The sequence below is a fragment of the Cololabis saira genome, chromosome 9, assembly GCF_033807715.1.
Source record: "Cololabis saira isolate AMF1-May2022 chromosome 9, fColSai1.1, whole genome shotgun sequence".
Classification (NCBI taxonomy): Eukaryota; Metazoa; Chordata; class Actinopteri; order Beloniformes; family Belonidae; genus Cololabis; species Cololabis saira.
The window spans coordinates 12,489,766-12,561,854 of record NC_084595.1 but is presented as its reverse complement, the minus strand read 5'-3'; the positions used below and the strand labels follow the sequence as shown (position 1 = coordinate 12,561,854).

General features: G+C 40.1%; 1 protein-coding gene across 1 annotated transcript; it reads left to right on the top strand.

Moving 5' to 3' along the window:
* Positions 1 to 34,808: 34,808 nt before the first annotated feature.
* sfrp1a (secreted frizzled-related protein 1a) lies at positions 34,809 to 48,575 on the top strand. The gene is made up of 3 exons (XM_061730507.1): positions 34,809 to 35,581; positions 40,484 to 40,561; positions 47,125 to 48,575. Exons 1-3 carry the CDS (start codon positions 35,053 to 35,055, stop codon positions 47,448 to 47,450), a joined length of 933 nt encoding a protein of 310 aa, XP_061586491.1. The 5' UTR covers positions 34,809 to 35,052; the 3' UTR covers positions 47,451 to 48,575.
* The last annotated feature ends 23,514 nt before the right edge of the window (positions 48,576 to 72,089 follow it).

The following is a 72,089-nucleotide window of genomic DNA, read 5'->3' as shown; positions in this document are numbered from 1 at the left end:
ATTGTCGCCACGGTAACGCTTTTGACTGAGAAAAGTAATGCGCGTCGTCGCAGGATCGAGACGCACATTTTGATGTATAACACACCTGGGCACACAACGGTTCGGGCCGCATTAACTGCTGAAGGAATGGCATAAATTTCGCCAAAATTACATGATTAATTCAAAATGGCCGACTTCCTGTTCGGTTTCGGCCATGGCGCCAAGCGACTTTTCTTTAAATTGCAACATGATACAGGTGTGTACCGATTTTCATGCATGTACGTCAAACCGTATTGTGGGGCTTGAGGCACAAAGTTTTCTAGGCGGCGCTGTTGAGCCATTAGGCCACGCCCATTAATGCAAACTATTAAATATCAAATTTATCACCAGGCCTGGCTTGCGTGCAAAAATTTGGTGACTTTTGGGGAACTATCAAATATGGACCAATCAGATGAAGGGGGGCGCGCTTTTTGGCGTCTAGTGTCGCCAAGGTAACGGTTTTGACTGAGAAATGTAATGCGCGTCGTCGCAGGATGGAGTCGCACATTTTGATGTATAACACACCTGGGTGCACGTTACGGTTCGGGCCGTATTAACTGCCGAAGGAATGGCATAAATTGCGCCAAAATTACACGATTAATTCAAAATGTTCAAAATGGCCGACTTCCTGTTCGTTTTCGGCCATGGCGTCAAGAGACTTTTCTTTAAGTTGCGACATGATACAGGTGTGTACCGATTTTTGTGCATGTACGTCAAACCGTATTGTGGGGCTTGAGGCACAAAGTTTTTTCTGTATGGACCAATCAGATGAAGGGGGGGGCGTGCTTTTTGGCGTGTAGCGTCGCCACGGTAACGCTTTTGACTGAGAAAAGTAATGCGCGTCGTCGCAGGATGGAGACACATTTTGATGTATAACTTAGAGCCGGTGTTTATCTCCGGTTTCTGTAGCGCAAACGAACAGATGGTAACCACCCCCAGGATAGGACGCTAGTTTATCGCTGGATACTTCCCCTACCAAAGCTAGGTACTCATTCATACACCTGGGTGAAGTGAGGAAAGCCGAGAGTAAAGCATCTTTCCCAAGGATCCACAAAGTGACACCAGTGCCAGGGTTCGAACCTTTGGATCCTGAGTCCGAAGCCCTAACCACTAGGCCACTCCGCTCTAACGTGTTGTAGCTTAGCTAAAGTGAACATGTTGGATGATTGAATCGCCCATTTTTAGATTAGCAGGAGATGGGCAGAGTCAGGTCCTATGAAGATGACATCCTGTCAAGAAAAAACAGACTTCAGATCCACTCTTCAGAAACCAATGGTTGATGTCACCGAGGGTTTAGCCAGCTCTTCCAAAACAGCCGATGGAAAAAGGGGTGCAGTTGAACTGATGGGTGTCTCCACCAACTAAAACCAATTGCTGTGAAGAGAGGTGTAAAGACATGGCTGAAAAGATAACTTTTATATTGTATCCATGTGATATTCTAACCGAAAACAAGTCAAAGATATTTTATTAGTACCTCAGAATACCATGCCAGTTTGTAAAATAAATAAATTCACCTTGAGAAACAATGTGAAGAGTACAGTCGGACCAGGGATTTGAGCTTTGAATAGAGGAGGAGTCAGTTTTGTATAATCTTCTTTTGAAGCTTTCTACAATCTATCTGTGGAGGCTGTTTGTGGAATTTCAAATGTCTTCAACAGATTGACTAAACTTTGTGCAGCATTTACCATTAAACTCTAAAATGTGATATTTTGGATAATGCCTGAACAGAAGCAGGTATTCTCATTCTGAGAATTCAAGTCCATTAGCTGCCTCGGGCTCATGGGTTCTTTGAATTGACATGAGAAGGAACGAAAGAAAGAAAGAAAGAAAGAAAGAAAGAAAGAAAGAAAGAAAGAAAGAAAGAAAGAAAGAAAGAAAGAAAGAAAGAAAGAAAGAAAGAAAGAAAGAAAGAAAGAAAGAAAGAAAGAAAGAAAAAGAAAGAAAGAAGGAAAGAAAAATGATAGAAAGGGGATTTTACTGATATATATACACTACAAGAAAAAGAAAATAATATGGATGAATAGAAAATAAGTGAGAAAGAAATTGACAGGAAGACCAAAAAGGTATATCTATTGTCAAGAATTTAGACTTTCCATGTTGGCTACATTATAAAGTACAGATGAACAAATTAAGTATGTTTTATAAATTGAAACAAAGATGTGAGCACTCGTAGTACTACTACTAGTAGTAGTGCTAGTGGCTCTCTTTAATACAAGCCATTATTTTACCTGTATCAGGAAGTGAATAAATGTAATTTAAAACTGTATGCTAGCCAATTTGACTGGTTTTAAGATGATTGTACTGTATCTGTCTTTGTTGTGATATGTCATGCATGCTGTACATTTACTTTCTGCAAAGAAATGTTGATCAATGTACACTGTCCCTTTTTAAAAATAAAGAATTATATAATAAAATGAGTATACTGATAACAGTTACAACTTCTTAATGCTTTATATCAAACTGTATTAAAACCAGAGACAGTTGTTTAGGCAGTCGATTTGTTGTCAGGGAGACAGTTCATCTGTCATTTCTCAACATACCATACAAAGTAGGTCCAGTGATACCAGAGTGACCTGCAGGACATGACCAATGGAATGAACACAAGTTAAAGCTTAAACATGACAAAACAGGGTGAATTACTTAGAGTCAAGATGATCTTTGTTAAAATGTTACCCTCCTGAAAAGATATGGACATTTTGACTATGAAAAGAATAACATAAAGTAACTAAAAACACACTGGGAGCACTTCTTTATGGCACTGCAACATTAGTTAGTCAGATCACAATCAACATTAAATACATTTATAATTCCAAATGTCTTACCTGAGGTGGTGCTTTGTAAAGTTGCAGGTAACACTGAGGACCAAGGTGGGCATTACAGCTCACAGGAGCTACACGTTAAAAAGCACCTCAGTGGTCCACATAAGGAGAAACGTCTCATTGACTGGTCAATGGTCATGGAAATGTTGTGTACAATGACCCTGAGATCAGTTACCCTCCAGCCCCTCAACAAATCCATGGGCCTGAGCTGGATAGAAAGCAAGGGAAGCAGAGAAAAAGGTGGAGGGATTGAGGGTTGGGGGTGGTGGGTTGTGTTGAGGGGGTGGTTTATATCCATGTGAAACCAGCCCAAACAAAGACTCCCTGTTTCTAGGGCCAGACAACCCCCACCTCTCCTCGCAAGATAAATAAATAAATACAAATGGATAAAGAAACCATATACGCCTTCTGAAAAGGCCCGTAAGAGAGTGACTGACGGACAATTGAAAAGACAAATTGTTACATTGTCTTTGGATGGGGGTGGCCAGGGGGTTGATGCGCAAAGGTAATTACGAGGAGATGTGAACCAGGGGGTCACGGGTCACAGTATGTGTCTGACCCTAAGTTTTAGGTGAAGAAAGAAGGTCTGAATTGCGAATGCGTCTCGCTAACTCTTAGACTGGTCACCCAGTGACACAACATGTCTTAGCTCTCTTTTGGAGGTTTTTGTTTTCCGCTTTCAATACTCTTTCAATGAATACCCCTTCTCAAGATGGAAAAAAACAGCTTTTCTTTGGCTGAGCTGAGAAACATTGACGGGGCATTTGTCTTGCAGCTACTCACCCATGTTTGATTTAATTGCTTTTCCACCCTTCTGTGCAACAGCTCTCAGCTGTCCGGCTCTAATGGACAGTGCTGGAAGCCGAAGGGGAAGGTACTGTTATTATGACAGTCAGGCGAGGAGACAAGTTTGACCTGACCCATGCTCACTAGGTTGGCTTTCCCATGGTGTTGAAGGAGCTGGGAACTGATCTGCTGGGAACTGCTCCAGCCGTCTTCTCATCTCTACCTCCGTGCTTCGGGTGTCTTATTTAAGCTGGTTTCTTAGGATAAAGACAAGCTTGAGCTGGTGGCATATCAGCAAAGAAAAAGTCTTCTATCGCATTTTTCATTGCAGAAATTGATCTTTATAATACACTGAATACCTGAAAAAAAGTGAAGAAGGGAAAAAAAAGGGTACATACTTCACACTTTAAGATGTCATGATTGATCACATTGCTGGTTCATCAGCAGACATGAAAATAAAAATGATAATTTATGAGCCAGCTTGGCTAGCGGCATATAATTGAATGTATTTTGTACATATTATCACTTTAAAATCTAAACAAAACAACAGGGAGCTTATTATTGTCATAATCAACATTAGTATACAGAGATACAATTAGCAATTAAGAGTAATGTGTTTGCATTTGTTCTTCTCCTTTTATCCTAGAGGGATAAGCTTGTATTTGTTTCTCAGCTGTAGTTTCTGCTCTGCTTTTGTTTTGTGCCTGTTATTTCAGAGGAAAGAAACTGGTGAACAAATTACTAAATGCTAACTAGCTAACCGCTTGCTAACCGCTCTAACCGCTTGCTATACACTATTTTCCCAAATGGTGTTTATGCTTTATTATTTATTTTTCTATTCTGATTAAATAATTTGATTTTAAGTCCACTTTCAAGACCGATATCTTCCACGTAGCTTTTGCCCAAATGTGAAATGCTAATTTGAATGTTGTTGTTGTCACTCGTCTTTAAAGTACCCTTTACATTTATCTTTGTTGGATTATTCCTCTGTTCACTTTGTTCGGTGGTTGCTGTTTTTAAAGTGCTTTATAAATGGGGATGGCTTGGCTTGGCAGGTAACAAATTTGTGGCTTCATTACATGTTTCTTGGCACACCTTTGATACGGCCTTTCCTGTATAAATCTACTTCAGAATAACCAGTTAAACATTTATCTGTTATCTATTAAATGTCTTCAGCCCAGATCCTCAGGGCCCACCGTCCTGCATGTTTTAAAGGTTTCCCTTGTTCAACACACCCTGATACAAATAACTGTGTCATTAACAGACTCGTGCAGACCTGGATGACGCTGGTGTTGATCATTAATTAGAATCAGGTGTGTTGATGCAAGGAAACACCTAAAACATGCAGGACAGTGGGCCCTGAGGACAGGACTGAGGACCACTGCTTGAAACATCTAATTGCTCGGTGCGTTTGTCTGTCTGCTGTTTTTGTGCTGAGCATCTGTCCTGTTTGTTTTACCAGAGATTCATCACTGAAAACAGATGTCGGAAACAGCAGCTCACCGCAGTATGAGGGGTGATGAGAGCGAATCAAAACATTAAAGCCCAAACAATAAGCTGAAAAATGCTTCAGCAGTCCAAATATAGTACTAAATCAGAACAAAATCAATCTGGCGAACTGAGAGGTATTTTTCACATTCCAGATAATGCAAATAAACGTTATTGATTAAAGCACAAGCACTGCTCAGGGATGACTGATCGTTCTTGCTTCTTATGTTTCCAGTGTTAAGCCGTTTACTGCATGTTAGCTTCTGCATCCCAGGAAGAGACAGATTTATAAAGCATATCAACAAAATAGAAGGTATTTGGGATATGTATATATATATATATATATATATATATATATATATATATATATATATATATATATATATATATATATATATATATATATATATATACGAAGAGAAAAAGCAAAGATGTGACAATGAGAATTTTGTAAAAAGAAAGCATTAAAGTGATAGAGAAAGCCTGCAGAGGTGCAGGATGGCTGAACTCAGAGCAACATGCTTTCTTGATTAACTGCAGCGAGTTCTTGTCTAACCCAGTCTGGCAAAACAACTAGAGAGATTCCTATTTGGTTGTACCAAGAATTGATGCGTTCAGCCATCAGCTCTGGACAAACATTTATAATAACCTGCTTGAATATTTTTCACCACATGCACATTGACTATTATTATATTAACAATGTTTTTGGTATTTTTTGGCATTATCCATTTTGTAAGTGGGAAAGAATCCATAAAGGCCCCCAGATAGTCTTAATTTGGGTGGGAAGCATTGTGCTAGTAGCTGAATATTATATGGGAGAGAGGGAGGGAGAAGGAAGGTGGGTGCAGCTGGGTTTGTTTACCATGGGACCTAACATTTACAGCCTTACCCTCAAGGTGAAGAAGGGGACGTAATCGATTCCGTGATGAATGGCTCTACATTGATTATTTTGAGGGCATTTAGCCTGTCCCGTCACACAGGCCTCATTAATTGTAATGTTTATGGATGCTAATGTTAACCAGAACACTATGTGGGTCCTGCTTTACGTCAAATGAGCAGCGTGTATCACGGGAGAGCCGAGACAGCTGGCGTGCGTGTTTGTATGGACTGATCTGACTGCGGTTTCTGTATTCATATTTCAGCTTGCCCAGAGCCTTCAACAGGTCCTCGTGTTCACCTACCTACCTTGAAGGAGAGTTGCACAAGATGAAAAGTTGCTGAAAAGACTCTGAGCCGAAAATATTTTTCTTCTGTCGCAATGTTTAGATGTGAAGACAGAGTGGACCACATTGTTGCACCATAAAATGGAAAACTGAGTGTGAAGGCTTTGTTCAAGAAATAAAAATAAACCATTTCAATTGGCTCAACCAGGAGTTATGTCACCACATAGAGACTACAACAACATTCAGTTTCTTTATCCTGCCTTTGTTTTTCATAAACTTCGTCCCACCTTCCAGAGGTCTACATGACCTGCCTGGACATGCTTGTCCTGACATGCTTTGGCCAGTAGACATACACCTCCTGTCCAAAAAAAAGTCACCACCTGGATTTAGATTAGCAAATATGTTACATAACAACAAGTTATTTGACCCTAACTGATGCAGCAAGTAGCTTCTCATTTCATAAACAACCATGTGGGATGACACACCGTGTGGTTGTGAAAAAAGATGCTACTCTCTTTCAAAAGGGTCAAATTATTGGCATGCATCAAACAAAGAAGCATCGAAGGAGGTTTTAGATCTAAGCTAAGCCACTGAAACTGATGCTATGAAAATTAGGTTAATAGGTGACCGAAGCCATGTCAGCATCTGTTTTAAGTCCCAATTCAAGTTGAAGCTGCCTCCATGACTCAAACGCGTATCCAATGTTTACTCGTGCGCCGCCGAGAACGCGCATGCAGCGTCATTTGACGTCACATCCGCAGGACAGGGCGGGAAATTCCGGTCCGGAATTGCAGCACATTTTGCAGCACACAGCCTGTTCAAGGCAAAGGAGAGATACGCTAGAGGGCTCATTCTTTTTGGTTTGGAACGCTTCATCTGACATTATTACTGGAAAACTTAAAACGTATACGCATTTTTTTCATAAATCCTGCCTCAAGCTCCTTTAAACATTTGGTAAAATCAAACTCCCCCCCAAGAAACAACTGTACAAATCACAGTTATATCTAATAGTGGAAGCAAGATTATTTCCACATGCACTCAAGGGATTGGGACTAAACATCTGTGAGGCCTTAAAAAACAATTCATCATAGATCAGTGAGGCTAATCGGAAAGGCTTTTGTTTTTTCTAAGAAACATATGGCACTTTTCCACTAGTACCTACTCAGCCCGACTCGCCTCGCCTCCACTCGGTTTGGCGCCTTTCCACTAGGAGTCGAGGCGTGCCGAGTAGATATTTTTTCTGTACCTATACTGCTGAGGTTCTAAACAGCTGAGTTGGGATTAATCTGACGTCATCACACTACAAGCCACCGATTGGTCGGGGGGTTGGGAATCAGACGTCTGAGTCAGGAGGCGGAAATCAGCGACTCTGACGGCGGCTTCTTGTTCATTTTATTCGACAGGCAACGGCAGCGCAAAAGTATGTTTGGTGATCCAACTCTGAGGTGCAGATGTTCATAAACCTGGTGGCTGAGGAGAGAATTCAAAAGGGATCTAGACGGGCGATAAGGAACGACCAGATCCACCAGGAGCTCTGTCACTTCATAGCTGCTTGCGGTTACCAACGGACTTTTCAGCAGCACCGAGACAAACTAAGAAAATTAAAACGCGTCACCACTTGAAGCTTCTCTCACTTTTTAACTTGATATCGAACACAAGTCACAGACCCAGCAGCACATGTATCATCTCCTCCCTCTTTTATATCTTTAATCTTGTTGTCTTTTTCATTTAGATCACACAATCAAATATGTCACAGCAGCTTCGCTCCAACCCTCCCACTTCTGCTCCAGCTGAATTGTTATGGAAAAGAAACCAGGCCGAGCTGAGATGAGTAGAGCTGAGTAGGTATTAGTGAAAAAGTGCCAATAAAGAATCTGACCTTGAAGCAGTGGAAGATGGTCATGTTTTAACTTGCACCATGACTCAAATCCACTGTTTGCCTGTTCTGTTCTATTAATGGGGTCTGATGAGTCCAGATTTACCCAGAGTTCCAGAGTGACGGGCAGATCAGGGTAAGAAGAGAGGCGGATGAAATGATGCACCCATCATCCCCAGTGACTACCATTCAAGTCTGTAGGCGCAGTGCTTTGATCTGGGGTCACTGTGGTTGGTCAAGTCCAGGTTTACCAACGTTATGTGCCAAAAGATGAGCTCAGCTGAACATAATGACCAGGTTGTTCAACCAGTGGATGTTTTCTTCCGTGACGGCAGAGGCATATCCTAGATGGCTCAAATTGTGAAATAGTGGTTCAGGGAGCATGAGACCTCGTTTTCAAACATAGACTACGTTTACATGCAGTCAAAATTCGAGTTATTGCTTATATTCCGGTTACTGAAACATTCGGAATATTCCGTTTACATGGTAATTAATCATTTGGGATATCTGGATCAAACCAGCGACGCACGGAGAACATTATGACGCAATTCCTGTCATTTCCGCTTCTTCTTCCTGTATCCAAATTCAAAACAAATGCTGCTTTGGGCAACTTTTCGCTCACCTTCTTGTAAATCTCGCTATCCCGGTACTTTCTACCGTCTACAAATGCCAAAATGTTCATATCCTTCATTACATTTATGAAGTGATTATTCTCCTCCTCACTCCAAAACTGTGGCGTGGTCTAGCGTTTCTCCGTGTTTATAAGAACTTCCTGGACTCAAAAGACCAGGATTCCTTGTGAACAGAGCATGCGCAGAAAACAAATTCATGTTCCGTTTGATGGGGATATTCCGTTTGAAGTTTACACGACCGAATATTCGGGTTTTAAAAGGAGTAACCCAGGGGTCATATTCGGGTTTTTTAAAAACCCGAATATGAGCAAATTCGCGTTATTCAAAGGGGTTATTGGTGTTTACATGGCTGTGCAAAACCGGGTTATTGCTAATATTCGGGTTATAAAAGGGTTATTGACTGCATGTAAACACAGTCACTGATTGGCCACCGCCAGACCTTAACCCCATTGAGAATCTTTGGGAGAGAAGACTGCACAGTGTTCGGACTCTCCCATCATCAATACAAGATCCTGGCAAAAAATGTATGCATTTCTGGATGGAAATAAATGTGACATTGCAGACGCATATCGGAATGATGCAGCAGCGAATGTGTGCCGTAATCAAAGCTAAAGGTAATCTAACTGAATTTTAGTTTGTGACTTTTTGGCCAAGCAGGTTCTGTGGACAGTAGCAGGTTTTGGGGGTGGGGGGGTCAGCCTCTCAGCTCCACCACCCTCCTTTGTATGGTCTCCTTCTCTTATGCCGCGTTCCATTTGTCCTCGGAAGTGGGGATTTCCCAGTTCCCAGTAGGATTTTTCAACTGGAACGCCCCTCGAAGTGGGATTTCCCACTGGGAAAGTGGGAGAGTCTTCACCACCCCGAGTTCATATTCCAAGATGGCTGCCCCGGTTGTAAACAGTAGAAGAGAGCTCTCCTCTGTAGCACTTCTTTCTAGTTTTGGTCACACTAAATCAGTCATATACAAGTATTGTTCAGCATATATATGCTGCTATAGTGTACTTCACATTTTTCATGTGGTATATGCGAACTACAAACTTGTTTTCCGACTTTGTAACTGGAACGCTGATAACTCGGCTGTGACGTCATTCCCAGGTCCGAGTTCCGACTTCCGAGGTAAATGGAACGCAGCATTAAGATTGATGTAACAGCTTTCTGCCAACCTCTTCAGTTAGGCATGAGATGCAGAATACTGCGAAGGCCGGTAAAAAATACAGATTTAAATCCAAAATAGTTTGGCTCCTTCTGCCCATCCGCTGATGTGGGTTCACGTAGGTTAGATGTTGTGCGTTGGAAGGAATGGATTCAAATGTTCAGGCCAGTAAGATTGCTGTTACAACTTTTTACAAAAGATCATTAGGGTGCTCATTTAGACATCACACAAATATACTTCATCAGGATAATTAAAAACAGCACACATCTGGAACAGCTTTAGTAGATCAACTTTGGGGCAGGTCTGATTTCAAGATAAAGAGGCCAGCATATGAAAAAGCAACTCCTCTAAACCAATCAGTTCTATTGTAAAATTAAAAATAATAAAGACATCATTTTCAGAGCATCTCTTTTCTCTTCCAGTTTGCACAGATTAAAACTGCTCCATCTGACTCAATGAGAAACATCTGTGTGATATATCTCCACCGAAGGGACTGCTTATGTAGCATCAAATCATTTCTGCACATAGACACTGATGTCTATGTCCATCTTAATTGTTGTGAAATCTCAGTGAAATCCCTGGAAAACATTGTAGTTCCTGGAACACAGGACCTTTTGTTTTTTATCTGATTCAAAAAGCATTTAAAAGAACCACTGTTGCATCCAACAGCTTTATTGCTGAGGCAGTGACATGGATTACACAGTCAGGAGTTTTTCTTCTTTTAGCTCTCCTTCCTGCTTTTACTTAACAATGAGATTGTAGTTGTTTCTTTATGCTGGAGTCTCTGGATCCATGATTGGCTTGACTGTAAACGATCGTTTGAAGCCAATACCACCCTGTTCTAAAATCTCTGATGCATTTAATCTGTGGCCATATCATACTTGTTTTTAGCCAATTTCGATTTCTGGCATCTTTAATGTAACCAGTATTGTTATGGTAATTAATTCTGAACAACAAAGACAGAGAACGACGAGGAGAATGTTCTCCTGAATATAGCAGATCTGCCCTAAGTGGTTTCTATCTCTTTAAATGCATGGGTGTTTGCCGGTGGCTCAAGGATGGACAAAAAGCAATTTGCAATGGCTAAACACCTCATTAACACTTTATTTTAAACATCTCCTGTGGCGTGCTGGATCGTTTACTTGGTAGAGTAGCACTCCATATACAGAGGCTTGCAATCCAGGTCTGAAATAAAGAAAGAAACAAAATAAAACATATCTGGGCCAATTGGCCAAAGTCAGATCAGTATCTGATACTGGAAAAACGGTATACCTTCTTATCCCGGGTCATGTGGACCTGCTGGAGCCCACCCCAGTTCATTTTGAGCAACAGGCAGGAACAGCTCATCCGTCCATCACATTTAAACAAATGTACAAACAGCCACACATATTCACAGGTCAAGAGGCAACACTTCAACGCAGGGGCGCAGCTTGTGAACAGGAAAAGGCAGGCAACTGCTTTGGGCCCCGAGTTGTTGGGGGGCCCATGAGGCCCCAAAAAAAAAAAAAAAAAAAAAGAAAAATATTTTTTTTAAATTATTACTATAAACAAAGGTGTTTCCTGTCAGGGGTATTGAGGACTAAAAAAGTATTTTGAAGGCTGTTTTTACTCCACAGATCTCAAAATGTGGTAACCGCAATGACCACATCCTCCTCCTTAAACAAACATAGGGCAATTATCAATGACATCTCAGTAGCCAGTAAGAAACCTCCCTCGGCTTTTCAAGATGGCGGCAAGCTAGTCGGACGCATTTCTCTCGCCTCCGCTGGTGTGTTAGAATTATCTAAATAAATGAAACAGAATATTATGGAAAAGTGAGCTATTTTATCCCCATAACCAAAATCCTTGATGGGAGACAGAAAATCGAACAGACTCCGAGGCAAACATCAAGCTAAGTTGGAGTTCAGTTCTATTGGAGGCCGAGGTAGTGGAAAGGCTAGCGTTGGTAGCATTAGCATGGACCCGGAGGAAAAGTCCGGCATGGAAGACGGAGGGGAAGGCGCTGGAAATGCGCTGATTCTAGAAGCTATCAGGGATCTGAAATCTGACTTTTCTAAGAGACTGGACTCAGTCATGCTGGCAATAGAAGGAGTGAAGAAGGACGTTGGGGAATGTAAAGAACGTGTCAAAAGTGCGGAGACCCGAATCTCCAGCGCGGAGGATACTTTGGCTGGGCTACAAGCCAAGGTGCAAAGATTGGAGAAACAGCACGCGGAGATGGCCCAGAAAGTTATTTCCATGGAAACGAGGTCCAGAAGACTGAATTTAAGACTAGTTTCTCTGCCTGAACATGCTGAGGGGAGCAACGCTTGTGCTTTCCTGGAGAGGTGGCTCCCCGAAACGCTCAGAATAACGTCTGGGATAACCGTGGAAGCGGCTCATAGGATCGGTCAGCGGAGGGACGGCAATGCTCCACCAAGAACCATGATCATGAAGTTCCTGGATCGCCGGGACCTGGAGAAGGTGACGCAAGCCATTAAAGCTATAACCACAGCCAAGGATCAAACCCGGGGTTCCCCTGGGAATATATTGTTCGAGGGAAAGCCCGTCAGGTTCTTCCCAGACCTGCCGGCTGAAGTGATCAACAGGCGGAAGGAATTCAACTCGGTGCGGGACCAGCTGCGCGGGATCCCTGGGATCCGACAGGGCATGCTGTTTCCAGCTAAACTGTTGGTGACCTATAAGAACGCGACTCGAGGCTTTGAGAAACCTGGGGACGTCAAAGACTTTATTCGCCAAATCCAGGAGAAGGAGAAGTCTACACCCGCAATGGATGCGCACTGAAAATGGGAGCCGGGCTGAGTTGCCGGCCGGGGGAAACTAACGTGGGCTGGTCCGTGGTTTTGATACACCTGGGTGAGACTGAAACTGTCGGCGCATTGCGCTCACCTACATGTGCGGTGTCTGTTACCCGTGACTGAGTGGGTGTTCTTTTTTTCTTTGTGTTGTTGTAGCGTGTCTTAAACACGGAAATGTGTTTCCCACAATGCAACGTTTGCCGGTTTGTTTTTTTTCCGGGTGAATACCTGAGGTCAAGGGGTTGTTTTGAAAAGTTTTACACCAAGCTGGCGCCGATGCTGGCGCACTACGGTATTACACCCTTAATTATAAAATCATCAGGTTGATGTGTTCCCCCACTGAGTAGTTTTTACACGGGGTTTTCTTGGTTGAAGGAATAAAGTATTTCTGTTAGTGTATATATAAGAGTAGATTTATTTTCGAATTCGATTTATACATTAATAACTATATTAAGAATTATAAAAAAAGTCGTTTTATTTTATTATTATTTTATATTTTTATTTAATTTATTTTTAATTTTTATTTATCTTTAATTTTTAATTTATTTATTTTTATTTATTTTTTTATTTATTTTTCTAATTTTTTATTTATTTTTTATTTTATTTTATTTTTTTTTTAATTTTTTTTTATTTTTTTTATTTTTTATTTTTTTTTTTTTTTAATCTAGGTTATGATCAAACGAATGGGGGAAAAGTTACTGCAGGTGTATGTATGTGTATATGCGTGTGCATGCGAAGATGCGTGTATATGTAATTTGTTAGGGTTCACTTTACAGTTAAGTTTGTATACCTTGTTTAATGTTCTGTTTTCATTATTATAATACAAGGAGGGAGAGTTTAGTATAGGTCGGTTGGTATTGTGTGATCATTCCTCACTGGGTGTGGAGTGATCCCCTGCCTTTTGGAAGCGAGAAGTGGGGAGGGGGGAAGGAGTCCTTTACGTGGGCTTACAGGGTTTCTTCGTGGGGTTCGAGACTGTTTGATACAGTCCTCTTTTCAATGTTTCGTGTGTCTTCTGTGTTTATGGGTTCTTTGTTTGTAGGCGCTGCTCTTAACTCGGGTTCGGGTCATTTATTTGAAATATGGGAGAATGACTAGGGAACTAGAGGTGAAATTCACGTCATGGAATTGTAGGGGTCTACAGAAGCTTAAAAAAGTTAAACAGGTGATGAAGAGATTGAAAGATATACAATCTAAAATTGTGTTTTTACAGGAAACTCATTTGGCACCAAATGAGGACATTAAGATTAGGAAGAGATGGAGTGGGGAGGTATTTTCGTCTCCCTTCACGTCCCAGGCGAGGGGGGTACTAACACTCATTCATAAATCTATTCCATTTAATGTTTCTAAAGTGGTAACAGACAAAATGGGGCGATACCTGGTGATCCAAGGCAACCTTCTAACTGAACGTCTTATACTAGTAAATATATATGCACCAAATAAGGACGATCCTAAATTTTTTACAGATTTATTTTTGTTATTGTCTCCTCTTAGAGGTCATTTATTGATAGCGGGGGATTGGAATGTAACTCTCAATCCCCTTAAAGATCGATCTACCCAAATAGATAAGACGCACTCTAAGAGCAGGGGGGTTATTCAACAATTTGCTGAGGAGCTAAATCTTAGGGACATATGGAGGGACAGGAATCCTGAAGTATCCATGTACTCATGCTACTCTAGTACTTATAAAACATATAGTCGAATAGATTTATTTCTGGTTTCTGCTAGCATAGTATGTAAAGTCAAAGACTGTGTCTATGATAGCATCCTAATTTCAGACCATGCACCTAACAGCTTGGTTTATGTAGACCCAGGTCGGGCGCGGGACCCTCCTAAGTGGAAATTTGAGCAAAGCTGGCTTCAGAACCCTGAATTGATAAAATTTATGGGGGAACAAATAGATATATATTTCGCCACAAATACTGATGAAACGTCTGCAAGTATACGATGGGAAGCTTTTAAGGCCTTCTTGAGGGGTCAGATTATAAACTTTACAAGTTCCAAAACAAAACAAAATAAACAAAAGATTTTACTATTGGAAACCAAAATTAAAACACTGGAAGCTTCTTATTTTAAGAAGCCATGTCCGACTTTACATCAGCGAATAATATTGCTACGAGCTCAGTATAACAAAATCTCTGCTGAGAAGGCAGCTGCAAATTTGTTAAAACTCAAACAAACTATTTTTGATCAGGGGGAAAAATGTGGGAGGGTCTTAGCCTGGCGAATCAAACAGCTCCAAACTGAAAGAGCAATTACTAAATTAAAAAATGATATTGGGGATCCAATTATAGACCCGGTGGAAATAAATGAGGCATTTAAAGATTATTATAGCAAATTATACAGGTCTGAGGTGGAACAAAATAACCTGGATCAAAGCTCTTTTTTGGACAGCATTAATATCCCTAAAATTCAAGAAGAAGATAATGCAAGGCTGGGTGCAGATATCGGTACGGGTGAAATTTTGGAGGCAATATCTAGTATGAATGCAGGTAGATCGGCGGGCCCTGATGGTCTGCCAATAGATATTTACAAAAAGTTTGCAGATAAACTGACAAAACCCTTATTGAACATGTACAACGAATCCTTTGAGGAAGGGGTGTTGCCCTTCACTTTGAGAGGCGCCCTCATAACGCTGTTGCCCAAACCTGGCAAATCAAACGATAGATGTGAGAACATGAGACCAATTAGTCTTCTAAATTCTGATTTAAAAATACTATGCAAAATTTTAGCAAAGAGATTGGAACCCCTGCTGCCTACCGTTATTTTGGATGATCAAAATGGGTTTATCGTAGGCCGGCAGGGCTTCCATAATGTAAGAAGGGTCTTGAACATATTACATTTCCAGAAGGGGGCGCCAGACACAGCTTTTTTGTCTCTTGATGGCGAAAAAGCGTTTGATAGGGTGGAGTGGGTGTTTTTATTTGAGCTCCTTGGTAGATATGGGTTGGGGGAAAAATTCTGCAAATGGGTGAAACTCCTGTACAGGGATCCATACGCAGAAATAATCACAAACAATATGATATCTAAACCGATAGAGATCAGCAGGGGCTGTAGACAGGGATGCCCGCTGTCCCCTCTCCTATTTGTCTTAGCATTTGAGCCCTTTGCCATCGCTGTGAGAGAACACAGGTTAATAACAGGTATAACAATAGGAACTTTCGAACAACGTATAGCACTATACGCCGATGACGTAATCCTTTTTCTTAAAAATTTGGACACAACCATTCCGGCCCTGATGGATCTGATTCAAAAATTCGGCTACATATCTGGATATAAAGTGAACTATTCTAAATCGTCAATTATGCTGTTGAATTCAGAGGAAAGGTCTGAGCCTCCTGAACATGTGTGCTATTTTAAATCTGTAGACTCCTTTAAATATTTGGGAATACAAATTGTTCCGAACGTGGAGGATGTGGTGAAATCCAATTATGACCCAATAATATCAACAATTGTGAATTCAATTGATAGATGGTCAGGTCTCTCAATCTCCCTGATGGGCAGGATTAATATAATCAAAATGAACATTCTTCCAAAATTATTATATTTATTCCAGAACATACCCCTATTTCCTCCTTTGGACTTGTTTTCTAGGATCAAGAAATTATTCACTAATTTTATTTGGAATAACAGACGCTCTAGACTCCGTTTGTCTCTGCTATACCTTCCTTATGATAGGGGCGGGTTACAGTGCCCGAACTTGTTGTGGTATTTCTGGGCGGTTCAATTGAGAACCTTGATGTTCTATTTTACAAACTGGTCAATGGGGGGGGCGCCGGCATGGATTGATCTTGAATCCAGCTCTCTGAAGCTTCCATTCCCTACCTATTTGTATTCAGATAACCCTAAGAATCTTAAAAAAGTTACGCATAACCCTATAGTTAAAACCATGGTTAGAGTGTGGCAGGAGGTGAATAAATATATGGGGGCGCCTTTGCACCTTTCGGGTTTCAGCCCAATCTGGGGCAATAACCAATTTGCACCGGGTAGGAATGATGGGGGCTTTAAATCTTGGTTTAACAAGGGGGTGAGATGCTTAGGAGATTTATTTGATTGTGTCAGTGGAAATATGCTCTCGTTTGAAGAGCTGGTTAATACGTATGATATCCCTCGCACTCATTTTTTCAAATTTCTGCAATTGAGGAACTTTATTAGGGTTAATCGGGATCGGTCTGAGCTGGCCCCTCCTCTGTCCACATTAGAGAAGGCCCTGGTCAAGAACCCATCTGGTAAGGGGCTTATTTCTTTTTTTTACGATTTAATAATGTCCTTTTCACCAGAGTCTTCTGAATATAAAATGAATGCCTGGAAACTAGACTTGGGAGATGACCTGACAGAGGAACTTTGGACTAAAGCGTGCTTGAAAGCCCAGTCACAAACTGGGAATACCCGTTTCAAATTACTCCAGTATAACTGGCTTATGAGAACATATATTACTCCAGAAAAAATTAATAAGTTTAACGGAGCAATACCTGATTTGTGCTATAGATGTTCTATAGAGAAGGGCACTTTGTTCCACTGTCTCTGGTCATGCCCCAGATTAATGGAATTTTGGAGGGAGGTGGGACAGGAAATTCAGAAAATACTGAATATCTCCATTGTACCAGAACCCAAACTCTTCCTGCTGGGACTCTATCCAGATGGTCACGCGTACAGGCGAAGTAAGCGGAGGTTTATTGACATTAGTTTACTACTAGCCAAGAGGGTTATTGCTATGTCTTGGAAGAGTCCACACAAACCAAGCATCAAGAAGTGGTTCCAGGAGATGTCACTGTGCTTACCGGTAGAAAGGATAACATATATCATCAAGGACAAACAGGAAATCTTCGAGGAAGTCTGGGGTTGTTTTGTTGACTATATGAAAAATGAGAACCTAGATCATCTAATGGAAGAGCCTGGAGGAGAGTAGTGCCTTTGTCTGTGTTTTGTTGGTGTTTTTATTTTTTATTTTTTTCCTTATCTTAATGTCACTGGTCTCATGTAGCGTTGCTTTTCTGTTTGTTGTGTTATGTTTGAAAAAGAAAAACAATAAAAGATATTGTTTAAAAAAAAAGAAACCTCCCTCAAGGGCCCCCATGTCGTCATTCCCATGATCACGGATCATCCACCTGTACACAGTGTCAAAAAAAAAAAAAAACTACACACAGTGTCGTGTGCACAGAATTTAACGTTCATTCTGGAAGTTTTAAATGGAGCCGATTCGGCTCAGCCGAAGGTAAAGAAAAACATTTGGAATAAAAAACAAAATTTCATAAAGTTTTCGTTGGTGTCAGTTTATTATAACATAACGGTGATGAATGCTGGTTTGAGGGGCCCCCTAGAAATTTTTGCCTAGGGCCCCAACAGACCCTAGAATCGCCTCTGCTTCAACGTCCGGGTTGAAGGCAATGTGGATCTGGGAATAGTTGCAGTTTAATGACTGACCACTAGGGGATGGCTCCAAAAATCAACCTTCTTCCATCTTCTTTAGCACCCATGTTAAAACGTCCATCTTTTCTGATTTGGTCTCCATAGCTATGGTTCATATCCAAGACCATTAAACCAGGTTTAGTGGGTTTTTCTTCTCCTCCCATACCAGGTAAAAAGATATCTTATGAAATTATACAACTGACTGTAGCTGAAACATGGCGGACATGTGTCAGGGCTGCTCCCTCCACCATTTCGCCCCAAACGGAATAATTTAAAAGAGGCTTCAAATGGACTGTCACTATCAGAAACCTATGCATGGCATCACATGGAGTTTGTGTAGTTCTGCGTATTGAGCCTATATGGCTCATGCACAGACCAATGGAATATCCAGAACAATCACTTCACCCAAAATACATGCTTTTGAAGCATGGAAGGAAATAAGAATACTCAGAAAAAATCTATGCAAGCACAAGGATAGCATTTAAACTTAAAGAAATGCCTCATTTGTGATTCAAACAAGGGACATTCCAGCAGTAAGGCAACAGTGCTAACCATCAGGCCTCTGCAATGCCCCTTTCATTACTCATACTTTATATCTGAGCTTTTGTCTGCAAAAGAAGGTTCTATTGGCTTTTTTTTTCTTTTTTCTAGTGGCTACCAGAAAATATTATCTTGCTGGGACTATATTTCTTTTTTATAGGTATTATGCCATATGCCCTTCCTGACCCAAACCTTCCTGTTTTTCTTGGCACGTGGACCCTTGGTGGGCAAAGCATCGATCAGCAGGCCGACAGAACTTCTGACGGGAAGAAAAATCCTGACTCACTATAAACCACTTTTTATTACTGTCTTGGTATGATAGTCAGTGAAATTGTTGATCTTTTTTATTTATTTATTTTCTATTTTGCATGAAATGTGTTGCAATAAATTGTTAAAAAATACAAGACTCTTTAACTAGGCTCTTTTTGCCCATGAAGTTTGCACCATGGGTGCCCTCACATTAACCACGTTGTACTTTACAGTCCCCGGCACAACCGGCGTTCCCTCCCGATCCCCGTGCTGACCTCACCCACGTTATTTCAGCCTCAGTCAGGCTTGAGCCTGCCATTCTGTTATTACATTTGTTTAATTCAAGCGTGCACACTCTCAGAAAACAACACAGAAGTAAGAATGGAATGCTGCAGCTTTTCTGATCAACGACAGCTCACACATTTTAGAATTTCTGCACCACTCTACTCTACTGCTATGTTGTTAAATGATCGTCACAAAAGACTTTTTGCAGCTACGCATCTTACATTTATTTGAAACATGTCTTCTTTCACATTTTACTGTATGTGTAACCACGCAATGCTCAAGCTTCTCCCTTTCAAGCCTGCCAGAGACCAGGAATCGTGCCACGCTGGAGCACAGAACGTATCAATTACACTAGCCAAAGAAACCTGACCTTAGGGGTCAGCTGCGCTCGGGCATGCTACAGATTACCTAGTCTAATTTCACTGGTGTACTGGGACTTGTTTATAGAACAGTCCTCTGTTAAGTGTCACGAAAAAAGAAAAAAAAGAAAAGCCCATCACTGTCCCAGAAGAACAAATTACTGAGCCATGGTCAGCCAGGTTTTCCTCACAGCCAAAAACACATTTACGTGGAGAAGTGTTCTTCCTTATCCACCACACGTCTTCATGCACAGACACAAACTTCTGCTTCTTAAATAACCAGAGGTGTCAAGTAACGAAGTACAAATACTTTGTTACCTTACTTAAGTAGAAATTCTGGTTATCTATACTTCACTGGAGTAATTATTTTTCAGACGACTTTTTACTTTTACTCCTTACATTTTCACGCAATTATCTGTACTTTTTACTCCTTACATTTTAAAAACAGCCTCGTTACTCTATTTCATTTCGGCCTTTAAAAAAAAACTATCCAGTTATATTGCTCCATCCGGATAGAGTGAATTTGGTTGTGGTTGTTTCAGATGTTCTTGTCCAGTTTTGTTCTTACATCCTTTGCCCTCAGATTCCTGCAACTAAACTTGGATGTACATTCCAATAAAGGTTAGGATAAATGATAACATGCCTCTGAAGTTTGACTTTTTGCAGCATTACAATACTTATAGGCAACTAGTCATCATATCTTCTGCTCTCTGAAACACATGTTAATGCTCAACAGTACACATATATGCTTCTTTAATATATTTGCATTATACTAAGATGCATTCATTTTCAATGGCTTTTGTCCTTAATGGCTTTTTTCTCCCTTACATTACTTTTACTTTTATACTTTAAGTAGTTTTGAAACCAGTACTTTTATACTTTTACTTGAGTAAAAAACTTGAGTTGATATTTCAACTTCTACAGGAGTATTTTTAAACTCTAGTATCTATACTTCTACCTGAGTAATGAATGTGAATACTTTTGACACCTCTAGAAATAACGCTGAAGCCTTTGCTCTTGTGGATATGCAGCACTTGGAGAACATGATCATGTGATGTTGTCATAGAGAGCCAATATTTGAAAATAACAACAAAAAGCTCTCAAAAAGCTATTTCGAGCCAATGGTAACACCTTTGATGATAACTTATTATAAGAGCACTTTAGATAACTCCCAAAAAAGTTGAAACAGTCCAAGCGGGCCAATGAAATACTGTGTAATTCACAAGCTCTGCATGCATGGTGCAGGCCCCTCAGTGGAAGACGTGTGCTGTTGCCAAAGATTGTTAAGTCCAGATAACTAAGACTGTAATATGACCCCTGAACCCATTACAGATCATCATCAAAATAAGTATTTCTCCTCTACTGGTTCACCTTGTGCAGCAAAATGCTAAAGTCGCCCCATACAACCCAGCACTTTTGAACAGTCCCACTGATAAAGTCCTTTGTTGAGTGAATTGAGGGTAATTACCTAACTGTATTAAGGTGAACAGTGTTGCTGGGGCTGAAATCAAGTTCATGTAATGAAACACAGATGGATGATGTTTAGCCGAAGTACGCTTCTCATAAACACGTGCACCCAGCAGCAAGACCTCCTTGAAATTCCTTTTTTCAGGTTTGAGTATTCATCGGCTCTGGAGCTGATTGTTCATTGTCGGTTTTTCCTGGGCTTGTGGCCTGGAGGTTTGAAAAACACAAATTTAATCATGATGAAATGACTCAATCAATGCAACTACATAACTATCTGATGACCGCCGTGGCCTGGAAAACGGGCTTGGCATAAAAACCATGAAAAAAGGGTACGTTTTAAACATGGACTTACTCATCTTTGAGGGCACTGTGGTTTTGTGCCAGGGTTTATAGAGTTGCAAATGAAAAATACAACTGGCCTCTCTGTTGTAAATGATGATTAAAAATATAATTGCTGGCTTGTGAACTGACAAAATCTTTGTGAATAAGTAATAATACCTATAGAACAACACTCTGGCTATTTTTTTCTTTGCTTTATCAAGTTGCAATGATTCAGGGGGCAGGTGGGTGGGGGGGGGGGGGGGGGGGGGATTCAATTTTTGCTACATTTGACGTTAGCCAGACGTGTCAAAAGTATTCACATTCTTCAGAGCTTCATTCATTGTAAACTTCATCATACGCTGATTGCTGTCTTATTGTTTTCATTTACTTTATGTAACCTATGTATCTGTAGGTATTTGAGTTTTGATGCCCCTACTGTTACTCTTTTTTTTTTTTTTTTTTTTTTTACAGTTTATTTTTTATTTATTTCCTGTGTCTGTTTTTGTGTTTTTTTGGGGTGCTGGTGGGAGGGGTGGGTTGTAGGCGAGATTTCGCTTGTGTGCACAAAAGAAAATTGTAAAGACCTACTGTTATTTAGGATGTTTGTGATTGCCTTTCTTTTGTGAAATAAAAAGATTGAAAAAAAAAAAAAAGTATTCACATTCATTACTCAGGTAGAAGTATAGATACTAGAGTTTAAAAATACTCCTGTAGAAGTTGAAGTATCAACTCAAGTTTTTAACTCAAGTAAAAGTATAAAAGTACTGGTTTCAAAACTACTTAAAGTATAAAAGTAAAAGTAATGTAAGGGGGAAAAAAGCCATTGAAGAAAAAAGCCATTGAAAATGAATGCATCTTAGTATAATGCAAATATATTAAAGAACCATATATGTGTACTATTGAGCATTAACATGTGTTTCAGAGAGCAGGAGATATGATGACTAGTTACCTATAAGTATTGTAATGGTGCAAAAAGTCAAACTTCAGAGGCATGTTATCATTTATCCTAACCTTTATTGGAATGTACATCCAAGTTTAGTTGCAGGAATCTGAGGCAACGGATGTAAGAACAAAACTGGACAAGAACATCTGAAACAACCACAACCAAATTCACTCTATCCGGATGGAACAATTTAACTGGATAGTCTTTTTTTAAAGGCCCAAATGAAATAGAGTAACAAGGCTGTTTTTAAAATGTAAGGAGTAAAAGTAAAAAGTCGTCTGAAAAATAATTACCCCAGTGAAGTATTGATAACCAAAATTTCTACTTAAGTAAGGTAACGAAGTATTTGTACTTAGTTACTTGACACTTCTGGCATTAGCAGAGTGAGAACCCATCCAAATCTGTAGAATAATTAGTGACAAACAATAAAAATCCATGTGGGATGCAGCGTCATGGCTGAGAATATGTTGCCTACAGTGTGCGGGACTCTGCAGGCCAGATAAGTAATCGCCCTCCCTCCTGCTGAGGAGCAGTGCTGCGTCCCCAGAATGAGCCGTGAGTTATTTGAGAGGTATTTTGGCCTGAGTCTTCAGGCGCACAGAAGTATCATTAAGCTGAAAGAACAGCCGCCTGCTTTCCTTTTTCTTCTCACTTTCATTCCACTCCTCGTTTGCATCTAAATGTCACAAATTGCCGGCATTAGTCACGGCGACGGCAGTGCATCCAGCCAAGTCATCTCAGGCAACCGCATGCTGCGTTGTGAAAGTCCCTCGTGTAAAATTATTCACGTTTATTTCAGAAGTCAGAAGTGGCAGTTACACAGAAGACAAAAATCAAAGGGAGACGCTTCTAGGTCAAAAAGCTGAAGCAGCCAATGAGGAACTTTGGGAGTATTTGAAGTGGCTTAGTTGGGCTTTTTGTCCCTCTGCAAAAAAAAAAATCAAGAAGAAGAATAAGGAAGCTTTGACAATCAACTTCACTACATAATTTAGTTTGATTTGAATTAAAGTTGACACCACACAGTGCAGCACCATAACTTTATTAGTATTCACACTGATATTATACCAAACCAACCAAAAGCAATCTGCAAAGGTTTATATGAACTGATGGCAAGGACTGAAAAGCCCAAAAGAAAAAAAGAAGGAAATTCTACTAAGACTCTCTAAGACGATCATCCGACAAAGCTTTTTAAAGGAATGGTACTTTTTTTTATTCCAGGTGTGGTTGTGCGAGGTGTTTATGAATAGTTCACTTCTGGCCTGAAGTGCAAAGCAGTCACAAGCTCTCGGTTTGTAGAATCAGGAAGTAGCTCCAACGGGAAGCTTGTGTTACAGCGACACAGACAGAGGACCAAAAAGGGCTCCCTTTTCACAAAACAACTCAACCCTGTACATTTCCTAGCTGCTTTAGTGAATGACATGCTGGCGTCTTTCGCACCTGCTTACTTTCGCATCGGACAGTTGAGCAGATCAGCTCCAGCAACATCCATTTGGTGGCACGGTGTTTAAGAAACTGCTCCCCAGGAATGCTTCTGGTGTCTTTGAGGAGCATCCAGGAAACATCAATTGATTTAATTCAATTGAAAATACTTGATTTATCCCCAAAGGGATATTAATTACTTAGATTTATAGCAGTGGGCAGGAAAGATCTCCTGGAGGAAAGTTAGGTCTGCGTTGCAGTGGCTCTGAAGACGCCTCTGACTGAAGCATTGTGATGTGAAGAGGATACTAACGGTGCTTTTCCACTAGTACCTACTCAGCCCGACTCGACTCCACTCTGTTTGGTTCTTTTCCACTAGGGGTGTAATGTGCCGAGTAGATACTTTTCTGTAATTATGCCGAGGTTCTAAACGGCTGAGTCGGGCTGTGATGTCATCACACTACAGACCACCGATTGGTCGGGGGGTTGGGAGTCAGACGTCTGAGTCAGGATGTGACATCAGCGAAAGAGACTCGTGGCTTCTTGTTCATTCTATTCGACCAGCAATGGCAGAAAAAGTCTGTTTGGTGATCCAACTCTGAGGTGCAGATGTTCATAAACCTGGTGACTGAGGAGAGAATTAAAAAGGGATCTAGACGGCGATAAGGAACGACCAGATCTACCAGGAGCTCTGTCACTTCATAGCTGCTCGCGGCTACCAACTGACTTTTCAGCAGCGCCGAGACAAACTAAAAAAATAAAAAGCGTAGCTGCTTGAAGCTTCTCTCACTCTCATTTTTTAACTTGATATCGAACACAAGCCACAGACCCAGCAGCACATATATATTATCTCCTCCAGGTTCTACATTTTAGTGTTGTTGTCTTCGTTTAGATCACACAATCAAATACGTCACAGCAGCTTTGCTCCAAACTCCTACTTCTGCTCTAGGTACTGAATTGTAGTGGAAAAGAACAGTATGTAGAAAAAAAGGAAATAAAAGGAAATAAAAAAGAAATACAATATAACAGAAAATGTGCGGGAGGAACCAAAAAAACCCATAAGGGCTTGTCGAGTGGTCCTCCTATAATGAAACAAACAATATCTACAAAAATATATAAAACATAGGACAACTAAGGAAAATAAGCTTAAATTACTAGAAAACAAAAACAGGAATCTAATAAGGATGTGCAGAGAAGTACTGGAAATTAATGGTTGCTTTGCTAAGTTGGGCTAGCAAAAATCTTGTGATTTGTTTTTTGAAATTATTTGTACTCGAGCGTTCTCTAATATGGTGTGGTAAAGTGTTCCAATAAAGAGGAACCTCTGCATCTAGTTGAAAATTGGGAAAAAGTAGACCTGAAAAGGGTGGGATGGAGATTGTTTGCAGACCTAGTATTGAAGTGATGAATTTGGGAATTGAATTGAAATAAAGAATGAAAACAGGTTGGAAGTAGCTTGTGAATCGATTGATAGACAAAAAGACAAATCTGAAAAACATTTACAGCAAAAATAGGGAGAATACTTAGGGATTGGAACAATGGGGTGGATCTAGTAAGTCTATTGGAAAATGTCATCATTTTGATAAAACGTTTTTGCAGGATAAAGTTACAGTTGACGTTGCTCATGAAGGTACTTGCCCAAATGACATTGCAGTATGAAATATAAGGATAAATACTAGGTACTAGTGGAAAAGCGCCATAAGGTTTTACCATGATCTTCTTCATTTTATGGAGTTGGCACAATCACCTCCAGAGGCTCCAGAACAGAACCAGTTTATCAGCGTGTTCATTTTCTTTGAGTCACTGTCTCTGATGCGGCTCCCCAACAGACAACTGCAGATGTGATTGCCCTCCCCATGACACAAGAAGATAGCCAACATCTTGATGCAAATGCAGAAGGATTTAAGCTTTTGTAAGAAGCAGAGTCGCTTTGTCCATTCTCCTAAACAGCATCAGTATAGCATTGCCAGTCCAGTCTGCTGTCCAGGTAAACGATGAGGTATTTATTCTCCTCCACCACCTCAGCTTCTTCTCCTGGTATGGAAAAACTATTGAACATAATCCTGGCACTCGTAAAATCCACATTCACAAAATCCACAGTCGTCTCCAATGCATGGATTTCCCAAAATTCTCATTTTTCTTCATAGTTTTCAGAATTTTCATTGTATGACATTAAGTTGTTTTTAAAGAGAATTTAAAGTTGAAGAGAATAAAGAAAATAATGTTCACCCTAACCACTCACTTGGAACAACAGCATAGGACTCCATCACAGACGGACATAGTTTTCCATGGACTTTTCTTTTCCAAAGCGTCAGTGAAGCAGATGTTTCATTCGACAAATTCAAGCTCATTAGCTGTCTGGCGCTTTTGTACTTTCTTGAAGTGGTAATCAGTTGAAGAAAGACTGTTTTTATTCCCTTTCTGTCCACAAAGCGATATTTCCTTATTAAAAACAAATGAAATGAAATGAATCATAATTGAAGGCAAGTGAGATGTTCACACGTGGGACCACTTTAAGTTTCTTTCACACAGAAATAATTGTTTAATACCAGAAGAAAAGATTACCTTGGTATGCCACAGTGAGCCTAGCCTTTGCTTAGTCATAGAGATCAAATACAGCCGTAGAGCGATTCCTTACTCACACATGCTGGCTCACTGATTCCGCTCTGTGATTACCTTTACTGCTGACTTAAAGATGAAATAATTACGACCCCTATACTGTGACAAGTTTCATCTGGTATAGAAATAAAAGAGGCCGCTGGGCTGAGGCCTCAGTTAACCGTGGATGCCTGTGCAAGCTTTGCAGTGGGCGGTTCTGCTCACTTTCATTTTCAAGTCTAAATTAGGAGTTTGCTCCTTTCAGATTAATCTAACGATTTATACATTCAAGAAAGCATCCAATTTGATTAATGGTGGGTTTTACTGTGGCTTAGATCTGATACAGGTGGTTCCATGATGTTGATGCTTTATGTGTGTGCAGGTTTGAGGTCACGCTGAGGGACTGGTGAAATGACAGGCTACTTATTTAGTGTTAGCGTCGCTCCATTGGTTACCTGTAAAATTCAGAATCCAATTTAAAATTGTATTACTTGCGTATAAAGCCCAAAACGGCTTAGCTCTGCATTATTTGCAAGACCTGATAGTGCCTTATGTTCCTGGCAGAGCTCTCTGTTCTCAGAGTGCAGGTTTACTCGTAGTTCCTAGAGTATCTAAATGTAGATTTGGAGGGCGGGCGTTCTGCTATCAGGCACCATTACTATGGAACCAACTTCCAATCTGGGTTAAGGAGGCTGACACCACCTCCACCTTTAAAACTAAACTTAAAACCTTTCTGTATAGTAAAGCCTATAGTTAGTGTTTAGTAAACCTCTAGCTGGTGTTGGTACATCTCTAGGTAGTGTAAACTCTAGCGTGTTAGAGTCGCTCCTGTAGTTTCTTGTGCTGGCCCCCCCTTTTCTTCTCTTTTTTCCCTTTTGTACATGGTGCAGCATCCTCTGCCGGTGGCGAAGAGCATCTCGGAATGCACAACACCGGAACCTGCAGAGTGTACCTGGCCCTGCCCCTTCTCAATCTTTCCCCGACCCTGCACCCCAACCTGGGACTTGCTGATTGGGCCGGACCTTCGGGAGCTGCGTGCTGGCCTGCGGTCCTCACCCCCGGTCATCCCGTTGCTGTTTCCACCTGCCTGCTGTGCTCTTGACGTCCCCGACCCCCAGTCTGGCCCTCGGCAGAAGGGTCTCCCCTTATGAGCCTGGTCCTGCTCAAGGTTTCTTCCCTCCTAAAGGGGAGTTTTAAGCCACTGTTTGGCTTAAGGTTTTTCTCCCACTAGGGGAGTTTTTACCTGCCATTGTTTATGTAATAATTGCTCGGGGGTCATGTTCTGGGTCTCTGGAAAGCGTCTAGAGACAACTTTTGTTGTATTAGACGCTATATAAATAAAATTGAATTGAATTATTTAGAATATAATCTTCTTTTTTTTTCAAATGCTCTAGTGGCCCTTTATTCAAGTTGCAGACAGGAAGGGGGTAGAGAGAGAGATGCAGCAAAGGTGCGCAGGCCAGGATTCGAACCTGCGGCCACTGCAGGAGGACTGTAGCCTCAGTATATGAGCTGCTTGTTTAACCCACTGTACCACTGAGCGGCTCGATTTACAAAATAATCTGTCAAAAATCATCATAATGCACTTTATTAACAAAGGAGATGGTCAGAGGAAAAGTGTTTTTATGTTGCAACCAAAGATAACATTTTCTGACAAAGGAAAGAGAACAACACATTCAGGAAGTTACAAAGAAGAGCGGCAAGAACATTCCTTTGCATCCAAGCCTCCTGCATCACCCTCTGCCTGTCAAATGATGCTACAGGATGGTTTCCAGTGGGCCAAAGCAAATCCACATGAAAACAATATTATTTCTCTAGTTATGACCCCAACCAAGTCCCTCAAATGAGCTATGTCACTTTTTGGAGACATAAATAGTGAAGTTTCGGAAAAACCTCAGCAGCCATTTCTAAAGTTTTTCTTGCGTAAGTCATGCATGTATCATTGAGCACAACCATGGCCCTTTTTCTGGTCATTAGGCACAGAGCATTGTATTTTATGATCCTGTAAATGTGGAAAACATTTAAATGGGACTCACTATTGAGATGCAAGCTCTAAGCAGGTGATAAATGGGCCACGGGCGTTGAAACCTCTGTTGCTTGGCGTCTGCATCTTCATAGGAACAGTGTCATTGGTTCTTCAAGGGTCACCTGCTGCAAACACTGAGGGGAAGGTTTGCAGCCAATAAAACACCTGAGTGAGAATCACTGAAGGTGATTAACATGTACAGAAAACCAAATAACAACTGCTGACACACTTTTACAGAAAAAGCTTGCCATGTGCTCTATGTTGAACAAAAACGAATAAAATGGATATATATTTGTTCTGATTTACTTCTGAAATATATATTTATATATTATATATATATATATATATATATATATATATATATATATATATATATATATATATATGTGTATACCCGCAATGATTCCTTTAATCAATGGTAAGAAATCCATCTATATGAATAGTTCACCGTTATACCTTGGTTACTAGTTATTTGGAGTTAATTTGGAGAATGTAGCATACATTTGTTCTGAAATAAGGAATGGTTCACTGCTGAATGAAGAATGAATGAACTAATCTTGGTGTGCAAGGCAAAACTGATGATATCTCCATTAAAAGAAGAGAAAGAAAATCACCAAAATAGTTTAAGTGATGGCCAAAAAAACTAACTTTTAAACTTAATCATCATGTAGGCGGAAACTTGAGCGCTCCTTCAGATCAAAGTTTTGGAGATGACAGTTTAATTATCTTTAATCAACCCTTGTGCACCATCCGGGGCTGGTAGTCATGAAAAGAACAATGTTCAATGTTCAGCCAACACCGTCAACCAACGAGCTTATAGGACACCCACACGCTGGTGATTTCTCCATGATGGAACAAGCAAAAAACTAAACCATGAGGCGATTCAGGTTATGTCACATCCACATCAGCATCTGTTGTTCATGTCAAATGCTGAAGGCGCTCTTGGACAAAACTGTGCTTGGAGATAACTGTAGGCAGTACAGAATGGAGAACTCCCTGGAGGATTACTTCTCTCCAACAGCTTCTTTTTTGGTTGCATTCATACTGAAGATGGGAAAGCTGAAGTGATGCAACAGAATCAGTGCACGCAGTTAACGGTTCAAAATTATGTGATTTTCCCATCATATGTAACCTTTAAATTCTGAACTCTCATTCTGGTCTTTAATCTAAAAAAAGGGTAACATTTAATACATTTTACAGTTTGTTTTCTTTTAGTTTATTAACCAATTACTTTTACCATTATTGTATTGCATAATGATCTAAGTAACGACTCACTTAAAGACCTGTATCATTCATCTCTGATCTGTGTTTCTGGTGTCAGACTACCCTTTAAATCTGACCTGCTCACTGCTTTCCCACCCAAGACAAAGTGACAAAATTGGGTTGGGTTGGTATCTTTTAGCATCCAACTAAATTATCTTATGAACAGAGACATATGTCTCATTGATACGCCCCCTTTAACTTAACTTTAAATTTTTGTGGTTATTTAGATAGTTAGTTCTAGGTTGCAGCATTCCTTATAATCAGGTTAAGAAACGGACCATTGTTTGTGTTTAACATTACTTGTGGTCAAAAATACCCCTTTATTAGCTTTTAAACATTGAAATACAACTTTTCAGAGTTGGCAAAACAACTCAGAAGCTTTTTTTTTCATTCTTTCTCTTGAAACCTTTTCATGTGAACGATTACATTATGAATGTCTTCCAGCAGCAAATTTTCGCCTTTGTATCCATATTCAAATTGCACCACATTTCATTGTATGTCTCCAGGGCCGCTGTCTGGAACAGCTTTAAATGCTTATAATTTTTGACAAAGTGGAACAACATGTTGTATGAATGGCTTACTTTTCAGAACTGAGCAGTAGTTGGTTTACTTGAATACTTGAAATATTTATTTTTACTGATATTTGTATAATTCATGGGAAAATAACATACCTTCCAATCTGCACATTACATTTCACATGGGAAAGTAATGAGAACTTGTTAAAGATTGAACTGTGTCATATTAATTTGCATCACATTTCAAAAAACAACTTTTAATGTCTAAGCTTCCGAAAGTGTGTATAAAAAGGTTTCACCCAAAGACAGAGAGATGTTTAACTTTTGTTTGTTTCCTGAAGCAGAGTAAACTAGGTTAATCAGTCAATTGTAACACGACCTTGTTCATGCCCTATTGCCTTAATGTTAGTGGGCGCTCGAACATGGAGTTTCCATTAGCAAGGGTCTGGAGTAAAACCTGGAAGGCTGCAAGTGCCATCCAGCATGCCTGGAACGCACTTGAAACTTAAAACCTGTAAAGCAAATTTGAATTTGCCCGAGGTCCATCTACATTTCTAGGCTAGTCGGTGTACAAGACAACGAAGAACCTAGCATGATCTAATGACTTAGCGAACTACCACTGATATCGCCTGGAGACAACTTAAATGATAATTAATGCTATATAACTAAAATTGGATGGATTTATTATTTTTTTTAAAAGGAAGAGAAAAGTGGCACGGAGATGCTGCTTAAAACTCAACCAAACCACAAGATTTTCTTTTTCTTTAGTGTTTATGTTTGGAGAAAATAAATTTTTGTCCAGGTTCTCTCCTGTTTCGTGAGTAGTTTCATTTCACTTCCCCCCCTTTTTTTTTCTTTTTCGTCTTCTATTTACTTTTGCTTTTCGTTAAAAGCAGTTTTGGAGACAAAATAGTTACCACTTAACCAAGACGTCACATTGTGTGAGATCCGTCACGGTTAGTCATGTAGTGTGAACACGCCAAAAGCTTTAAAACTGCATGGAGGCAGCTTTTTCTTCTCGCCAAACTATGAACTTTTTCTTAAGATTCATCTTTTTTCCAAATCTCTACAGTGAAAATGCAATGTGTATCGCCAGCAAGAATCATACAATCATAATATCGCCACCTTCTTAAAATAATGGTCCAAGCCATATTTTTCTCAAGTTTCTAAGAAAACAAAAAAAAAAACTAAGCCAAATGTTTGGTTTTGGCTGTTTTTGCCTTTTGAAAAACTTAGGTTAGGTCTTTATTTTAAGACGGTGAGTATGTCTAAAGTAGTGGGAATTAATCTGTTAGGTGGGATATTGAATATCGTATAAGGCGAGGCACGTTCCTTTGTAAAGCACATTTCACGTACAAGACAATTCAAAGTGCTTTATATAAAAAGATTTTTTTTTAAAGCATTAAAAAGTAAAAAATAAATAAAAGCAGAAATTAAAGACAGCCATATGTTTAAAGGAATTAAAAAGATGAGATGCAAGAAATAAAAGTGTTTGGGGGATTACTGAAATGCTGCAATACCCAAAAGGTTTTCAACCTTGACTTAAAGCAAATGAGAGTTTCGGCAGCCCTGATGTATTCTGGGAGTTTGTCCCACAGGCGAGGAGCATAAAAGCCGGACGCTGCCTCGCCGGTAGCTTATTTTACCTTGCTAATGATGTAATTGCTCAATAACTCATTGCTTTTGTCAGATAAAACTCAGCTTGTAAAGAGCTCTGAGGTCTTTGAAGTTACTGGAATGCTGAAATGACACTGAACGTTTTACGACTCATGTTCCAACAGTTACAAAGTTAAGAATCCCATGTTCACTCAGGCTTCAGGGCTTGCAGCCAATAACCCATGAAGTAGCAAATATGATTTTTCTGTGACCAGTCCTCTCATGCTCATGAAAAGTTAAGTCAAATCTACATTTGTTCAATATACAGTGCACCGCAAGAAAAGCCTAAAAAATGTAAAATAAATCCTTCATCATCCGTCACAGAGCTGTATGTGGATCTCTGCACTCTCTACCTGACAAAAGACTGCTTGCTCAAACAGTTTATACATTACCATCAAATAGATCTCACACAGTCACACCTCGTCAGTCATCGGCTGTTGTCATGCAGAGCAGATTGAGTGTTTAGTTAATGCACGGTGATGACAGAGCCATAATTACAGACACGTTTATTCAACCATGGCTAACAAAAGCCCCTTTATGGCAATACAAGCACATGTACATCAGATAGGGACTTTAAACTTTAAACAGCCAAACACTGTCTTCCCAGAGGCTTAACAGTCCAAATATTTAGTTTCTTTTTTGTAAGTCACATGTATCAAAGTTTGGAGAGTGAGCCTTGCAGTGGCATCCATGCTTAAAACACTTAAATCCTTTTGTCTGCACAAGCTTTTTCACCTTTAAATGGCACCACTGCAGACTCAGGTCTCTTCTATGTGTATGTCTCCGTCTCATTTTGGGGTTTTGGCTCATTTCTGTCCCACTGGTAGTTTATAGCAGGCCCACTGGATAGGCCTGAATAGGAGGCTTCCTTTCACCGTGAGCAAAACCAGGTCTCGTCTGAGGAAGAAGCAGAAAAAAAAAAAAACTCTCATCTTCAAAATTTCCAGTTTGCTTTCGCAACCAAATGGAAAATAACTGTTGTTGGATGCCATCAGCCCATAAATGAATCTTTGAGAACACAGCCACCCTTGTTAAAACATCACCGTTAATTTGAAATGTTAACGGAGGCGTTGTTTGCAAAGTACTCTCCACGATCAGTTGGCTCTCTTCCTGGCACCCATCACCGCTTTGGTATGCAGATTGCTGTGCAGAGGTCTACATTATTGCATATTTTACCATATGAACATTATGAGGTCATAAAACCGATCTGATTAAAGCTTCGGAATGATTTGCGGATTTTTGGACATTTTATTCCAAATTTGAATTTATTCACCCAGCGTATTGCAAATCATTTGTTGATTATGGCACTTTATGGCACCTTCTGTCACCTTCCATCCCGACAGCGCGATGCATGTTGTTACAGAATGTCTGCTCTTGGCTTCAGTTCAACAAGATGGGGAAGGAGGAAATGTCTTGTCTGCAGTAGAGACAGCTGGGAAACGCATTGATTTGATAAGTAATTTCAACTAAGCTGCTATAATAGCTATGCGTTTGCTGCATCCACTTTAAATCAAATTAGGGGCTTTGTTATTGTCCTGCTTAACAACAGTCGTTACCAGCACAATGGGATGCAACTCCGACTCTGTTTGAATAGAAGCACTTTTTTACACCTTCAGGTCTTATCGTGGAGCTCAGTGAGAAAGGGAGGAGATCAACATTTGTGCCTCGGCAAAGAGACTGTAGCCTTTAATGTTTAATTTGGTTAGATGAGAAAGCCCGTCCCAACAGCTGCGTGTGCAAGCACACACACAGATATCTACATGCTGTGGCTTCCCCTCTCTTAGATAAGACAATGTGCCCGTGTCAGATATGAGCTTGTCTGACACTTCAGACGCCCGGGGATACTGCACCATTTCCTCATGCTGCCGGGTAACCTCTGGCTTTGTTTTGTTCCCCGCAAATGTTTATGGAACCAGTAGAAAGAAGAGAGAGACCCTCATGTCTGTTATCACCACATCTCAGCCAGAAAAACTTGGAAACTGCTCAGAAATCACAGAATGCTTGAAAACTCCTGCATGGGAACATTAGATTGAAAAAAAAAAACGAATTTACAATGAATTAAAAATGAATAAATGCTTGAAAGTGAATGTCTAGGTGTCTGATGTGACCAATAACTCAAGACATTTCTGTAATGAAACCCTGTGACTTTGTTTGTGGCCATTCAAGTATAAAAATATATAATCCACTAAGGATTTGCAGGGTACTGTGACATCACACTCCAGATCAGAGTAGTTCCATCCACTGTCAGCATCTTTATCTTTACCTGGTTTGATATCCGGTTGCACAAGCTGGAGCAGTGAAACAAAGGAAAACTAATTTCAAAAGATGTCAAAGTGGGTGTGGTTTAGAGACAAACCCCACCCCCTTAAGCAGCTCCCCATGAGCACAGCTGTAAAGACGTGGCTGAAACGGCTGCTTTTGTACTCTGTGTGGTATTTTTAACAAAACGTAATAAACATTCATTAAGACCTCAGCCCTCTGAAAAAATATGTTCATGTAAAACAATCAGCTGCAATATCAGCACCTCATTATTGTTGTATGTTACTCCTGTTGTTGAGTGTATGGTTTTGGATTGTATGTATAATACGAGATGAATAACTCACTGTAAACCAAATTTACCCAAGGGTACAATAAATAAATAATTGAATCGAATCTAATCTAATCTGTAAAGCAAACTGACGGCCTGAATTTGCCTTTTATGTAAATAAACCCATAAACATAAAAAAAATACACAGTAGAAGTTTATAGAGCAGCTTATTCTCACTTGAATTCCAAATGTTAGACTTTGTCTGCTTAGAAGGCCACACTATATGATTTACTTGACGTTTCTTGACTGATCATTGTCATTTTGTAATGAAAAAGGAAGCGCAAACGAGTGAGTGATGGGAGGGGGTCGGGGGGGGCTCCTGCTGCGCTTTTACGCGCTGGGTAATTAAGCGCTTTGACTGACAGCGCGGTGCCAAAAGGCGCAGACGCGCTCTGATTGGCCAAGGGTTGCGCTTTACAATCCCCTCTTGTTTCCAAGCTCCGCAAATGCAGCCGAGTCGCTGAAGTTTCCAGTTGCTGCACACAGCAGAGGAGCAAGAGGAGCAGAGGAGTTTAAAGACACATTACAACACAGAGAGGAGCAGAGAGGAGCAGAAGAGCGCAGCCTGCGGCGCGTAAACTTCAACTCCGCTGCGCTGTTTTGGGGTTTCCCTTCTCGAATAAGTGGCTGGTTCGGTTGCAGCGCTGTGGTCTGTGTGTTTCAGAGACTGAAATAATTAAAGATGAGTTGTGGCTCTGAGGTGTGCTGGAGGATGTTCCGGCTGATGGTGACCGCGCTGGTGGTGGTGATGTCCGGCTGCGGGGCGTCGGAGTACGAGTACCTGGGCTGGAGGACGGACGCGTACAACGGCGGCCGCGGCTACGGCAAACCCCCGCAGTGCGTGGACATCCCGGACGACCTGCGGCTCTGCCACACCGTGGGCTACAACCAGATGCTGCTGCCCAACCTGCTGGAGCACGAGACCATGGCGGAGGTGAAGCAGCAGGCCAGCAGCTGGGTGCCGCTGGTGCACAAGAACTGCCACCCGGGCACGCAGGTCTTCCTGTGCTCGCTGTTCGCGCCCGTGTGCCTGGACCGGCCCATCTACCCGTGCCGCTGGCTGTGCGAGGCGGTGCGGGACAGCTGCACCCCCATCATGGAGGCCTTCGGCTTCCCCTGGCCGGAGATGCTCACCTGTGACAAGTATCCCCAGGACGACGTGTGCATCGCCATGACGCAGCCCAACGCCACCGAGGCCACCCGGCCCACAGGTAAAATCACATTTAACAGGAGAATTTTTGTTTTTTTTTACCTTTATTTTACCAGGTTAATTCCATTGAGGATCTCTTTTTCAAGGGAGACCTGGCCAAAAATTGCAGCTTTAAAAGTAAAAAAAAAAACAGAAATAGACAATGCAAAATACATCACAAAACAGTGCCAGTAAATAAGTTACAATACTTAAAAACAGTGACATGTACCAACAGAGTCATTTAAAAATGCATTTGTAAGAGCTTTAAAATCAGACAATGACACTAATGTGTTTAGCTTCAGGTCTTTTTGGAGGCTTTTCCAAGCAAGTGGGGCAGAACAGCTGAAGGTTTTCTTCACTAGATTGGTCCTGCACTTGAAATGGACAGCAGGATTATAGCATCATTTCATCTCAGGCTATAACTACTGATGGCTTTCAAATTGATTAAAGAACAAATGTAAAATGGAAGTTTACCCTAATATAGCTTTGTATATGAAGAAGTACCAATGACTACGCCTCCGCCATGTCAGTGAAGGTAAGCCAGCCTTGGAGTACAGAATGCAATGATGGGTTAGAGGTTTACACTTTGTAATAAATCTCAGTGCACTGTGATACGCAGTGTCTAACATATGCAAGAACTGTGCAGGAGCATTCATATACAATAGATCACCATAATCCAAAATTGGTAAAAATGTCACAGAGACCAGTCTCTTTCTGGCCTCAAAGGAGAAACATGCCTTGTTTCTGAAGTAAACCCCTATCTTTAGCCTCAGTTTTTTAAGAAGATTATTTACATGCAATTTCAATTAAAAAAAAAATGTAAAATTGGCTTACTGTTCAGAGTCTGATGCTCTGCAAGGGAAACCCGGGTTCAGGATATGTCTAAAGACAACATATAAGCGCTTTGGAGTTTTGGATATTGGTGTTAATTTCTTTTCTTGAAAGGGAGAATACGTTTTGCAGCTGTTTTCACTGTCGTGTAGTCTGCTGGGGATACTGTCAATGAGTTTTACATTTTCCTCAGGCCGTCAGCACATCCATTGCTTGACAAAATGTAACAGAAATGGCAGAGATAAACATTAAAAGCATTTGCAAAAGGCCTAGGAATGTAATGAAAATTACGTTTTACATTTTCCACAGGCCGTCAGCACATCCATTGCTTGACAAAACAGCAATGGCAGAGATAAACATTAACATTTGCAAAAAGGCCTAGGAATGTAATGAAAATCTTAGAAAGGGAAAACAAAAGCTGAGGTCATGAGCTCAAGCAGACCCCCACTTTACAAAACCCCACTTTCTATAAAAGGAAATGGAAAATTAAACTTGCCAATGTGAAATTTAGATTCAAATATTTATTAAAAACATTCTGTGGTCAGGAATTGGAGGCATTTTAATTTGATTATGTAAAATCTAAAATAACTACCATGTGCAACTTCTTTTGTAAGACACTAGAGTCTAAAGCAGCACATTCTTCATGATAGCCCATCAATATATAAATATAAATATATATATGTATTAAAAAATATAAATTTTTCCCAATTTTAAATAATTACTTGTCAGGTCATTTGCAAAAAAAACATTCAGGAATGAAATCATAATTCAGGCTAAGTACCAGACTGAGAAGACAAACACAGAGCACTTTTGTCGCTGTGTAAAAGTCAACACTCATGTGGTTAAATGGGCTTGAGAATGTTTTTTCAGGTATGTTTGCAGATGCAAATCCCCGCGCAAACAAACCAAATACAACCTTTTGGGTGGGGGGAAATTCAGCCATGAAATCAGACTGAATCTGATCCCATTTCGACACCCCGCTCCACTACTCCTCGCTGGATTCTGTTTTATTTTCTGTCTTATGATCTGCCGTACATAAACACTTTAACGTGAACGTGAAGTTCCTTGCTATTGACGAGGAGTGATGTTGTTCGGCTGGAAAAGCACTCAACAGATGGTACTCATTTATTTCAAGGTGTTTGCTGTGAGTTGGAGGACCATGCTGTGAGTTAGTCCAACTGCGAAAGAGCAAAATACCTGCATCTATTAATTCCAATTTTCAGACAAATTCGTCAAATCTGATGAAAGAGAAAAATCTGAAATGCGCACAGTTTGAATAATGTGAAGTCTGGAGGTGTTCTCCGAGTCTAGCTCTCAAGGGAAACGTCACCTTTATCCGCAGATTCCCGGGGGAGAACGGACACCTCATGAAGCATCAGCGAAATTGTCGTGTTAACTCAATTTAAAATAAGCCAAGTAAAAAAAAAAAAAAGAGAGAACAACTCCACAGAGGCCTAGAGAAATGCAAATAAATAACAAGCTGTTGGAAGTTAAAAGTAGGTCTGTTCTGTTTTAAGGGTTTCGGATGTGATAGCAGCATCCACAGCGGTTCGGAAGGGGGGGCATGACATCATTAGTTTATTTGTGCACCTTAGAAAGAAATATTCACTGAAAATATTGCGTAGAAATGCCTAACTGTGGATCTTCCAACAATTCCACTGCATGTGCTGCGGGGCCCCAGTCCATGTGCTCGGGGGGGCACGGAGAAGTTTTGTGTTCCTGACTGTTGTGGCGTTATGCATCAATTTTTTTTCATGAAAAAGATTTGCTTTTCACGCTAAGGGGAGACCACACAGAGATCTACGCTCTCCAGATGTCACCTGCTATCATTTGTCAGCACTAGTGATAAATAGTCGGCGTTTTCCCACAGACCCTACGGAGCTGAACTGCTCGGAGGGAGGTTCGGGTTTCTGCCATCACCATTAACCTGGAAAGACTTATTATCCAATCTCGATGTTGACAAAGGCAAACAAAAGCAGGCTAATCTTCCCGGGCCGTTAATGAATGTTAATAGAGGTCAAACTTCCAGCGCTCACCATGCACACGCCTGCAAGAACACAAGCTGGTGATAATGGAGTTAAGAGCGACCGGGCTCAAAAGGACCTGGTGACTCTATAAACAGTGTCTGTTATCACAAACTCTTCACACCTGAGTGTGACTTTCACAAGCTTATGTTGAACATGTGTAATGGACAACTGGCAACTAAAGAGAAAGCTGTTGGTTTTCTGCTTTTACTGCCCCGCCAAGTTTGTTTGGAAAAGTAAGCTCAGCTTTTTGGCATGAAGTGATCATTTGCAGTATTTGGAAAAAAAATTGAAAAATGTTGCTTGGAAATCATTTGCAGATATGCCTCTTGACTGAATTACTTTACAGCTAAAGCACATTTGGCTCTCTTGGTTCCTCTCTTTGAGCTAGCATCGCTTGGAATGTCAGAATATTCCTATAAACTTGAGCATCAACAACAGTTCTCCCTTACACATTTAGAAAATATCGAGTATTCCCTTTTTTACTGGGATTCAGATGCGTTGCCGCTTCGCTGATCCCTTTTGAAAAGTGTCGTAATGTAGATGAAAGTGAGGAAGAGTGTTTACTGCTGCTCTTAGTTACAGCTGGCTATAAAAGCTGAAGACATTCCTCTCTGAGGTCAGGTCACCTAAACATGTGAAACCCAAGAGACAGGGCCCTGCATTCGGACCAATCCGTTCTTAGTGCTCGCTGAGGGTTATGGGGAGTCGGAAGATCACCAAAAGATAACACATTTCATGGGCTTTTCCTCTAGTTCCATTTGCTCTGCAGATAAGCCTCTCGTTGGCGGGTAATCCCTCCATTCCTCTGTGTTTTTCAGGATTTTAGAAACTTGCACATAAACATTGGTTACCTTTTTTTTTTGTAATGATTGTAAAACGTGCGTCATGGGGACTTATCTTGGTTGTGTTGTTTTAACCAGTCACCGAGTAGCTATGTCACAGATGTTTTTCGTCAATGGTAAAAAGGTCCAACTCTGCTTTAGTAGCTTAAAAAGGCCACGAAATTCAGTTACAAGAATTGGCTACAGTTCCTATAATGAAGACAAACAAAAAAAAGCGGTATGTCTTCCAATGGTTATGACTCTAAAAAGGGTCCGGGGATCCAGCATTACCTAAATTGAATGACATCTTACAGTAGTGATGCTCTATAGGGGCAGAGGTGGGTAGAGTAGCCAAAAATTGTACTCAAGTAAAAGTACTGTTACTTCAGAATAACATGACTCAAGTAGAAGTAAAAAGTAGTCATCCAAATAATTACTTGAGTAAAAGTAAAAAAGTATGTGGTGAAAAAACTACTCAAGTACTGAGTAACTGTTGAGTAACGTCTGATTTATTTTTTTAACACAACCATTCAAACAGACAAAAGTACAAAATAATCATCTTCAGGCAAATTAAATCAATAGAATAATAAAATAAATTAAAATTAATAAAAAATTGCTTAAATTAAAATAATCTTAAAGTACATTCAAGTACTAAATAATAAAATAAGATAATAACAGAATAAAAAAAATAAATTAAGCACAAATAGCACAAAATTTCAAGCCTTTGTACTTTTCTTTTTTAACCAGGCAGAACTAGAACAAGCCCATGAACTCATAAAAACTCTGAGTGTGTTTGAGTCTGTGTAAATGTGACAGAACATGCTAAAACAGACATTTTTCCCAAAGAATCACCCAGTGATGTCATGAGATTGACGCGTACGCGGATAAAAGGGATAAAAGAAAAGTAACAGCTCAACGTAGCCTAATGTAGCGGAGTAAGAGGAACAGTTTCTTCTACACAAATCTACTCAAGTAAAAGTAAAAAGTATAGTGATCCAAAACTACTCCTAAAAGTACAAAATTTCCCAAAACTTACTCAAGTAAATGTAACGGAGTAAATGTAACTCGTTACTACCACCTCTGTATAGGGGACATATGTTTGCTGTACGGAGACTGGGGATGCAGCTCCTACGAGCATGTTTCCATTATGATTATGAACGTGTGGTGATAATTTGTGACTAATCAATTGCTGCATTTTATATTTTACATAATCTCCATGCCCTAATGTTGTTTTGTTCCCCACAGGTTCTCCCATCTGCCCTCCATGTGACAACGAAGAGAGAACAGACACCATACTGGAGAACATGTGTGCCAGCGAGTTTGGTAAGCACCCTGTCTGCGCCCTAACAGTATGGGCAGCGTGCACAGCGTCACATGCACCCCGACATGCATGAAAGGGCTCTTTGAGTGCAATCAGCAGTTTTGATCTATTTGTTCAGTGTTTTATTTTTTTTGTCTTGGATTCAGGCTGCACATGGTCGTAGTTTGCAGTCGAGGCTAATGTCAGGGATGTCTCTTGATGGCATGAAATAGGCCCCTCTACTTCAGCCGAGTGGGGTGTGCTGGGACTAATGAATTGGGGTAATTGGAGTCTTTATGTGGCAGTAATAAAGTGGGACGTTTTGTATTCCCGTCTGGGCTGGCTGTTGTTCCAGAGTCCCTTCTGCAGATGGGGTATGTCCACGTTAAATACTTGGAGTGAGACGTTACGCTCCAAATTATCTCTAAATGTTGCTCGGTGTGGGTGACGAGCACATACAAAAGGTTTTCAGTGAAATCAGTGATATCTGAGCAGAAATAGCCTGTTTATAACAAATTCATGTCATTGGGGTGGTTTTTTTTATTCTGTTTTAGGTTAAAATCTGTAAAAACCCTATGGAAAGGACTTAAAGTTTGTTTCTATCTTGGTAGGTTTTACTTTTGTAGCAAAATTAAAACTACAGAGCGGTGCTGAACAAATAATCATGACAATAAACTGTGTGGGAGTTAATGTGTAAAAGCAGTTTCTAAATGTTAGTTTGAAGTTAGTTTAGATCGATCACTCCAATGAGAAAGTGGCGCTGTGACAAATGACTGTTTACAAGACAGCGCTTGTTTCTTGGACTCAACAGTCGTGTTCCTGCTAGCTAATATAAGAGGAAGAAATTAATGAAAAAAACCTGAAGTTGTTTAAAATTGCTAGTTTTGAGCAGCCAGGGTGTTCAGCCCATTAAAAAAACATTAAGAATGCAGGAAGGAACATCATAATCTCACAGGGGTGTGGGAAAATGTGGGAATCACGCTTAAAGAGCCCAGCTGGGATGAAGATTTCAGGTTTATCAGGCCCGTGCGCAGAAAGGTCAGTGACACCGTACACTGAAACGCCTGCGGTGAAGCATATATATGTAAAAATTAGTACCGTTCAGTTGCACCGTCAGAGCCGTATGCATCTAAAAAGGACACCAAGAGCCTCGAGCTCAATTAAAAACACAAGCATCATTTGGATCGCAGCTATGGCAACTTCAGGAATAATATGCGCATGATGCAAACAAGATGCAAGATGTTAGGCTTTCATGTTTTATTTGCTGGCTAAACCAAAACTTGTGGCTGCCTGAATTCCAGGTGCCACACTGAACAAACATAGACTGGATGCACATTGGAAACAGACTTTCCATCAGTTCTCGGGAGAAGTTTAAAGTTACATTTGTTTAAGAAATTGCCTTGGTGTTTATGCTGCGGTGATGGGCCTTGCCTTTGCCAAGAGGAGAGGGGCACATTATTGGCTTGTTTCATCTCGGATGTAGACAAATGTTGTTTTGCCTGCTTGTCATACATCCCATAACCGGCCGACAAGTGAGGATACACAGACAGATTTACTGTCGGATTGAGGATGAGACGCTGCGCTGCTTGTGTTGCAGGTTTGACCCCCACAAGGGGAATGACCGTCTCTGGAACGCATCAAACTTTTTGCCGTTACCTCAGCAGTTGATTATGGCTGGAGAAAAGAAGCCTCTGCACAGCTTGATATTTCGGGCAGACACCGCTGCTAATATCACCGGCAGAAATCAAGATGTGTTTGTCGCCCTTTCCAGCAGAATTCTTTCAGTATGAAGAGAAAGGACAGCTGTAAATATCCCTGCCATCAGCTGAGGCCAAACATGAGTTAATGTCTTGTCTTGAGAGGAAAAGCAAAATATGCAGATAAAAAAAATGCCTGGCTTTAATCATGATGTGTTTTACCCCATCAACAAAAGATAAGGCCACCATCACGAAAGCATTCTGCTGGTTTTGACTTTACCTAAAGTGGATGGTAAGTAACAGCCAGTCTCAGGAGCCTGCGTTTTGTATCCAAACAGTAGATACGCATTTCTGTTTTGTTTGGAGCAGACAGCAGAAAAGTAGATATGATAGAGATGATGATAGATAGATGTCTTGCTCTTCTCTGTAACGCTTGGATGGAAAACCACACGCAAAGTGTAAGAGTGGATCAGATATGAGCACTGAAGTCTTTATTAATTATGGTCTGTATTACTCTGCCTAGGTCAATGGAGTGTAAAATTTCCTCACCCTGGCAGTGAGTAAGCATTTTTGTCCACTTTGAACGTCACTTGCTGGAAGCTCTTAACATTCTCAGCTCAGATAAAGCTACGTGTCATGCTGTTTTTTCTATTTCCCAGCAGTTGCGCATCTGACTTTTCCATGCAGCATGATACCGATAAAAGCAGAGAATGTGGGGGCAAGACAAGTTTTTTGCTTCAGGTTGTTGGATGAGGAGTTGCTCTGGCACTGAACGGGAGATTTTTTTTTAACAAGTAACAGGTTCTCAGCTCCAGCGTTTTTGGAGAACAGGCTCTCCCTGATGTCTCTGTACATTTCCTCGTCCCAACAAACGCACATGTGTAGATTTGCGGCACTCAGCTGGTAACTGATTTAAAGCTCATTCCACTCCACGTTTTGTTCCCACAGCGTTATATCTTTGTGCTTAAGGTTTTTACGGTACGTCATTGTCCCCGAAAGCTGGAGCACCCTTCAATTAAATCTCCCCTCAGACGGCTCACTTTGCCGTCGCTGTCAAAGTGCTCCTTCCCCTCGTTGGACTGGTAAACAACAGGGGAAGTCATGGAGGACTGACCGCTGCAGCCCCAACGATCAGGGGTTTCTAGTATTGCAAATGCGGAGAAGTAGACACCGTCCCTCTTGGGAGTTGGGGGGGTTTAGTCTTGTCCGGTCGTTCATGCTTCATCGTTTCAACCTTCACCGTTGCATATGAAATAATACACAAGAAAAGTGTTTATTAAATATTGAGATCAAAAACACCCCCACGCAGTTTTCTAATAAATATCTTTTGAATACGATCAGTAATTTCATTTATTTTCAAATAATTTGATTTATTTTGTAGAATGTGTATATTATATTAAACTATTTTAGAAATTGTTTTGATTATGTGGGGTGGTGTCGAGATCTCAGAAAAGTACATATAAAATATGACACTCAAGGCAACAAGTAAATTATTGTCATGGTCGCATGGTGTACCCGGGTGGGGGGTGAATTAGAAAGAATGGCATTATCAGGTTTCAAGTTAACTTTCCACCTGATAGTCAGCGAATGACCACCCAACAAGACTGGGACATAATTGGTGTCTCCAGATAAATCTGAGAGGTCATAATCTTTTCGTCCTTGGTTGAATAAGGCTACGTTCACACTGCAGTTCCCAAGTGACCCAAATCCGATTTTTTGCTCATATGTGACTCAGATCCGATTTGTTTATGACAGTGTGAACAGCACAAGTCACATGGAATCTGATCTTTTCAAATCAGATTCAGGTCGCTTCCATATGTGGTTCTAAATCGGATACAGGTCTGATGTTTTGCAATGCGACCTCAGTGTGAACAGCCAGGTCGGAATTAATGCGACTTTGACGCCACACGCAGAGCCCCGAGCCGCGGGGGAGACACGGGAGACGGCAGGGGTCCCTCCGGGTCGCCTCCGCCTCTCCTCCTCCCCTCCCCGCGCTCACCTCTTTATACGACATCAGACGAGACAACCTGCTGAATTTAAGCATATTACTAAATAAAGAAGCTGAGGATTCAAATCAGCGAAGCGGTCGTGGTCGCGCCCGTTTTACAACGAGCTGGACCGTGTTAGGTGATAAACCAGCTGAACGCCGGAGAGCAGCGCTGACACTCCGGGGAGCGGAGCTAGAGCCCTGCTATAGCGGGACTGTTTTCTTCATCCCGCTCCCGCTGCATTTCTGACCATTACCGCCCGCACCCGCAACGTGTGTGTTCCACTCCCGCCCGCGCCCGCAGTGTTTTCATCCGCTCCCGCCCGCTCCCGCCCGCTCCCGCAAAACTCTGAGAATTCATGCCCGCACAATGATAGAGATGCAAGAGAAACGTCCTTGACAAATCTATCTGATTTAATGTTAACATGATAATTGTGGAGCTTGATAGATAATTGGCAGTTCAGGCACCTGTTGGATGCAAATCCATCAGTCATCATCCCACGCCTCTGCGCATGCGGGTCAGTTCAGGGCCGCGATGCGTTCACACTCGAGTCGGATATAGGACACATTTTAAAAGATAATGCGAACAGCCACACAAAAAAATCGGATATGGGAAAAAATCGGAATTGAGCATTAAGGACTGCAGTGTGAACGTAGCCTAAGAAATGGGCATTTTTCTTCGGGACTTGTACGCAGCAGATGTGCAGGTTCGGATGGCAGTGGATGGTTGTTTTTTTTATGTTTCTACGTCAATTCTAAACCGCAATGAAAGATAATCTTTTTCTTGGCTAATACCAGATTTCACTGCATTCTTCAAGTTCACTTCAGGTTTTGTGTGAGCAGTTGTGTAATTACGACTGTAGTTTTAAAGAATATCGTTACAACATAACGGGACATGCAAACTCTTAAGTCAATTCAATTCAGTTTATTTGGGAAGGGACAGTGTACATTCATATACATTTAGAAAAATGCAAATGCACCCAATTTTAGCTACAGAGCTAGTTTCCATTGGCAGTCCCCCGGCTAAAAATATAAAAGGAAGACAAGTTAAACAACAAGTTAGAACAAATACAAATATAGCGTGCAAAAAGTTTCTGTTCTTGTTATTTTGCTTCTATTTAAGATAGAAGGAACAGGAGAACAACCTGACACATCAATCTTACTAACACGATCTTAGACATTTACATATATTACAATAGTGAATACATTACACACATTTCACATTTAGCAGTTAAAAGTTTAAGTAAAGTACATAAGTACATCAAACTTGACCCCCCCTGGAAAAAAACCAGGGTCAGTTTCACCAGCTATAAAAGATTTTTGTTGAAAATGATTTGACGTCAACTTAAAATTTTATGCCACTGTGACGAGATTAAGACCTCAAACAATATGAGGTGCAAAGAAAGTTCAGAACGTCACCAGATTATCAGAGATGGAAGATTTATCACAGTGAAGGCCTTTCAGGAGCGGGCCAGGCCTTCTCTGTCATGACTCACTAATTATGAGCGCTGCCCATTTGGAGTCCTCGGGACGCTAAGCTTTCTCACTGAGAGCGTTTGAGGGGGATAAACGTCTTAATCCCTACCATGTGCACTCGTAATACGGGGTGGGGGGGGGACTTTAATTAGCATGGAAGATACAAGTGAGAGGGAAAAACTTTGTTTAGTGCCAATTCAGGGCATTAAACTGAGCTTATTCCACTAGAAGAAAATCAAAAGGGCTCTCATGCTTAAAACTTTTTAAAGTATTGAGATGGAAATTAAAGCTTTTCTCGGCTCTTTGGGGGCGAATTCCTGGTACTGTACCGAATGGTACAAGTTTTAGTTTATTTAACCCCAAGATTCCCTGTCAAGTTATACTTTTATATAAACTGTCTATGAGTCTGTAATTGCAGCCTGTGATTGGCTTGAGTCACAGGATTTGAACGTTGCTCAGTGAGGGGGCGACAGATCTGAGTCAACGGAAAAGTATACGTTAAAAACAATTTTACACAAAGAGTCGGAGTACGTTGTAATGAAGAGGGAGTCACACTAGCATTCTTTCTTATCTCGGGAGAGATGACTAACATGTCAGGACTTGATTCCCTATCGTAGCTCACTGTGTCCATGCCATGCACCCACGGATTGCTGCAGATCTCTCATTGCTCTTTTAGTATTAAACGGGAGCTAGGGCTGGGCGATATGGACCAAAAGTCATATCTCGATATTTTCTAGCTAAATGGCGATACTCGATATATATCTCGATATTTTTTCTGTGCCATAATTGGGGTTTCCCCCAAAGCATTATAGCATAGCATCTCTGTTAGCTTCATTTTTTTCTGAGGCAAACCCTTAAAAAAACAGTCAGTTTTAATACAAAGCCTCGTGCCAAATGTCACACAGGTTCCTTTGTTAACAGATGTCTGCACAATATCAAAATGTATAAAACAAATGAAATAAAAATAAACTGCCTGCATATATAGAATAAAAATGCTTCTTGAATAAAATAAAAAAATATCCCTTTCCTGCATAACAATTAAATTAAAATACACTGTGCAATTAATACAATGTAGACGGTAACAGGCAGACTTTTCCACTGAGGTTGACAGTTGTGCAAATAACAAAACATTTGTGCAAATCTCAAATAAAACATTCAAGTCAATTAGTCACAAAATAAGATATATCAAAATCATTAAAAAAAAAAAATGTAAAAAAAAAAAAAAAAAAACATTTTTTTTTAAAATCGATATAAACGATATTGTCTCGTACCATATCGTGTTTGAAAATATATCGATATATATTAAAATCTCGATATATCGCCCAGCCCTAACGGGAGCCTTTAGGCTTCCGGCTGGGCTGTGCTTTGATGAGACATTTTTGTACAAGAAGTCACCCTTTTTTTCACTTATGTGTCTCCACCACAGCTTTCAAAGCCAAGATCAAGGAGGTGAAACGAGAAAACCTCGACCGCAAGGTGGTCTTCCAGAAAAAGAAGAAGCTTTTGAAAGCAGGAAATCTGAAGAAGAAAGACCTGAAGAAGCTGGTGTTGTACCTAAAGAACGGTGCAGACTGTCCCTGCCAGCAGCTGGACAACCTGGGGAACCAGTACCTAATCATGGGCCGCAAGGTGGATAAGCAGTATCTTCTCACAGGCATCCACAAGTGGGACAAGTCCGGCAAGGAGTTCAAAAAGGCCGTCAAAAAACTGAACACTTATAAATGTCCAGCATTTGAGAATGTCTTCAAATAATAAGACGTATGGCTTCAACCCCAGTCGCATCTCATCCTACACATGAACTTGCACAAGCATTCCTAAACTTTGCTTTCTATTGTGTGTTTATATTATCAATATATCTTTGTATGTTTACAGATATACGTTGGAAAGTCCACCATTCAGTTTTAGCGAAATGTGGTGAGTGATGACGCCACAAAATGAAAAGTTTTCTTTCGCTACTTAAGCTTAAGAGAAGGACTTCAAGTACAAGTCCCTTTTCCCAACTGAACCAATGTTTGCTAATATGCATGTGTTGTAGATACGCCTCCCTTGTTACACTCTTCTGCTCATTGTTTATGTCTGAGGAACCATTGAGGAAAAAACATTCACTTTCTTTCTTACTAAGAGTTAGAAGACGGGATTGATACCATTTTTTCTTATGTAGGTTAAATATGAAGCTGTCATTAGGTCATTAGCATAAAGATTATAAGCGAGGAGGAAAGGAGCTGTACCCACTCCCAGAAAAGAAAAAGAAAATTGCCAGTTTTCTTTTTTCTCAATATATGTGACAGAAATGTAATGTAATTGACCCGGCTACCTTGTTTTCATTGCTTGAAGTCTTTTTTCCTAGTGCAAGCTAACCACATGATGCTGAACTCAAGATTAATATCTATATAAACTATCTTTAAAAATATGTAAGATCAAATAATTATTCAAGTCAATGATTAGACAATAGAGGTTCTAGCTTTAAAAGCTACAGAATGCTGCAGTACAACGAGTATTTTTCAATTTAAAGACTGCACTACTAGCATTGTCAAATTTTCTTTTCTTTTTCTTTTTTTTGTACTCTTCTTTTTTTTGTACTTATTTGTACTCGTGAGCAGGCCTGTGTGTGCAGGATCTTTTTTTTCCTTGATTTTTACCAAATGTTTTTGCCACTCTTCTGTTTCTGCATGCTGGGGCTACAGAGATCAGTAATCATGATTCATGCTTTTGTAGTCATACATGTTTAAAACTGTATATCACCTTTATGTTCTAGTCTGTTCTGCTTTAATGTCACTGGTCCGTTTTAGCACTATTTTGTTTCAAATTTAAATGTTGGCGGTTCATTGCTGCTTGTTACGTGTACATATAAATTTTACATAAATATGGAAAAACAAACCCCGTGTCATTGATTATTGATCATACAACTATAATATGACCTTGGAGTTACAGTCTGTGAAATATTTCACATTGCTGTCAAATTTTTACTGGCGTATCCTAACTTTCCATATGGGCCATAGCTCAGATTTTGCAGCTTGGCTCCAGCAGTATTGAGGATTGTGTTGCTTTTTTTGTTTCTTATTCATAACATGTGTATTGGAATTTGAAAGCTTAGAAACAAACAAACTAACTAAAGAATTATATTTAGACCTTGATGCTGGTACATCCACGGATCCTTCGCCGGAGGGTTGTTAATGAGCGTGGACCACCAAAGGACGCCAAATGATCCAGTAGGAGTCGAATAGTTCGTAAACAAAACTGTTATTTAAAACTTGCACTCAATCTCGTCTTGTCAAAGCCCGCTTAGAAAACATATTTTGGTGGTTTATCAACAGTTACATATATATATTTATGATCAAATATAGTAACCCTCATTATCTGAACTACCACTTCCAGTTAGTTTTAGTTTAGTTTATTGTTTTGCACAGTTTTAAAAAAATATACAGGACATATCAATGATAAACACTATAGGTGCAGGAAGAGGCAAAAAACCCAATGGGCTTATTTGAAGCCTCCACCGAAGATATTAAAATTTCATGTCAAGATTAACATACAAAAAAACAGAAAGTAAAACTATACAAAAGTGATGGCAAACTAATAATGCAATATATAAATAATAAAGAATAAAGACAAAAAATAAATGTGTGTGAGTGTGCATGGGATATTGTTTTTTTAACATGTTCATATTTGCAGTTTTTATCATGCATCTAATTATAAAGCTGTGTAACATAATCCTCTTTAATGAGTAAAATTGAGTCAAATATACGCTATGATGGGAGAAAACTGCCTCCCTCTAAAGGTTTCCTATTTGCATTTTTAAAGGTCGGTTATGCGTGAGTAGGAGCTGTCTCTTACCCGTAGACTGATAAATATGGCGTCTCGAAGCTATCTTGCCATCTCGCGTACCGTGCCATCTCTTATCTCTGAGAGCCCACATTTTAGCCTTCACATGTGATGTATGACTGTTAAAAGCAAGCGGGGCAGGCGCTGCCCAGACCACCAGTTTCAAATTCAACAGTCTTGTCAAACAGAGGTGCCTCTGACTCTCAATTTTATGTTTTAAATAATTAAATAAATCATAATGTTGCAAAATCTCCACATCAGATTGTTTTCCCTCCCATCTCCTGAGTGATATCTGGGTGGGGTTGGAGTCGTGTTCCATGTCGTTTCACAGGCTGTTGGTGTCATGGTATGTAGCATGTAAATGCTAATCCTGAGAGGGACGCGATTAATCATCAGCTCATGACGATAGTCAACTGTTGTGATTACTTCACTGGGCTGATGAACTGTCAAATTTCAAAGTACCTTTTTCACAGTGAATACTCAATGCAGAACAGGCGGGATTTTTCCAGAACCATTTCCTTTGAAACGAACTATATACCTTTGAAATGCACACTCTATCCAAAACTCTTAACAAAGGCTGTCTGTATTTACAATCAACAAGAATCTTAAATTTTAGTGAGTTGATGATGGATGTTTGAATGTAATGAGCAGGAATCTGTCATGTCAGTACAAAATCCATAAACAAAAAACATGAAACCAGTCCGTCAATAAAAAGGCTTGTTAAAAACCAGGAAGTATCAAACGGACCCACATCTTGCCCATCTGGTTTCAGTAATGGCTTTGGTATTGGAAAATATATCTCAGATGTGGATTTTGCTTTTTAATCATTACTTCAACTGCCTTCAAAAGAGCCTGAAAAAGCCCAGGACCCGAATCCAGATTTGTTCTATTAAGAGGTGATCTGCAAGACAACATCCTGTTGGACTGATTGAGAGAAAAAAAAAAAAAGTAGTTGGCTCATATTTATGGTGACTTTTATTTCTTTACAGATGGTAAAAATGTTTCTTGTAAATTTCATTTAATGTGTTAATATACACCAGTTTTTGCATTGATATCTGGTGATGCCAAAGGTGACTGCCGTGATGATTGGACGCACAAGGGGCCTCCATGAAAGGCAGCGTGTTTGAGAATCAGATGGGTAGAGGATCTACACTTTATCAACACATACATTAATCAAAAAATCATAGAGAGGAAGGGGAGCGAGCCAAAGCGGGACGCTGTGATCTCCGATCCCTCAGATGGCGATGCATCAAGAACCTTCATTCATCAATAAGAAATGTGACCACATGGACAAGTGACGGCTTTGGAAAACCTTTGTCAAGCACCACGACGCAGTTAAATTCACAAAACATTACTGTTCACAAAAGAAGAGCTCGTTTCTGCGCTGTGAATCATGTTTCGTGGTCAGAAGAATTTATATTCAATGTGATTTAAAGAATAAAGGAAAAAGAGGAAATTAAACCCGTGTATTTGTCAGTGTCCCAACTTTTTCTGACATGACGCCACATTGTTGTAACCGTTAGTCTGACTTGTTAGAGTTTAAGTTACATTTCCTTTATATCCAGCATACATGCTTTTGCTTGATGATGAGCAACAATTTCATTGGAGCAGTGTATGTCTAACAGCAATTCATATCTACTATTTTACCATTAATGTAATGTACAGTCAGAGCCACCTGGGAGATTTGCGAGGCCCTGTGCGAAATGGCCGGGGGGGGCCCTCGCGCACTTGCTACGCTCACGCGTGCAAAATTTTTTTGGTTTTTCGGGTCGGATCGGGTGTCTATATGCGCAATTTTAACTCTCCAATTAGCAAAATACTGCATACCTTCCCCTGCCTCATCATCATTTGGCTTGCCTCGACGCAGGGCCCCACGGCTGCTTGAGACCCGGTCGGATCAGTGATTTTTGTAACAAATTTATCAAACGAGCCTTTCAGAGAGACATTAAACTATTCCATTTTCTTTAGTTTTTTTTCTTTTTTCATCCCCTGATGGAAATTTCCTGATTCTGTCTCGTTCTCTCGACATTGTGTGACAGTTTGTTCCAACTCCACCCGTCTGGATCAGAGCAGCTTGTGTCTGCGCTTGGTCTGATCAGTTGTATTGAACAACCGACACGCGCATCATTGCACATATATTTATTGATATGCACAGACTAGTACACATTTAGGTCTGTAATGGAACGTGACTGTTGATATTTATAAGGGAAAAAACGAAAAAAATGTGAAAAAAAAAACATTTGAAAAAAAAAAACAAAAAAAAACGGTCCCTTGGGGCGCGAGGCCCCGTGCGGTCGCACGGTTCGCACACCCCTTGCGGCGGCCCTGTGTACAGTATTGTCTCTCTTAGGAACCCACTGAGATCTGTCACCCTACGGTTGGGTGCAGCACTCTATAACATGTTAGCATGACTTTCTCAAAATTCTAATGACATATTCTGTCAGTTACATAACAAACCGCCCCTGTTTCATCAAAGCAGTGGGAACTTAAAATCAACGGACCGATATTTACAGAACCAACTTGTGTCATGCCACACAGATGTCAGCGTTGGTAAAATGCATGCATCCTGTACCAAAGTAAAAAATATGAAGATCTATTGGTAACTCTCTGAAAGTGACATACATAAAATACAGTTGTCTTGACGCTGATCACAAGCAACAGGCCCAACCACTCTAATGAAAAAAAACAAACTGTTATCTCACTTGTTACCTTGACTTTACCCACAATCCACCTTACCCCCCCCAATCGTAATTTTTGTTCTACCCCCAGTCATCAACAATACTCCAAAATACTTCAACTCTTCCACTTGGAGCAGGAAGTAACTCCAAAGAGAGAATTCCGTCCCTTTTCTACTGAGGACCATGGCTTCAGCTTGGAGGTTTTAGAGACAGAAATGCTTCTTACTTGACTCCTAATTGACCAAGTGACTAGGGTTGCCACCCGTCCCGTAAAATACGGAATTGTCCTTTATTTGATAAAAAAATGTTGCGTCCCGTATTGAACTAATACGGGACACGATTTGTACCGTATTTTCATTAACTTTTACACCATATTCTAGTTGAATTATTGAAATAAGTTAACTTTTACACCATATTCTAGTTGAATTATTGAAATAAATTAACCTTTACACCATATTCTAGTTGAATTATTGAAATAAGTTAACTTTTACACCATATTCTAGTTGAATTATTGAAATAAGTTAACTTTTACACCATATTCTAGTTGAATTATTGAAATAAATTAACTTTTACACCATATTCTAGTTGAATTATTGAAATAAGTTAACTTTTACACCATATTCTAGTTGAATTATTGAAATAAATTAACTTTTACACCATATTTTAGTTGAATTATTGAAATAAATTAACTTTTACACCATATTCTTCACCTGTATCTATATTCTACATCTGGGCTGATGTGGACATACGTAGCATAGGAGGCTATTTCAGTTGCTAGTATGGTTGTCTGTCTGTACAGTCATGCAAGTTCAATGCTATTAAAGCACTTTAAACTTTAAATCAAAGCATTTTGTTTTTTCATATAAAATAAACACATTTTTATTCAGTTTAGAAGTTTTGGGGCTTTTTTTTGGCTCCTGCGCTGCTGAAATCAGGGCGTCCCTTATTTCTATTTCTGAAAGGTGGAAACCCTACTGATGACTGTTGGGACATCTACTCCGTTAAGCCAATTGTATCACATGAAGATGCATTTCTAAGCTGTCTGAACTGGAAACCCTTCACACCTGGTTAGACTGCGTCTAGAAATTCTAAATATAAAGGTAATGAGCAAAGAGCAACTTTGGCTGGCAATGCAAACTATATTGCTGCTATGGTTTCACAGGGGCCCAACAGTCCCTAACATAGGGCCTGTGACCCCACACTCCTCAACCACTTCCCACGGAACATCACCAGGGACATATTCATAAGATGTCTCCAGAGGTGTCAAAAGTATTCACATTCATTACTCAGGTAGAAGTATAGATACTAAAGTTTAAAAATACTCCTGTAGAAGTTGAAGTATCAACTCAAGTTTTTTACTCAAGTAAAAATATAAAAGTACTGGTTTCAAAACTACTTAAAGTATACAAGTAAAAGTAATGCAAGAGTAAAAAAAAAGCCATTAAGGACAAAAACCATTGAAAATGAATGCATCTTAGTATAATGCAAATATATTAAAGAACCATATATGTGTACTATTGAGCATTAACATGTGTTTCAGAGAGCAGGAGATATGATGACTAGTTGCCTATAAGTATTGTAATGGTGCAAAAAGTCAAACTTCAGAGGCATGTTATCATTTATCCTAATGTTTATTGGAATGTACATCCAAGTTTAGTTGCAGGAATCTGAGGGCAACGGATGTAAGAACAAAACTGGACAAGAACATCCTTCATTGTGCCACAACCACAACCAAATTCACAATTTAACTGGATAGCTTTTTTTTTAAAGGCCGAAATGAAATAGAGTAACGAGGCTGTTTTTAAAATGTAAGGAGTAAAAAGTACAGATAATTGCGTGAAAATGTAAGGAGTAAAAGTAAAAAGTCTTCTGAAAAATAATTACTCCAGTGAAGTATAGATAACCAAAATTTCTACTTAAGTAAGGTAACGAAGTATTTGTACTTTGTTACTTGACACCTCTGGATGTCTCATAGCACATAAAGATTGACTCATTTCATTTCTATTTATTGTGACGGAGGCAACTCCTTCAAAATAAATGGAAAAAGAGCCCAAAATCAATAACCAAAACGTGTCAAGTATTGCCAAATTGAGTATGGATCCATTGCATTGTGACAGTTCACAATGTGAATAAACCTTTTATATTGATCATTAGACAATTAAATTGAAGCTAGACAGCCTGGTAGCTAATAAAATCATTGGGGCAGGACTGCTGCAAAGTACTCACCTTTCTCATCTGCCTGGTGAGAAGAAATGTGGTTATTTTTTATTGGTATTACAATTGGTTGTTAAAAGGGACAATCAAAATTGTCAGACACACCCACTGTCAAGCGATACTCCAGCACTACTATAAGAACATTCTCACAAAGCTGGATCTGGAGGGAGACGAAACAGGTGAAACAGGGTGTTGCAACAGGGGTTGCAATTTAGCTCAGCACATATATTTATTTTGTGCCAAAATCCTGCACATAACCTTATACATTACAAGTTTGTGCACAAATTGTATGCCACACTATACAGGAGTTTTAAAATGAAATTTGTAGATAGTCCAAACTGCACTAAATGTAGCCAGAATGCTATTGTTACATACTGTACCTTCATGTGTTTTGGGAATATCCTTCAGTTTCTTATTTTTCGAATAAAGTAGCCAAGTATCTGGAAAAGATTATGCATTTTCCAATCCCTACACACCCTACTTTGTCTTTATTTAATGATGATTCTTCCCTTAGCGATAACGCAACGTTAGCGCTTAGGAAGATCGTATTTGCAGATTTCACTGCAAATATGTGGTTTTCTCCCGAGTCCATTAAAGAATGGATGAATCATCTCAGGGATATTGCCCTCATAGAAAGATCCTTGTATTTTTACCTCTACCTTTTGTCTAGTCCAACTTACATTTCCAAGGCAATGGTGGTTTTTATATTGTTCTTTACGTTGTTTATCTTGTTAATAACAAAAAGCAATGACAAGTTTTTTTTTAAGACCCTTTAGAATTGCATATAACCTAAATATCCCCAAGGAACGTATAATGGAAACATGCAACAATCTTTATACGCAATCATGAGGTGGTTGTATCAGACGTTTCCATAGTATAGCGCACAAGCAGTGATTTAAGTGGGCCTGTATGCACTGGTATGCAGTAATGACACTTTTAAATCCCCCCTTCAATGTTTTGGCACTTTTTTCCAGCGTAGTGGGACTTTTCCCGGCTTTCACCAATATCCAGGACCCTCCTCCGACCTCTCCACAGTTTACAGCTAGTTTTTCTGTTGATAAATATATATATTTTCCACAGAAGGAAAATTTTGTTTTGACGCACAACACTCGCCGTCCACGTCATGGTGCACTTCACGTTGTGTACACGTTCAAGTGGATGTAGGTGTTTCGGATGAAAGGAAAAGTGGAAGGAAAACGATCACAGCTGTGATGTTGACCATGGACTATTTGATATTCAGCATGTTTACGCAGAGGCTCTGTGTGTGGCTGGTCAATATATTGAGTTCTTGAAGACATATTTTTAGGTAAAAGGTCACATTATATTAATGAAGTGGCATTTGCACAGGCCAGGTACTGAAAAGAAATCTATTTTACAGAAGGAAACAGTCATGTTTTGACACTTCTTTTATTTTATATCTTTATTTTGTCAATGGCATTTTCCATGCCACGTTAACACCACGAAGGTTAATGACCGTGGCTCCATGACACTTTTCATTTGGCTCATGTGGATTTGGCTTTGTTCTCTGTAACTTCTGTGCAATAAAACGACAGACAGACAGACAGACATACTTTATACATATCACTTATGATTTTGTCCCATATTTGTATGATAGACAGCAGGTAGATTGGGGAGTACTGGCACTTATTTTTCAATTTAAAGCACTGTGCACAAGTGTAATGGATGTGATCTAGTCGGTCATATGACCAGACCAAATGACCATTTCAATTATTATCCACTGCCTTCATCTTCTGTTGGCTATTTTCACAACGGTGGTAGGCAGGGGCGACAATTGGGTATGGCAAGGTATGGCAGCCGCCACACCTTGGCTTCAAGGGAAAATGTAAATGTTTGTTTTTTAAATACATTTATGGAATTAGTCTGTGTCTATTTGTATTGATTATTCTATTACTTAATGCATATAGAATAACTACAAATGCAAATCAGAACAACATGATCGATTTCACTATTTATTATACACTGCAAAAACTCAGAATCTTAACAAGAATATTTGTCTTATTTCTAGTTAAAATGTCAAATTTTTGTAAAAAAAAATCTCATTACATTTAAGACAAGACTCAAAAACAACCATTTTCACGTGTTTCAAGTAGATTTTCACTTAAAATAACTAGAAAAATCTGCCACTGGAACAAGATTCTTTTGTTTGTAATGAGAAGATAAATCTTGTCCCACTGGCAGATTTTTCTACTTATTTCAAGTGAAAATTTACTTGAAACAGGTGAAAATGGTCAAATAACAAGTTATTTTTCTGGTGATGACTCTTGTTTTAAGTGTAATGAGATTTTTTGACTAAAAATGAGACATTTTAACTAGAAATAAGACAAATATTCCTGGTAAGATTTTGAGTTTTTGCAGTGAGCGAGACTGCATTTGAAAAGGTTCCAATTTTCTTGACCACACAGATAAGCTACATAGCAGACTTCTGTGATGAGTATTTGCTGGACGTGTTGATTGATACTCTAGTTAAGTTCTGTGACTCGTAACCTTGCCATACCTTAGCTTTGACTGAATTGACGCCACTGGTGGTAGGAGTAATACAATTCGTCCAAAACTAAAGATTTTTCTGTCTGCCTAGTTCGAAGACAAGATCTTCTTCTTTGGTTTGGAGCAAAGTCTCACAAGACGAACATCTGGGAGAGTTACGCTCATATAAAGAAGTCCCACGGGAAGACATTTCACAAGAATTACGGTCACTCATAAAACACTGTAAAACAAAAACCCTACCTCGGGACCTTGTTGCAATTTCAAGACTGTCACTTTTGTTTTTGCGAAAAAGTAGAATGGAATTCAACCTACAGAACCTCAGCTGTGTTTTTGAGGGGAAACCAACTATATCCAACACGAGCCAAGCATCTTCCCCGTGAGTGAAGTAGTCAGTTTCAGTGACCAAGCCCCACCTTACACCAAGCCCAATGCACCTGTAGGTGCCTCTTCCAGGTGGGGGGGCCAGAGGAGGTTAGCTATCCATCTTTAATATTAGTGCATGACTCAGTTTATTTATTTTTTCTTTGACAGGATAAAAAATAAGCATTTCAGATGTTAAAAAAAAAAAACTGCTTCCAAATATTTTCCAACATCTGAGATCACTTTGACTAATAACTCCATACCAGACAAAGCACTAGTTACCTTTTCCTCCCCTCTGAGTTTCAAACGCGCTGCTGGAGAACCTTTCTGACACCACTGACAGATTAAAACACACATTAACATGAGGAAACAGAGAAGTTTTTTTTTTTTTTAAGGGCTGCAAGCAGAAATATTTTGCAGCAAATTAACCTGTTTTTTTTTTCTTCATTAGATCCAAATGTTTTGTTTTATAGAGCTCTGAACCATAGCTTAGCCTCAAGGTTTTAAAAAGTGAGATCTCTGTTCACAATCCATTTATGTGTCTTCAAAGCCGCTTCTATTTCTCCCAACTGCTGTAAAACCGCCGCTTGTGTTTAACGGTATCGTTCTATAGCGTTTTTATGGCAAACACGAGAAAGCAGCAGTTTAACAGGGGCATTTCAGAGGACATTGTGTTGGCAGCTCGGTGCCAAATTTGTAATACTGTACATATAAAAATCACATTCAGATGTAAGTGTAAAATAACTCCCTGCACTAGGACGTCCTCTGTGTGTCGCTGCAGAAATGTACTTGTCTTTGTGACTCTGCTGTTGAACTGCAGACGTTGTGAACGTCCCTCGCATTTCTCTTTTTTTTTTTCAATTCAATTTTATTTATATAGCGTCTATCGCAACAGAAGTTGTCTCTAGGCGCTTTCCAGAGACCCAGAGCCTGACCTCCGAGCAATTATTACATTTCTGCAGGATCCAATCCAAGAGATGAGCATGACATGGACCAAATTCCTCTGGAGTCCTGAGATCATGGTTAAAATGACAAATCATTCCAATCCATCTTCTTGGTCATTGATTGCAGTTTACGTTCTACTAGTGGGACATGTGGAAAGCGATTATGACTAGAACATCTATAGAGATCCAAACAAAATTGGGAATAGGCCCAAAGTAAAATAAAACAAAGAAGCAATTGTTCTCATGTTCATATGAGTCTACAAGGGAGCGAGATGAGGTCTGTGTGTGTTTGTGTGTGTGTTTTATGTGACTGCTTGCGCTAAGTGGGGGGAACTACACATGTGGCTGACAGCCATATGTTTTTGAATAATAGCCATTAGTTTTAAAAGGATGATGTCATTGTAGCTTTGCTGTTCCAGTAACTATATTCCTGCACTTCTGGATCAAATCCCTAAAATTACCCCTGTGATGCATGAGTCTTATTCCTCACTCAGTTAGGTGAGAAAATATTTGAAGGAAACATGTTAGCAATTGGTGGAATATATATAATAAACCTGATTTAAAAAAAATCTAATGCTAAAATCAAGAATATGCAGCTTTGCAAATTAGAAAACCAAACTCAGTGCAGCTGTGCTGGATATTTGCACGTTCTGTTTTGGGTGTAATTCCACAACTGTTAAAAACAAGTGACCAGTCGCACGCTGTAAAATCATTTGGTATATACATACATAATATATATATGTATATATATATATATATATATATATATATATATATATATATATATATATATATATATATATATATATATATATATATATGGGGCAAAAAAGGCTACCATAAGTAACAATGCCAGACGTTCCCCCTGCTTAAGCCAGTACATGTCGAGGCCCGTGTGAAGTTTGCTAGAGAGCATTTGGATGATGCAGAAGAGGATTGGGAGGATGTTATATGGTTAGATGAAACCAAAATAGAACTTTTTTGGTAGAAACACAACTTGTCGTGTTTGGAGTAAAAAGAAAGCTGAGTTGCATCCAAAGAACACCAAACCTACTGTGAAGCATGGGGGTGGAAACATCATGATTTGGGGGATGGTTTTCTGCAAAGGGACCAGGGCGACTGATCCGTGTAAGGGAAAGAATGAAGGGGGCCTTGTATGCTGAGATTTTGAGTGAAAACCTCCTTCCATCAGCAGGGCATTGAAGATGAAACGTGGCTGGGTCTTTCAGCATGACAATGATCCCGAACACACAACGAAGAAGTGGCTTCGTAAGAAACATTTCAAGGTCCTGGAGTGGCATAGCCAGTCTCCAGATCTCAACCCCATAGAAGTTCTTTGGAAGGAGTTAAAGTCTGTGTTGCCCAGCGACAGCCCCAAAACATCACTGCTCTAGAGGAGATCTGCATGGAGGAATGGACCAAAATACCAGCAACAGTGTGTGAAAACCTTGTGAAGACTTACAGAAAACATTTGACCTATGTCATTGCCAACAAAGGGTATATACTGTAACAAAGTATTCAGATTCACTTTTGTTATTGACCAAATACTTATTTTCCACTATAATTTGCAAATACATTCTTTAAAAATCACACAATGTGATTTTCTGGATTTTTTTTTTCATTTTGTCTCTCATAGTTGAGATATACGTGTGATGAACATTACAGGACTCTCTTATCTTTTTAAGTGGGAGAACTTGCACAACTGGTGTCTGACTAAATACTTTTTTGTCCCACTGTATAATACATTTTTTTTTTTAATTGGTCATACTAAATTGCACATAGGCGTGTGTGTGTGTGTGTGTGTGTGTGTGTGTGTGTGTGTGTGTGTGTGTGTGTGTGTGTGTGTTTTGTTTGTTTGTCCGTACCGTATGGATGGATGGATGGATGGATGGATGGATGGATGGATGGATGGATGGAAGGACAGTAAATTGTCATTTTTTTCAAAGAAAGGAGAAGACACAAAAATAAACGGAACCATGGACCAAATAAAAGAACAAGAAAAGAAAAACCAGTACTTTTCCTGCACCTGTAATGATACTTAGATCTTGGGAGGCATGAACTTCACGAAGAGTAAAAGTCTTCATCAATCAGGTTCCAACTTTCTCATACATCATTTGACAGATCAGCTTTTCAGGCCATGGACCACATACACTTTTAATTCAATTTCCATCACACTTTGTTAGTTGACCTGAGACTGGCCTCTTTGTTTGACATGCCATCCTACTGCCATGTCTATATGTCTGCAATGATACTTTTTATGAACACATCATTTGTTGAATCATACATATTTCTTATACAATGTTGTACAGGTTATATAAAGGTCTCTGGCTGTCTGGTCTCTGTGGGATCGTTTCCGCTTGAATAAAGGTTGCGATGGACGTTCTTAGATTAGTTCTCTGTTCTGACTCTCTGGCGTCTGTCTTGGTCCTATTGTACCTTATTCCTTTTCAGGCTTTGCACGTTGCTTTTAATTGTTCCAAATTTGAGAAACAGACTGAGAGACTTCCATCTTTTGCAACAATCCGTGTTGAATAACCTTCTTGGAGGAGTTTGATCATCTCTCAGCGGTTTTAGCTGACAGCCCTCTGGTTGGACTCTGGTTTTCTGTCAACAGCTCAAAGATCTGCATGTCCTTTTCAACGGTACACTACTTAGACTATTTCCTAGACTATTTTCCTCTTAGTAGTTCTAGTAGTTCTAATATGTTTCCTATATAATGTTTCCTTGTAATGAAGTGTTTCTTTATTTTTCTTCCTATACATGAAAAAAGACATTGTATACACATATTTTAAAAGCTAGAAGCTTCAGTGGTCAACTAAAAAAGGTTGTTGTATCTGTACACCCCCCCTGCGTGCGCACGCACACACACACACACACACACACACACACACACACACACACACACACACACACACACAGGACTTTTACATTCCTCATTGTGAAATCTATCTGCACAAAATCAGGAATCAGGAGTTTTTTGCTGCTTTTACTTACCATCAAGATTGAATAAGATAACAAATACAATTGCGTTGGGTATGTTTCTGTGTTTGCGACACACTCTCGGCACATTTACAACACATTCTTTGGGCATACAGTGCTTTTGTTGAGGCATTACCAGAGAGGGCGTCTGGCCGAGAATCCGCTGAATCCATAATGAAAGGAATATTCAGTCATTGCTCAGTTATGCTTCTCCAATTCCCAAACCCTCAAATCTCAGGTGAATTTCGTCAGTTGTTCCTTCAACAAAGTATCCAATAAAGTGATACAGAAAAGTTATGACACAGATAGGAGGGAGACAGCTGACTTTCCAAAGTGACTTTCACCACCACTTGACCTTTCAATGAGTAACCAATGAGAGTCAGCCCTCTCTCACACACCGATGTTGCCAAAGCAGTGCCACAATGTGGATTGTGTTTTATTTGTTTTTTTATTACGAAAAAAAGAAACAAAAAGTCAAGGTTGCATTACGTACTATGAGAAAAGGTAATCCCATGACATTGATGCCAGTACTCTAGTGTTGTATTTCTAGACTAAATCAAAAAAAAGGTTCACAGTTACATGGATTTCATTTTGATGTCCATAAGGATGTAAATATGCTTCTCTTTTCAGTTATACTTATTTACAAACTTACATCATCCACCTAGCAGATTTTGCAACCTTTTAAGACACTACTAGAACGGGGGAGATGGAATGGAAATCCCATTGGTTGCAGTATTTAATAGACTTGAGTAGAGTACAGTAGACTAAAGCAGAGTAGACTAAAGCAGAGTAGAGTAGATTAGAGTAGAGTAGAGTAGAGTAGAGTAGCGTAGAGTAGAATAGAGTAGCGTAGAGTAGAATAGAGTAGAGTAGCGTAGAGTAGAGTACAGTAGAGTAGAGTACAGTAGAGTAAAGTAGCGTAGAGTAAAGTAGAGTAGAGTAGCGTAGAGTAGAGTAGAGTAGAGTAAAGTAGAGTAGATTAGAGTAGAGTAGAGTAGAGTAGAGTAGAGTAAAGTAGAGTAAAGTAAAGTAAAGTAGCGTAGAGTAAAGTAGAGTAGATTAGAGTAGAGTAGAGTAAAGTAAAGTAGCGTAGAGTAGAGCAGAGCAGAGTAGAGTAGAGTAAAGTAAAGTAGCATAGAGTAGAGTAAAGTAGAGTAGATTAGAGTAGAGTAGAGTAGAGTAGAGTAGAGTAGCGTAGAGTAGAATAGAGTAGAGTAGCGTAGAGTAGAGTACAGTAGAGTAGAGTACAGTAGAGTAAAGTAGCGTAGAGTAAAGTAGAGTAGAGTAAAGTAGAGTAGATTAGAGTAGAGTAGAGTAGAGTAAAGTAAAGTAGAGTAGAGTAGAGTAGAGTAGAGTAAAGTAGAGTAGATTAGAGTAGAGTAGAGTAGAGTAGAGTAAAGTAGAGTAGATTAGAGTAGAGTAGAGTAGAGTAGAATAAAGTAGAGTAGAGTAGAGTAAAGTAAAGTAAAGTAAAGTAGCGTAGAGTAGAGTAAAGTAGAGTAGAGTAGAGTAAAGTAGAGTAAAGTAGGTGTAGAGTAGCGTAGAGTTAAAGATTAAAACCTTCTAAATCAGGCAATCTTGATGAAATGTATTGTTTTATCTTTTCAGTAGTTTACTTTACTTATTTTCCCACTGCACAGGCATAAAAAGGGGATATAAAACAATGAATGTGTAAGGTGAGATAAATGTGTCATTTTGTAGACAAAGCTGCTTAAACTTGTTCAGACATCGATAGATCAGGTTTAAGAAAACGTGCAGGATAAGAAATACCTGGCGATATGATTATTCAAATGTATTTATTTATTTTTTAGGACACCCGTGCTGAAGGTTAAAACACAGTCAACAAAAATGGTGCAACAGGGTTTAAAATGACTATTTTACATCACAAATCAGGATATTGGGCCACTGTTGAGTTTTTGTGCTGAACACAGGCTGCATACTTTTTAAAAAAGTAAAAAAAAAAAACTGACTGTTTAAACACTGAAGAATAAGCTACCCTGCATTTGAAGAGAAATGTGGTCAAATATAAGTGAAATGTTCAGTAGCAACTGTCTCCAACGTTCAAGCATAATTTCTTTTGTAATTCCAGCACATAAAAGATTATTTTCCAGGTTGACTTATTCAACTTCTGGGAGTGCCTTTTAGCTGCCGCTGCCTTCTTATTATGTTATCACGATATATATTCATGAAAAGAGACAGCTTTATGGGGATTTTCCACCTGAAATTGCACATTTAATTTTCCTGGCACAGATTCATTCAGAAAGTCTTGAAGGTTCAGTTTGTCTCTGATTTCATTTTATGACTGTAATTATAAATCTACTTCTTTCCCTAGGTAACAATTGACATCATTTAAAGACACTTATAAAATCTCAATACAATGCTAGCTCAGGTTATGTAAGGTGCACTTGTCATCATCTCATCTAAACAGTTCAAATCCTTCATCATCAAACGGCAAGTTTGATTGTTAGTGATTCAAGTCCCAAATGTTTTTATTGTATTTTTGGTCTCTACAGATGAGATTCATTAAGTTTAATGTTTCAAGAAATTATATTAGATGCAAATATAATCTTATTGTTTCAAAAGACCTTTTCCCTGATACATGCACTAAAACACAGGGTGAAAAAAGGCAAGGTAATAAAATTGTCAAACACTTTACATGTGTTATGATGAAAGAGACCAACAGCTTTGTAAAAGTCAATTGTTTGGATCAATTGTTTGAAGAAGAGCAGATGCTTCATATAAGCTCTGTACCTTCGATGGCCTTGAAAAGATATGGGACTTTTTTTTCAAACCAACAATTTCCAACATGTTGATGTTCTTGGAAGAACTTAACAGAGAGTAGCTGAGAGTTTTACAGCTAAGCAGTTTTGTAAAATGTCAGTAGGTGTTGGTAGGTAATGTGCATGAAAGTGGCAGCTGCACAGAGTGGATAATCAATCACAATGACAGTTTTTTGTGAATCGTGCAGAACTGGGTTTTTCTCAGATTTTTTAAAATGAAAAAACACACTTATTTAGGAGATAATCCAGACATGAAAGAAGGGGAATACCAAAGGGAGGGTTTCTGGATGTGGTTAAAGAGATATGCTGATGGTTGGTGTCACAGATGAAGAGAGGGGGTAAGAGGGTAAATATTGATCTGCTGTGATCACATGTAAGTGGAAAAGCAAAAAGACGAAACAAGAGGTTTTTTTATGGTAATATGAATGAATAACCAAGCAATCAAGTGGTTCTGTTTTCTTTTTTCTCTTTTTAAAAATAATTGCAAAGTTCTTTTATGCATTTAATTAATGCATACTTACAGTCTGTTTAGCCATCCTGCACTGTATATATATATATATATATATATATATATATATATATATATATTGTTTGTTAGCATGTGTCTTTGAGAGGAGTAGAGATATTATCAAAAAGAATATAAAAACATCTTTTTTTACTACATCATAGTTATGTCATGACCTAAGGAGTCCATCCCAGCAAGGTGCAGGGTATTGCAAACCTTTGGACCTGGCATTCAGAAACCATTATTGTCATGTGTGGGCATCGTTATTTTAACGTTAATTTGATCCTGTTTGCCAGTAAATCTCATTTTGCTTCTCTTCCGGGATTGTTCCTGGATCATGTATCTGTGTTTGAGTCCCCGTGAGCGGTAAAGCGACTGCTGTGGCTCATCAGGCTTCAGAGTGTCTTGCTCTCCACAGCCGACATGATTCATAGAGAACATTTATGGTGTAAATCTGTAAATCTTGCATAAGCTGTATACCGTAATATATAGGTGCTTGATCCGCTCTCAGTTCTGCGGGTATCCCCTATCCATCCGAATGATCGGATATTTTATCTTGCTTTGTTTTTCTTTATTTCTTTTTTTTTCTCCTGATGGGGAAAGCCTTTTGGCTAACTTTGGAGAAATGTTATTAATGTACAATAATTAAATAAACAAATACAATATGTTGGACTGTTTTTTTTGTGATCAAATGTTTTTATTTATATTTCTTTTTATATTATAAACGGTGGCATCCACAAAGATGTCAAACAAACATTATACACATATTTTCACCCCCTTCCAAACCCACCCCTCGGACCTAAGCATTCGATGAAAACAATTAATAATTAATAATAAGGAAAACAGAAAAAAAGGTAATACAACAATAAAAAAACAAACAAACAAACAAACAAACAAACAAACAAAAAAAATAAAAAATAAAACAAAGGCAAAACATAATATCAAAAACTGGACAAGGATAGCTGCAACAGGTAGTCTATATCAATTTTAAATACATCTTTCAAGTTTAGCTTTAATTTGATCTGCTGCCATAGGCTATGCCAAAGTAAAATATTTTGTTATTTTGCATTATGGATTCGGGCTGTAGATATTTCCAGATAGATAATATCAAGAAAAGTCAAATACCAATGGGAGATGTTAAGCATGTGTGGTGGTTTCGATCTTACTGCAATTATCTTTTTTGCTGCTCTAATGCAGGCCAGCAAGCAAAATTCGTTTTTGACATAGTGAAGTATTAATTGTGGATACATTATTTAAAGGGGACCTATTATGGCATCTAATATCTATTTTAAACAGGCCTTGAATGTCTTAAAAACAAGCTTTCGATTTTTTTTGCTAAATAAATCAGAAATTCAGCCTCTGAGCCATGTCTTTATCTTCCCATTCTCTAACCTCATTATCTATGAGGGATTCTGAGTGGGCGGGGAGGCTATGATAATGAGGCACTGAGCTGATTGGCTGCCTGAATGACGCGTAGAAAAAGCCGGAAACTCCGGCCGGCGGAGTTGTTGTTGTTGTTCCGGCCAGAGTTAGTTGTAGGCGTGGTTTCACGCATCGGAGGCCAACCTATGTAAATCGCTCCCGTCGTTACGTAACGATGGGAGCAGAATCTGAATGGCGCGTGGAAGCCACATCACACTGGATCGCTCATCCGGGCGGCTATACAGACACTAGGGCTGAACGATTTTTGAAAATAATCTAATTGCGATTTTTTTCCTCAATATTGCGATTGCGATTTAATATGCGATTATTTTTTCCAGGTCCTGTTCTCATGTATTTTTCAACTACACAAGCAATAAATCAGTCTGTTTTATGAACAATGTCAGATTTATTTAAAGCACAGATTACAACAATAAAGAAAACAAATCTGTGGCTTTACCTCTTTAACACGTCAGCAATGAACAACTCGCAGCCTCGTTCTTTAACCTCTCCTCCTGATGAGGAGCTGCAGGTTCAGGCTCACAGCACGACTCCACTGTCCACCGGCGCGCGCCTGGCTCGTGCTCGTCGTCGCACGCAGCTCCTCGCCACGCTGACTCCGCCCTCATACATTTAACAAATTTATAAAGCCATAAAGCCACACCTGGCCGAGCCCTAACACTGAGGCCATTGTAGATAGGTTACGTGGCACTGTTGACTTGTTTTCCCTGCCGGCTCTGCTCTTCCCGCTCTGCTCACTCGCACATTAAGTGACCAGATCACGTGACTGGTCAAATCGCAGCCTTTGCGGTTAGAAAATCTTGTTTTATCACATTGCAATATTATCGCAAATGCAATTAATCGTTCAGCCCTAACAAACACTGCAGAATTTGGTTGCTTTTCTCCTTCTCTGAGTTGGCAGGCTGAGGGGAGACCACTTTATAAATGTTAAAGCAAGAGAAAACGTGTTTTTCATAATAGGTCTCCTTTAATATAAGTGTTTCAGGGTTTACTGGAATATTCTGTACTGTTATCGGGGATAATGCAATTGCAACCAATATGTCTGACAACTGGGGGAATATGGTATATTTACAATTTGATATTAGCACACCTCATAATATTGGAAAATCAGATGGGACAATCTGGCAAATGGTGAGGATAATTGGGACTTTACTCAGGACTGTTGAAATGGGGGATCTGGGAAAATATCCTCAGTACCGCTTAGCCGGAATATCTTGCTGTCCGTCACTGGCTTGGATGAAACTCTTGTTACCAACCGAAGGACCTAAAAATAACTCCCACACCAGGTTAGTAGCGATGAAAAAAAGGACTGGTTTGACTTTAGGAGGTTGGAGGCTGCAGTTGGGAGGCAGGACAGACGCATATATACGGATCAAACTGCAGGTTGGTATCCGGGCTTAGATTCACCGTGGTCCTGGAAGATGGGCAGGTGGACAGGTGGAGAGGCAGACGGCTCATGGTACGAGGAATGTGGAGGCGAGCTGATGTCAGATATCGACGTATTCGGCTGAGGTGACAGAGCAGTGGAATGAGGCGAACGCTCGGGTTAAGATTGTGGCCCCAGGCCGGGTCCGGGGATTGGGCCTCCCCTGACCGGGGGGTGCACGGGCGGGCGCGGCGGCGGGGTGGCGCCATTCCCAGGTATCTATGTCTTATGTTGTCAGTATGAATGGGAGGATGTTGGACCGTTTCCCCCTCCGTCTGGGGGCTCCGGCGGCTCCGGGGGCGCCCGTGGAGGTACGGTGGGGCCCTGGCCCGGCTCGGGGGGCCGGCCCCCGTCTACTGGATGGCCGGTGGGGGGACGCGGGTGTCTTATCAGGGCCGGCTTTGCTGGTCCTGCCTCCTGGCTTCGGCCTCCGCTCCCCCTCTTGCCCCCCCTACACGATTCATACGCACATAGGCGAAAGGCGGGGGGTCCGGGTCGTGGGGGGCACTGTCCCGCGTGGCCCGGCACTTCCCGCCTCACGGTTTTAACAGCAAACTAGACACTGCACATTCAACACTTTATAAATACACTTGACAAGGACACGTAGTTCGGGAGGGGGCGGGGGGGTCGGTGTCAATCGATACTTGGCCCTCCCTCCTCCCTGTTTTTATGGCATTAATCACATGCACTCAACACAAGGGGCGGGAGGGGGTCCCACATCACCCGCGTTCCCTCACCGGCCTGGGCCTGGGACGGGTGGGTCGGGTTACCCGGGCCTGGTGGGGCCCGCCGTGCAGCCTGGGGTGCCTTCTGGCGGTGCTGGACCCCCCCGGGGAGGGGGAAACAGTGCGTGATTGTATGTCTGTGTCGGTGAGAATGCGGTATGGAAGGGTCCTGCCATGGAGGATTTGAGCCTCCATTGGCAGGACATCAAAAACTTAATAATTTATCAATATTATATTATACAAAGATGGTTATTATTATTATTATTATTATTATTATTATTAGTATTATTATTAGTATTATTATTATTATTATTATTATTATTATGTATATTATATTATATTATTATTAGTATAGGTATCGGATAGGTGAATGGATGAATGAATGGGATGCCTGGGTCTGGGGCCCTCCGTTGTCGGGCCTGCGCGGGTGTCGCCTTGTTGGGGGGTTCCCTCTCTCCGGGCCCGTCTCTGGTCCCCCCCGCTGCCTCTACGGCGGGGCGCCCCTCTGGTCTTGGAGGGCCACTTTCGTGGGGGACGGGTGCGCCTGCCCGCGTCGGCGGCCGGGGCGGCTCTGTCTCTCCGGGCAGGCTGGCCCCCTGCCGGGTGGGGGTCGTTGGCCTGAAGGGTGAGGGCCTCCTGGCCGCGTGTCCGGCCCGGACCGGGTGGCCGGGGATTGCCTGGGTCGCGGTCCGCCGCCGCGGGATCCCTGGCTGCTTCTTTCCGCGCCGTGGGGGCCCCGCCCGCGGGCCCCCTTGGCCGCCGCCGGGTGGGGGGGGGGCTCGCAGGCGGTGGGTTGCCTCCCTCCTACTTCTCCCCTCTGTGGGGTTGCCGGTGGCCTGGGTTCCGGGCTGTTCCTTGTCGGCCTCTGGTCTCGCGGGTGGCGGGGTTGCTCCCCCCCCTCCCCCACTATAGATACACTTCAGGTGGAGCTTTGTTTGGTTTATTACACACACACACACACACACACACACACATACACACATATAGTCATTTAGTCACATGCATACACACACACACACACACACACACACACACACACACACACACACACACACACGCATGATCATATACATACACACACACACATATAGACATACACACTGGCTTGTTCACCTGCATGCTGGCTCTCTAGTTTTTGGGTTTAGGTAGCGGTAGCGATAGCTTAGCTCAGACTGCGATCAGATCTCAAGATTTAGGTCGATTGCTGTTCGTGTTTTGGTTGGCTCCGTGCCGGTTTCGTGCTTTGTTTGTGGTTTTTTGTTGCAGATTTCCAGTGCTTGACGTGTGTCTCCGTGTGTTCCTGCTTCCTGGATTGGCAGTGGATGTCGTCACCCCGCCCCCCCCACCCCCTCCCCCCCCCCAAAAAAAAAAAAAAAAAAAAAAAACACTGGGTTTGTATGTGTATATTTATTCAATTCAATTCAATTTTATTTATATAGCGTCTAATACAACAGATGTTGTCTCTAGACGCTTTCCAGAGATCCAGAACATGAACATGAACATGAACATAAACATAAACATAAACCCCCGAGCAATTATTATATAAACAATGGCAGGTAAAAACTCCCTTAGTGGGAGAAAAGCCTTAAGCCAAACAGTGGCAAGGAAAAACTCCCCTTTAGGAGGGAAGAAACCTTGAGCAGGACCAGGCTCATAAGGGGGGACCCTCCTGCCGAAGGCCAGACTGGGGGAGTCAGGGACGTCGACAGCACACAGCAGGCAGGTGGAAGCAGCAGCGGGATGACCAGAGGTAATTATGTAATATATACATAATATGTATATATTACATATAGTAATAATGCACATATATACACTTTTGGTTTCTACCGTCATGGTATCAATCAATAATATGTGTGCAGACAAGGTAAAAAAAAAAAAAAAAAAAAAAAAAGATTGTGGCCCCAGGTACTGAACCTCATAGTTCACAGAACAATCTGGCAAAGAATGACAGCATGGACCTGGTATTTATGGATGACCCTTGATCAGTACGAGGTGCCCAGAAAAGAGGGATGGAGTGGAGTCAAGTGTCTGGCTACGTCCAATAAAACGTACTGCTGTGAACAGAGCGGTAGAGACATGACTGAAAAGGAAGCACCTGTATCTCTGTGGTATTTTTTATCAAAGTCATGTCATTGGGACCTCAGGAAATAATGTAGACTTATAGTTTGTGATTTGTCTCCTTCAAGTGTGAGGTTTTGTGCTACTTCTCCTGGTGATAATGATGGCAGCTGCATTAATCTGAAGGGCTGAGCTGAAGCTTTAATGTGTAAATGCAGTGTTGTCACAGAACAAACCTGTTGAATCCGTCTCCAAGGGACATAGTAGCAGTTTGCTAGAAGTGTGCAGGCTTTGTAAGTGCTGCCTTAAACATCAAACTTTGTTCTTTTTCTTACCACAACCTTTCCAATTTCCCCTCTTATCATTCCACACTTCACTCCATTCACACTTTTCAGCACCTCTCAGAGCAAAATGTATACAGTTTCAATCACTAAGAAGGTAGTCATCTGAAGAGGTGGTGAGCAGTACGAGCAGCGTCTAAGACGATGGTGGCGTTGCACCAAACTTTACAGATGTTTGCTAATGTTGATATCTACAGTATGTCAGGGAGGAAGTGGAAATCGAACAGCCCTGAGCTCTTTGACACATACTTCCTCGTTTCACAAGGGCTCCGTAGTTTTGCCTCACACACACGACAATAACTGCTGTAATGGACTGTATTTTAAACAGAAGTAAAAAATATTTAATTAGGATCGAGGATCTGACGTTGGCGTGGGCAAAGAAATGTCACGGGTATAATGCTGTAACGTGCTTTAACTTAGCAGCCCGGCTGATTAAATTCGCCCTCACTGTCCCGATTTAATACTTTTTGTGACACTTTTCTTTCCCAGGTCATCACTGAAAGACTGTGTGAACTGTGGTTTGGAAATATCTAAAAAGGAAACATATTTTTAAAGAATATTTCATCCTAGTTAAAATGTACGACGGAGTATTAGGGCCAAACAAAAAAACAAAAAAAGGAAATTACGAGAATAAAGTCGTAATGTAATGAGAATAAAGTCGTAAAATTATGAGAATAAAGTCATAATATTACGAGAATAAAGTCGTAATATTACGGGAATAAAGTTGTAATATATTATAAATATATAAATATAACTTCACAAGATGCTCAATATTCTTCATTTTAACACAGGGAGAAGACTGCTCTTCCTGTTAGAGTTCTCATAAATTACCACTTTATTTTCATAATATTATGACTTTATTCTCATAAATTACCACTTTATTCATTACGACTTTATTCTCGTAATGTCACAACTTTATTCTCGGAATTTTACAACTTTATTCTCGGAATTTTACGACTTTATTCTCGTAATGTTACGACTTTATTCTCGTAATTTTACGACTTTATTCTCATAATATTACGACTTTATTCTCATAATATTACGACTTTATTCTCATAATATTACGACTTTATTCTCGCAACATTACGACTTTATTCTCGTAATGTTACGACTTTATTCTCGTAATGTTACGACTTTATTCTCGGAATTTTACGACTTTATTCTCGTAATATTACGACTTTATTCTCATAATATTACGACTTTATTCTATTACGACTTTATTCTCATAATATTACGACTTTATTCTCATAATATTACGACTTTATTCTCATAATATTACGACTTTATTCTCGCAACATTACGACTTTATTCTCGTAATGTTACGACTTTATTCTCGTAATATTACGACTTTATTCTCATAATATTACGACTTTATTCTATTACGACTTTATTCTCACAACATTACGACTTTATTCTCGTAATTTTACGACTTTATTCTCATTATATTATGACTTTATTCTCGTAATTTCCAAATTTTTTTTGTCTTAGTTTGGCCCTAATACTCCGTCGTAAAAATGCACTTCTCTGCTTGAGACAATTTCAAAAAGCTGAACAATTTAAAGCTTCATTAGAACCAGAGATTGTCGATTTGTACTCTTAGAAACAACAACGGGA

Bases quoted from the DNA above. Each gene is read 5' to 3' on its own strand.
- sfrp1a (XM_061730507.1), top strand. From the start codon at position 35,053: ATGAGTTGTGGCTCTGAGGTGTGCTGGAGGATGTTCCGGCTGATGGTG. The intron at 35,582-40,483 runs GTAAAATCACAT...TGTTCCCCACAG, and splicing joins CGAGGCCACCCGGCCCACAG to GTTCTCCCATCTGCCCTCCA. The intron at 40,562-47,124 runs GTAAGCACCCTG...TCTCCACCACAG, and splicing joins CATGTGTGCCAGCGAGTTTG to CTTTCAAAGCCAAGATCAAG.